The 72,089-nt window shown below is 44.2% G+C and overlaps 2 protein-coding genes and 1 pseudogene across 2 annotated transcripts; 1 reads left to right on the top strand and 2 right to left on the bottom strand.

The window, feature by feature from the left end:
• The first annotated feature begins 22,239 nt into the window (after positions 1 to 22,239).
• On the top strand, positions 22,240 to 22,378 carry LOC123038454 (uncharacterized; annotated as a pseudogene).
• Positions 22,379 to 31,400: 9,022 nt separating this feature from the next.
• On the bottom strand, positions 31,401 to 34,108 carry LOC123189880 (phenylalanine ammonia-lyase-like). Its single transcript, XM_044602397.1, has 2 exons — positions 33,522 to 34,108; positions 31,401 to 33,402 (listed from the first exon to the last, which is right to left on the bottom strand). The coding sequence occupies exons 1-2, from the start codon at positions 33,914 to 33,916 to the stop codon at positions 31,656 to 31,658; spliced, it is 2,142 nt and encodes a 713-aa protein (XP_044458332.1). The 5' UTR covers positions 33,917 to 34,108; the 3' UTR covers positions 31,401 to 31,655.
• An 8,421-nt stretch (positions 34,109 to 42,529) lies between these two features.
• Positions 42,530 to 45,258, bottom strand: LOC123189879 (phenylalanine ammonia-lyase-like). Its single transcript, XM_044602396.1, has 2 exons — positions 44,653 to 45,258; positions 42,530 to 44,530 (listed from the first exon to the last, which is right to left on the bottom strand). Exons 1-2 carry the CDS (start codon positions 45,045 to 45,047, stop codon positions 42,784 to 42,786), a joined length of 2,142 nt encoding a protein of 713 aa, XP_044458331.1. The 5' UTR covers positions 45,048 to 45,258; the 3' UTR covers positions 42,530 to 42,783.
• Positions 45,259 to 72,089: the final 26,831 nt, after the last annotated feature.

Below are 72,089 nucleotides of genomic sequence, written 5' to 3'. Positions count from 1 at the left end.
GTGCTGAAATGCAACACATACTACAACAAATCGATGAAACCACATCTAATTCAAGAACCTGAAAAATTGCCACAGTGTGATCAGATATCACAAAGTCGTCGTGGCAAAACAAAAAAAATTGCGCCTACAGTACAATGAATTTGCCATATTGTACTGACTGCGGCATGGCAACAGACATGATGTGGTCAGCCAAAAACTTGCCACATGCAAAGCATATGTATGGCATCTGACACAATTGATATGCAAATTTGGTTGCCACATTATGCAGCCAATTTGCCACACTGTCTTATTTGCAGAATGGCAACAGACAGTGTGTTCACATTCTATTCGCCACATGAATATACTATCCAAGTGGCAACAGGCACACTCGATGTGCACATTAGTTGCCGTCCAGTGCAGTTGACTCCTGAAACTGCATAGACTACCGATTTTGGCAACTATCACAGTGTGGTAACTATCACAAATCATTCAGAAAAATTAGATGCCACAATGAAAAAGCATGTTTGTGGCTACTATCACAGTAATTCAGCAAATTTAGTTGCCACATGGAAGAGCGTGTGTGTGGCAACTATCACGGTCATTCAATAAAAATAGTTGCCCCATGCGAAAGCTTATATGTGGCAACTAACACAGTCATTTCAGTAATTTGTTGCCGCAAGGGGAAACACGTTTGTGGCACCTATCACATTTGTTCAGGGAGTTAGTTGCCACACAATCATGATAGTTAATGAAACTATCAAGTTCACCTCATACTACAGTTTCAAAACCCAACTAACTAGATCTAGGGTTCAATGGCAACTACCGCGACTTCCAATTCACCCTCAAAATTCTCCCATGAACTGACTGCAAACACAAATTCGAACCAATGCGCATCAAACAAACCGGGAGACACCTGCCCAATCCATAGGCAAGACTAGTGCATGCCTCCGAGCAGGCATAACCACACCGACGATGCCGCCACCGCGGCCGCGATGAAACTGCCCAGTGCCACCAAAAACGGCTAGCAGACGACTTCAGCGCCGGCGGGAACGCCGACGCATCACCGAATCACATGAATCTCTACGAATCTTGATCGAGGAATCGAACAGGGAGGGAAGGGGGAAAATGCAGGAAGGGATTGCGAGAGTTGTAGCGAGCATTACCTTCAACCCGCAGGCGTTCCGGCGAGCCCCACCGACGGCCGCGAACACTGTCGATTCTTCCGCCTCCGCCGTTGCCTTCTCCCCTCGCCTTCTCCTCCAATGGTTTGAAATGCGAGTGGGTTGTGCCAGTAACTGCGGTGCGGGTGAGTAAATGGAACCGTGAGGGAGAGGGGGCAGAGGTGTGTGACGTGTTTGACGTCAACCGCGATCGGAGCGTGGTGTGCGGGCGCATAGCAGTTCCACCGCACACCTCCGAGTGGCAACCGCTGACCGCGGGATGGAAACCAACATGCGGGCGAACGGACTCGCACACCGCACATGCTCCTCGTCCTACGTGGTGCAGAAAACCGGCCGGTTTGTTCCAAGATTCGTGCACACAGTTGCCAACGGAGAAGCTTGCGTGTGGTCGGGATGGTGAACGCCCACACGTGTGGGCGTTAACATTTCCGTTAAACTATTGCGAACCTTCCTAGGCATCGTATGCGTCAAAAATGCTCGAAAACATGAAAATACGATAGAAAGTGCGTAAACTTCTCTAACTGGGCCAGTCTGGGCATTTTTCTGCAGTTTGGGCCTTACTCATATGGGCCACAACAGCCAGTAGTCCTTGTTTGCCCAATCGATCCATGGATGGACTGAAGCAGAATCGATTGATGCCCGTTCATTTTCGTGCGCACGAACGCGAGATCGGAGTCGTGACCTTACCATCTACTGCGCGGCTGCACCTTCGAGGCGGCGAGGGTGACTGTAGACTGACGGAACCCGGCAGCCAGACTAACATCAGCCAGCAAGATTGCAAAAGAGATCAGAGATGACACGTGGCCAAGCCTCGGCTATGACTCTGGTGGGGGACGGTCAAGATCGGAAGCGCAAGCACGGGCGCCACGGCGGTGAATCCTCCGGTGCCATCAGTGAGAATTCAAATCCGGCTCGATCGGACGTTGGGTCATCACCGTCGACACTAGCAACACGAGCAGCGGTAGCGAGCGCTCAACCCATTGAAGGCCATGACCAAGAGAAATCCAGTAGCAGAGCGCCAACAATTAGGGCTAAAGGCAAGAGGCAACTAGGTGAGTTATTTGATTTGGTATTGTATTCAAGTTTTTATTTACTTCTTTGATCTATAAAACATCAGTGCATATATTGCACATCATATTTATCCAAATATATGATACTTATCCTGGTTGATAGACCAAAGTAAATTTTAGCTTACGAGGTGCCCGGGCTTTGGCAATTCGCTGGCTCCGCCACTGTTTGGCCTAGAGCCGAGCATCGTCTTTGATGGCCTTGGTCAGGTCTCTTATGGAGGGGCGGTGGCCGTCGAAGATAGCCGCGTTGTGATGCTTCCAAATGGCCCATGCAGACAGCGCGATGATGGAGTTGAGTCCCTTTCTCAAGCAGCGAGGGGATGCTGCAGCCGCGTCGGACTACCAGGCGAAGAAGCTCGTGGAGTCGTCCAACCATGGGGCAACAATGCGGCACCAGGAGAGAATTCCGTGCCAAATGATGTGGGAGAACACGCACCCCACGAGCAGGTGGTCGATGGATTCGTCCTCCTGGTCGCAGAGGATGCAGGTTGGATCATTGGCGAGGCCATGGCGCACACGCCATTCCACGGTCCAACATCTGTCGAGGTAGGCTAGCCAGAGAAACACTTTGTTGTTGAGGGAAGCCCAGCTCCTCCATTGTAGTTTCCAGCATGGGGGCGAAGTGGAACCGTGGAACAGGGCGCGGTAACAGGAACTGGTGGAGTAGATTCCATTGGCCATCCACTTCCAGGTGATGCGCTCAGGCTGGTTGGTGAGGGGGAATTGCTATAACTTGCACCACAAGTTAACATACTTGACGACCGCGAGGGGGCTAAGGGTGCCGTGAATGTCTCCAATCCAACCGCTGTTGGTAAGCCCCTCGCAGACCAGAGTGCGGCGGCGCCGGCAGCGTGGAATGAGGGATGTAAGGGTAGGCGCGATTTCAGGGATGGACTGACCATCGAGCCAGTGGTCGCTCTAGAAGCGGCAGGTTCTTCCGTCGCCCACGTGCCATGAGGTTGAGGTGCGGAAGAAGCGGCATGTATCGTCGTCCTTGGGGAGTTGGAGGTGGTGCCATGTGCGCGATGGATCGTTGGCCTTGAGCCAAAGCCAGCGACAGCGCAACGAGATGCCGGTGAGGTGTAGGTCCCGCACGCCGAGTCCGCTAAACTCGACGGGGCGGCAAACACGCTGCCAGCTGACAAGGCAATAGCCGGCGCTAGCGTCCCTACGTCCATGCCAGAAGAAATCGCGGATGATGCGCATGATTTTCTTAAGGATCTTTGGGCAGATAGCAATCGCCATGAGGATGTGGACGGGCATCGCGGAGAGCACGTGGCGCACAAGGGCGAGCCGCTCGCCGCGGGATAGGAGCGCAGCCTTCCAGGTCGCGAGTTTCCTCGCTAGCTTGTCCACCAGCGGGAGCAGCGCCGAGGAGGGGAAAACTGTGGAAGGAGAAGCTTTAGGTTATCATTCTATTGCGGTATTGGAGAAAACTGTGGAAGGAGAAGCTTTAGGTTGAAATGAATGGCACAGCAGTAGCGTCAGGCTACAACAAGTGCTTCAAGAAAATCAACCAATGACACAACTGCTTTTTCTTGTGCTATCTTGTAGGGCAGTTATATGTGAGGATGATATGTTGGGGGGCTCATTTTCATCTTTCTTGCGGGCTTTCCTTCTCTGATTTTGTTTGTTTGTCTTCTAATCCACTTTGTGCTAAAAATGGAGCAACGATGGAAGCAGATTTTGATGGGGGCGTCGTCAAGCTGAAACAACAGTTTGAGGGGAAAAAATGATAACCAGTGACGCTACTACTTTCTATTTTTTTTCCTGTGAGGATGCTATGTTGGGAAGCTAGTCTTTACCATTCCGAAACTTTGTTTTTTCTCCTCTGTTTCTGTACTCCTGTTATGTAAAAAACTAGCAACCCCCCGGTTTTCTCTCTTCTGCCACACTGTACTGAACCATGAGCTTATAATAACGGTTTTGCTAATTGACATGCGGATGAAAACAATTTGCTTTCATCCGTTTTCTGTGCCATGCGATCTGTGCACAGAAATTCGTGTGTTTGACCCGTTATTTGTCTCGTTTCTTCTCACCGGGCCCGTGTGGTTGACCCGTTATTTTTTCCATCACGACCCCGCGCGTCGGTGTCGCTTACCCTCCTCCTCCCAGCCCTCTGTCATTTCAAACACGTAACCCTGAACAGAGTCGAGCGAGAGAGATAGCCATAGCGATTTGAAGCTCCGCCTCGACGCTCGATCCAGTGTTTTGGTGGTGACTCGTCCGTGCTCTACCTCATGCTGCCCCGCTTCCTCTGCCTCCGTTCTGTTCCTGCCGGCGAGATCTGCGGCATCTCTCGGCCTCGCACCGACCTGTCCCTATTTCCGCCGCTGGTGATTTTGTTTGTCGGATTAGGTATCCCCCCCTCCCCCCTTTTGTTTTTCCCATGATCTTTTAGGTAGTGAGTTGGTTTTGTCTGTCATATCGGTTGATTGTATCCAACCCCCGCAGCTATTTTCCGTGTAGATTTGTTTAGGTTGAGCCGTTTCTGGGATGCGTTTGATCGATCTGCTAAGCGCAGTAGCTGCGTAGCTGGGATGCGTGCCAGTTTGATATGCTGATCTGTAATTGGTTGGTTGTTTGAATTCGAGTTGTTCCTGTCAAGCTGGCTTGCTTAGTTGTAGTAGTCTGATGTATTCAGTCAATTTGAACGGATATATTCTGTTCCTTAGCCTTAATCCTGTTCGCACACGAACACGTCACCGTGTACCTCCAATGCCGAGGGTGATGCACCGCAGCTCACGTCGAAGGAGACCCGCCGGAAGCGCGGTACGCAAGACAATCCGGCGGGTGCTTTTGTAGACCCGAAACCCCACACGCCCGGGAGGGACCCCATCAGGGCGCGCGGCGGCTATAGGCTGCCCTAGGTCGACCTGATCGCCCCTAGGGCCTCGAGGTTCGCCGCCCTGCAAACGAAGAACGAGAAGAAGAAGAAGAACAAGGGAGAGAGATAAAGGTAAAGGTAAAGGTAAAAAGTGGTAGATGATTTGATCGATTGTGTGTTGTTTAATCGGCCATCACCCCTTGAGTATATAAGAGGCGGCTGGACTTTCCGTGCAAGGAAAAGGCTTCAGTTCACGTCCAAAACCCTAGTCCAATTCGGATTTGTTTGGTCCGAACTTTCCAAAACTGTTCGGTAAAATCTGGCTGCACGTTGTGGGCCATGTTCGGGGGAGTAAACGATCTCGGATGGAAACAAGCCCAAAAGCAATCTTGACTGTTTCGACGAGACGAACAACTTTCATGTTGAACGTTTTATGATCTGAGGCCATCTTGAGGGGGTTTTCGGCTGCTTTCCGAAGTCTGCAGCAGCCAAATTCAAAACCCGGACTAACATACCCGGAGTGTCCGGTCATCCACAGAGAAAATCAAAACCCGGATGGTTGTCCCCGGAGTGTCCGGCCATCCAGTGCAGCAGCGCCTTGTACTGGCTGTAACTTTTGCATACGACCTCGGATTAAGACGATTTTTATATCAAAATCATCCGTTTCGACGAGACGCACAACTTTCATGTTGAAACTTTTCCATTTGGAGTCATCTTAATTGGGTTTCAAGTCATTCTTTAATCTGGTGTCACCATGAGCATCTCTGAACTTGTCATAACTTTTGCATCCGGACTCCGTTTTAGACCACTTTCATATCCATCTTGATCTTCTCAAAGAAAGCCATATCATGGTGACTTACAATCATAAGTTTGAATTAATCTTGACATAGATTAAAGCAACTTTTATGATTGTGCCACTTTTGAGCGTCAACACATGCCCCCCTGTTTTTCGGCAAAGCTAGCGTGCCGAAAAATAACTTGTACCATGTTTGTTCTAAGGACGATGTCAACACTCCATCGGCCATTTATATGCTTAGGGCGATAATTATATATCGGCCATTATTGTTTTTGAACCCTTGCTGCAAACTTGGGCGAAACCTTCTCAACTTCATTAACAATCCGATGATAAAGTTCCATAGATATGTGTCTCAAGGTCATCCTCCGAACCATATTGTTCACCCTTTTTCTAGGATTTTGTAGATAATCAACAATAAACTCTCTCCAATCCTTACTTTCACCTGCATCAAAATTCATTAGTGGCCGAAGCTGTGGACTTTGGTTCGGCCTTACCTATGTTGACGAGATGAAGCATCGGCTATTAAGAGAAATGCAATACACCATGATGAATGTAGTAGCCGGATGCTTGCTGTGCCAACTCTTTTGAATTGTCATGTCTAAATATAAGAACAATTTTAAAGCAACCCAAGGCAAATTTTGCATCTAGACATACCCCACGATAAACTATAAGTATTTGTTGCACTAGTTATAACGAACCACGAAAGCCTCAATATGTATAGCACCTATAGCAAGTAAAAGAGTCAATCCGGATAACAATGTATATTCGGCCTTGATTAATCATGCATAAAAATATTCTAAGCAGCATGAGGCTTCAAAAATAGTACCATAAAGAGATATATAAACAACACCAACACTTTGGCCATTGCTATGAATTGAACCATCAAAACATAATCTCCATAGTACTAGAGAGACAAGGCTAATATCAACATTATGCATGTCATTAATCCGATGTTCAGTAATAAAATCAGCTATGATTTGGCCTTTCATAGATCTCAAAGATGCATAAGCCGAATCATATCCAAACAAAGTATAAGCCCACCAGTCAATTCTGCAACTATGAATTGGCCTATGCAGCATATATTCAATGACATCGGAGAGATGTCTCAACTCCATTCAATCATAATATAGGCATACATATAAATTTCCATGAGCACATACCTTGTCTCGCTCTCCAATCGAACTAAGGATGATGTTAGAATACTACACCGGTCATGCATTGACATACTCTTAGGATGATAGATAAATATCGGCCATTACCATGTAAACTTCATGCAAAGCACATATAGCCGAAATAAACAAATGAAATGACAAATAAAGTATTTCGGCCCTTTGGATCAGCAACAAACTTGTAGCTAATCAAATGTATAGTGATTTGGCAATACCCTTTCATAATGTAAGAAATTATATTGCATCCATGGATTAAAATAAGCCCATTGAGGGTTACCAATCATACCTGATGACGAATTCCATGGCATAGGCGTTAATGGCATAGTTGAAGAATATGGATAATGTATAGACCGAGGATGTTGAAACCTTCGGCTTGGTCCTTCATAGTTTTCACTCTTTCCCTTCTTCAGCTTTGCCGCACTTCTTGTAATGGAAGCTTGCACATAATAATTATTTTGAGTACTTCCTTTGGGAACCCATGCCATGTTCCTTTCTTCAAGTTCTTGTGCACTAAGCTTTTGTAACTCCTTCTTTTGCCAATACGATAAGCCGAGTGAGCACCTCGACTGTGATTTTGTTTCAACCAATGGCAACTCTTTTTGGGCCTTGTGCACCCTTAACTTCTTTTCTTCAGATTTGGCACTCTGATTTTGATCAATTGATTGCTTCACTTCTTTGCCTTTTGTAGCCAATGTCAACACTTTAATTGGCTCTTTGTCATTTGAAATCAAATCTGAAGTAGCACACTTACGACCATCTCTTTTCACGCGGTAAACTCGCTCTACCACCTCTTTCTTCTTCCTTGAGCTTTGGACCGATTCCTTATGATTAAAACGGTCTTTGACGCGTGATTGTTCAAATGTTGATCTTCTTGGAGCTGCATAGTATTGGTGAGATGGTCTAAAATAAGACGGAGAATGTGCCCTTGTATCATACCTGTCCCATGATGAATATGGATTTAAATGAGCATAGGGAGGCATCCACGGCATTGGTATTGGCGGCCCAAAATAAGGAATGAATATGTTGCATTGAAATTCTCACTTTGCCAATACCGGTCCTCATATTTGCGCCTTGGGGGTGATCTGGTTTCTTTGCATGGTTTGGCCGATAAGCATTCTGCTCTTCACTCTTCTTTTCATATTTATCCAATAGTTCAGCGAAGGTGACTTTTGATCTCTTACACTTGCGCTTATTTCGGCCTTTGTTTTCTTTTGGTTTGCTTTCATTGATCATTGGATTTCCTTGCTGCCCCCCAGTCCTTGGCGTCTTCATTGTAGCTTCGATGGAATTCTCACCCTCAAGTTTATGTTCATTGTGCTCTTCAACAACTTCTTTACTTGAAAGCATGATCCCGTCACCTGCAGTTTTTACCTTCTCTTTAGATGGATCGGCTTGAAGTAGCCGATGCAAAAACTTTTTGCCATCAAGACCAATCGGAATAGACTGGTCATCCTTTGGTGTTTCAACAATTCTCAATCGTCCTTTATCAATGGCCGATTTAACTATTTGACGAAACATATTGCAATCCTCAAAATTATGTTTGAACGAATGATGCAACCTACAATACATTCGTCCTTGAATTGATGGCTTGACATGGTGATCAAGAATTCTTATGTAATTATTTTTCAGCAACAAATCAAATATTTGATCACACATGCTTGAACTGAAGGTAAACTTTTTATTTTCTAGCCGATCTTGCTGTGAGAACAGCTTTGGAGTTAAGCAAACGAATGGTTCAGATTTTGTATCACCCCATTCGGCTATGAATTTTATTTTGGATTCTCTTACCGATGTCATTGGATAAGATATTATACTAACATCGGTTTTCTGAAAAGAATCTAACCTTGGCTTTAAGTTTCTGAAACAAAAATAGTTAGAACATGCATGCCTCAATTGAGACCAAGAGTAAGCCAAGTATGAAACAAGCAAAGCTACCCATGTAGATACGAACTTTAAATAAAGCAACAGGGAAAGCTTTGGCTGCAACAATAAGTCATTATCGGTCTTTATAAATGGCGCAATGGGTTGACCGATTTATTCTATAATGATTTTATTACTAACAAGTAAATTACCCTTCTTCATTGGTCTTTCAACATTACTTAAGAGGATTTTTCTAATAGATGCATCAACAATAAAGTTTTGACCAAATCTGAAAATAGGTAAATTACTTGCTAAACATACCTCTTCAAATATGTTGGGATAGCATGATGGTGGTGTGACTTGAACAATATCTTGATCCGCCTTTGGATGGCTCCCCAATGCCTCTTCATCATCTTTTTCTTGATTCCGTGCATCATTAGTTTGAAGATCTTTTTCAACCGAACTTTGTTCGGCTACTTGTTCTTGTCCATGAAGCTCATCAATTTCTATGGCACGAAACTCATAGGGAAGGAAGTAGGTTCCATTAATTTCAGAAAAATCAAGCATGGTTGTTTTGCTAGGCTTTCCATGCCCTTTCTCAATAATGCTTGCCTCTTTATATTTGATGGACTCAGAATATATACTACTTGATTCGGCTTTTCCAATAACCGAATTTTCTCTGTTACCTGAATCAATAACTTTATCTTTTTTAATTTGCAAGGCTTCTCGCTCTTGTCTAATTTTAGCCCACATCTTAGCTTGGCGAGCTTTAAACTTTTTCATCTCAATTTCCATCCACTCCTCATGAGATTGCCCCCAATACTTTCAGACTTTTCCGGTAATGAGGTGCCGAAACTTTGCAATTGTTTAGGGGGTGCACTGGATGGTATAACACTGGGCGACTGCATCATTTGCACAACTCTAGCTTTTACTGCAGCAAAATCATGAGGCTTCCCGCCTTCTATTAGTTCCTTTCGAATGGAGTTGCACAAATCCCAAGAGAATGTAAGCTTGTTCTCAACTACCCAGTCTAGATATGGTTTCCCCCTGATGCTCTTAGACTCTTTCGACAATGAGATGTTGCCGAAATTCTATAATTGTGTAGGGGGAACATGATATGTTACAGTAGTAGGTGAACACACATGTGATCCTATAGAATTTTCACTTATTCGGTCATTACCAAGAAGGTGCGAAGCCAAATTACCTTCAGTTGTATATGGTGCCCAAAAATTAGAAGCATGAGGTGTAGCATATGATTGTTGATGGCAATTGGCTGAATAACTAGTAGTACCATGGCCAATTTCCCTATCCACCGACATGTTCAGATTAACATGTTGCAAATTAGTTGCCGATGAATAAAAAGGTGAAACACTTTGTTGCATGCTATTGAAAGTTCCTACATGAGGTGTTTCAACTTGATTAACCGAACTCATCATGTTGTTCATCGGCATATAAATTTGTGGGGTTGCCGATGCATGAGAGTTGGGATACATATGATGCATGTTACTAGTATCATAAAAAGTTGAAGCATGTAAATTACTTTGAATCGGCCTATGCACGTAATTAGATGCATGATTGAACAAACTAGGGCTGGCCGATAAAGTATACTCATTGAACGATCTAGTAACACCATATGAATTATTTGCATCTACAGTAGGGAATTGGGTATTCATATTACCTTTGTAGATTGCAAACCCTAGATGACGATCTCTTCGTAGCAAGAACGGGCTGGAGACCGTTCAAAGCTTCGATCCCCAGCGGAGTCGCCAAAAAGTGTGTTCGCACACGAACACGTCACCGTGTACCTCCAACGCCGAGGGTGATGCACCGCAGCTCACGTCAAAGGAGACCCGCCGGAAGCGCGGTACGCAAGACAATCCGGCGGGTGCTTTTGTAGACCCGAAACCCCACACGCCCGGAAGGGACCCCGTCAGGGCGCGCGGCGGCTATGCGCTGCCCTAGGTCGACCTGATCGCCCTAGGGCCTCGAGGTTCGCCGCCCTGCAAACGAAGAACGAGCGAAGAACGAGAAGAAGAAAAACAAGGGAGAGAGATAAAGGTAAAGGTAAAAAGTGATAGATGATTTGATCGATTGTGTGTTGTTTAATCGGCCATCACCCCTTGAGTATATAAGAGGCGGCTGGACTTTCCGTGCAAGCAAAAGGCTTCAATCACGTCCAAAACCCTAGTCCAATTCGGATTTGTTTGGTCCGAACTTTCCAAAACTGTTCGCTAAAATCTGGCTGCACGTTGTGGGCCATGTTCGGGGGAGTAAACGATCTCGGGTGGAAACGAGCCCAAAAGCAATCTTGACCATTTCGACGAGACGAACAACTTTCATGTTGAACGTTTTTTGATCTGAGGCCATCTTGAGGGGGTTTTCGGCTGTTTTCCGAAGTCTGCAGCAGCCAAATTCAAAACCCGGACTAACATACCCGGAGTGTCCGGTCATCCAGAGAGAAAATCAAAACCCGGATGGTTGTCCCCGGAGTGTCCGGCCATTCAGTGCAGCAACGCCTTGTACTGGCTGTAACTTTTGCATACGACCTCGGATTAAGATGATTTTTATATCTAAATCATCCGTTTCGACGAGACGCACAACTTTCATGTTGAAACTTTTTACATTTGGAGTCATCTTAATTGAGTTTCAAGTCATTTTTTAATCTGGTGTCACCATGAGCATCTCTGAACTTGTCATAACTTTTGCATCCGGACTCCATTTTAGACCACTTTCATATCCATCTTGATCTTCTCAAAGAAAGACATATCATGGTGACTTCCAATCATATGTTTGTATTAATCTTGACATAGATTAAAGCAACTTTTACGATTGTGCCACTTTTGAGCGTCAACAAATCCCTAGACCGTTTTTCTTCACTGGTATCCTTAGTGGGTATGTAGTTTACTCTGCAATTCCTATTTGGATTTACAGTGATTTGCAGTGCAATACCATAGTTTTTAGAGTGATTTACAGTGTAACTCATACTGAATTTTTATTGATTTTTCACTATAATTCATAGTGGATTTCCAGTGTAATTTTCTACTGGATAGGTAGTAGATTGTAGGTAAATCCAAAGCAATTTGTAGTGTAATCCCTGGTTATTTTACAGTGTAATTATAGTGTATTTTGTCAGTGGATTTGCACTGTATTTGCTAGTGGAATAACAGTGTATGTGTCATGTATAATTACAGTGTATTTTTGTCAGTGGAGTTGCACTGTATTTATTAGTGGAATTACAGTGTATTTGTCGGTGGATTTACAGTGTAATTTGATAGCTAATTTACAGTGTAATTGCCATGGATTTGCACTGTATTTGATAGTGGAATTACAGTGTAATTTACTTGGATTTTTATGGTGGAATTGCATTTGGATTTATAGTGTATTTGTCAATGGATTTACAGTGTAATTGATAGCTGATTTACAGTGTAAATTCAGTGTAATTACACTATAATTATGAGTGTATTACTGTATTTATAGTGAAATTACAATGTGTAGCTTGATATTGTATGTTTTATAGCAGAGAAATCGTGACTGTTTTGTGATGCATCGCTAGTTTGCAATTGATATTCGGAATTGCTAATTCTTAGCCAGATGAAAATAATTGTGCTTCATTCATTTTTTCAGCCATGGCGATTTGGACCTCCCCTCGCCCCTCCCTCAGGTTCTTGGTTGTAATTATCCCCTATCCCCAATATCATCCCCTGCATTTTTTTCTTCTGATTTCTAGACCCGACGGATTAGTATTCTTGTCTATTGGTCATTTCTGGGCTTTTTTGTTGCGGATGTAGCGTTTGATGTAGACGTAGCGGTGGATCTCTCTATATTTTTAATATATGCTTATCCTGTCATTTGATTTTCATGCCCCCTGTGTTAAAGGATATCTCTCAGGATGTTTAACTGTTGGGGAACGTAGCAGAAATTCAAAAAATTTCCTACGTGTCACCAAGATCTATCTATGGAGAAACCAGCAACGAGAGGAAGGAGAGTGCATCTACATACCCTTGTAGATCGCTATGCGGAAGCGTTCAAGAGAACGGGGTTGAAGGAGTCGTACTCGTCGTGATCCAAATCACCGGAGATCCTAGTGCCGAACGGACGGCACCTCCGCGTTCAACACACGTACAGCCCGGTGGCGTCTCCCATGCCTTGATCCAGCAAGGAGAGAGGGAGAGGTTGAGGAAGACTCCATCTAGCAGCAGCACAACGGTGTGGTGGTGGTGGAGGAGTGTGGTACTCCAGCAGGGCTTCGCCAAGCACCGCAAGAGACGAGGAGGAGAGAGGTAGGGTTGCGCCAGGGAGAGATCAAATCGTGTGTCTTGCAGCCCCCAATACCTCAAGTATATATAGGGGGAGGGGAGGGATTGTGCCCCCATCTAGGGTTGCCTCCCTAGGGGTGGCGGCTGCCCCCAAACCCATCTAGGGTTGCGGCCAAGGGGGAGAGAGGGGGGTGCACCTAGGGTGGGCCTTAAGGCCCATCTGCCCTAGGGTTTGCCCCCCTCCCCTCTAGGAGGCACCTTGGGCCTTGGTGGGAGGCGCCCCAGCCCACCTAGGGGCTGGTCCCTTCCCACTATTGGCCCATGTATGCCTCCGGGGCCCGTGGCCCCTCCCGGTGGACCCCCGGACCCCTCCGGTGGTCCCGGTACACTATCGGTGATGCCCGGAACACTTTCGGTGGCCAAAACCATACTTCCTATATATCAATCTTTACCTCCGGACCATTCCGGAACTCCTCGTGATGTCAGGGATCTCATCCGGGACTCCGAACAACATACAGTAACCACATACAAACTTCCTTTATAACCCTAGCGTCATCGAACCTTAAGTGTGTAGACCCTACGGGTTCGGGAACCATGCAGACATGACCGAGACGTTCTCCGGTCAATAACCAACAGCGGGATCTGGATACCCATGTTGGTTCCCACATGTTCCACGATGATCTCATCGGATGAACCACGATGTCGAGGATTCGATCAATCCCGTATACAATTCCCTTTGTCTAGCGGTATTGTACTTGCCCGAGATTCGATCGTCGGTATCCCGATACCTTGTTCAATCTCGTTACCGGCAAGTCCCTTTACTCGTTCCGTAACACATCATCCCGTGATCAACTCCTTGATCACATTGTGCACATTATGATGATGTCCTACCGAGTGGGCCCAGAGATACCTCTCCGTTTACATGGAGTGACAAATCCCAGTCTCGATTCGTGCCAACCCAACAGACACTTTCGGAGATACCTGTAGTGTACCTTTATAGCCACCCAGTTATGTTGTGACGTTTGGCACACCCAAAGTATTCCTACGGTATCCGGGAGTTGCACAATCTCATGGTCTAAGGAAATGATACTTGACATTAGAAAAAGCTTTAGCATACGAACTACACGATCTTTGTGCTAGGCTTAGGATTGGGTCTTGTCCATCACATCATTCTCCCAATGATGTGATCCCGTTATCAACGACATCCAATGTCCATGGTCAAGAAACCGTAACCATCTATTGATCAATGAGCTAGTCAACTAGAGGCTTACTAGGGACATGGTGTTGTCTATGTATCCACACATTTATCTGAGTTTCCTATCAATACAATTCTAGCATGGATAATAAACGGTTATCATGAACAAGGAAATATAATAATAACTAATTTATTATTGCCTCTAGGGCATATTTCCAACAGTCTTCCACTTGCACTAGAGTCAATAATCTAGTTCACATCGTCATGTGATTAACACTCACAGGTCACATCGCCATGTGACCAACATCCAAAGAGTTTACTAGTGTCACTAAATTAGTTCACATCATCATGTGATTAAGACTCAATGAGTTCTGGGTTTGATCATGTTTTGCTTGTGAGAGAGGTTTTAGTCAACGGGTCTGCAACATTCAGATCCGTATGTACTTCGCAAATCTCTAGGTCATATTATAAATGTTGCTTCCACGCTCCACTTGGAGCTATTCCAAATGGTTTCTCCACTATACGTATCCGGTTTGCTACTCAGAGTCATTAGGATAGGTGTTAAAGCTTGCATCGATGTAACCCTTTATGCCGAACTCTTTATCACCTCCATAATCGAGAAACATGTCCTTATTACTCCTAGGACAATTTTTGACCGCTATCTAGTGATACACTCCTGGATCACCTTTGTACCCTCTTGCCAGACATTTGGCAAGGCACACATCAGGTGCAGTACTCAGCATGGCATACCGTATAGAGCCTATGACAAAAGCATAGGGGACGACATTCTTCCTTTCTCTTTCTTCTGCCGTGGTCGAGCTTTAAGTCTTAACTTCATACCTTACAACTCAGGCAAGAACTCCTTCTTTGACTGATCCATCTTGAACACCTTCAAGATCATGTCAAGGTATGTGCTCATTTGAAAGTACCATTAAGTGTTTTGATCTATCCTTATAGATCTTGATGCTCAATGTTCAAGTAGCTTAATCCAGGCTTTCCATTGAAAAACGCTTTCCAAATAACCCTATATGCTTTCCAGAAATTCTACGTCATTTCTGATCCACAATGTGTCAACAACAAATACTCATCAGAAATTCTATAGTGCTCCCACTCACTTCTTTGGAAATACAAGTTTCTCATAAACTTTGTATACACCCAAAATCTTTGATCATCTCATCAAAGCATACATTCCAACTCCGAGATGCTTACTCCAGTCCTTAGAAGGATTGCTGGAGCTTTGCATACTTATTAGCATCTTTCAGGATTGACAAAACCTTCCGGTTGTATCACATACAACCTTTCCTCAAGAAAATCGTCGAGGAAACAATGTTTTGACATCCTATCTGCAAGATTTCATAAATAATGCAGTAATCGCTAATATAATTCCAACAGACTCTTAGCATCGCTACGAGTGAGAAAGTCTCATCGTAGTCAACTCCTTGAACTTGTCGGAAAACATCTTAACGACAAGTCGAGCTTTCTTAATGGTGATACTTACCATCATTGTCGTCTTCCTTTTAAAATCCATATGTACCTAACAGCCTTACGACCATCAAGTAGTTCTTCCAAAGTCTACACTTTGTTTTCATACATGGATCCTATCTCGGATTTTATGGCCTCGAGCCATTTATCGGAATCCGGGCCCACCATCGCTTCTCCATAGCTCGTAGGTTCATTGTTGTCTAGAAACATGACTTCCAAGACAGGATTACGTACCACTCTGAAGTAGTACGCATCCTTGTCATCCCACGAGGTTTGGTAGTGACTTGATCTGAAGTTTCATGATCACTATCATAAGCTTCCACTTCAATTGGTGTAGGTGCCACAGGAACAACTTCCTGTGCCCTGCCACACACTAGTTGAAGAGACGGTTCAATAACCTCATCAAGTCTCCACCATCCTCCCACTCAATTCTTTTGAGAGAAACTTTTCCTCGAGAAAGGACCCGATTCTAGAAACAATCCCTTATTGCTTTCGGATCTGAGACAGGAGGTATACCCAACTGTTTTGGGTGTCCTATGAAGATGCATTTATCCGCTTTGGGTTCGAGCTTATCAGCCTGAAACTTTTTCACATAAGCGTCGCAGCCCCAAACTTTTAAGAAATGACAGCTTAGGTTTCTCTAAACCATAGTTCATACGGTGTCATCTCATCGGAATTACGTGGTGCCCTATTTAAAGTGAATGTGGTTGTCTCTAATGCCTAACCCATAAACTATCGTGGTAATTCGATAAGAGACATCATGGTATGCATCATATCCAATAGGGTGCAGTTATGATGTTCGGACACACCATCACACTATGGTGTTCCAGGCTGTATTAGTTGTGAAACAATTTCCACAATGTCTTAATTCTGTGCCAAACTCGTAATTCAGATATTCATCTCTATGATCATATCATAGATCTTTTATCCTCTTGTCACGACGATCTTTCAACTTCACCCTGAAATTACTTGAACCTTTCAATAATTCAGACTCGTGATTCATCAAGTAAATATACTCAACATCTACTCAAATCATCTGTGAAGTAAGAACATAACGATATCCACTACATGCCTCAGCACTCATTGGACTGCACACATCAAAATGTATTACTTCCAACAAGTTGCTTTCTAGTTCCATTTTACTGAAAACAAGGCTTTCAGTCATCTTGCCCATGTGGTATGATTTGCATGTCTCAAGTGATTCAAAATCAAGTGAGTCCAAACGGTCCATTTGCATGGAGTTTCTTCATGCATATACACCAATAGACATGGTTCGCATGTCTCAAACTTTTCAAAACGAGTGAGCCCAAAGATCCATCAACATGGAGCTTCTTCATGCGTTTTATACCGATATGACTTACGTGGCAGTGCCACAAGTAGGTGGTACTATCATTACTATCTTATATCTTTTGGCATGAACATGTGTATCACTACGATCGAGATTCAATAAACCATTCATTTTAGGTGCAAGACCATTGAAGGTATTATTCAAATAAACAGAGTAACCATTATTCTCCTTAAATGAATAACCGTATTGCGATAGACATAATCCAATCATGTCTATGCTCAACGCAAACACCAATCTTGATGGTAGAGGGAGCGTACGATATTTGATCAACCTTGGAAATACTTCCAACACATATTGTCATCTCACCTTTAGCTAGTCTCCGTTTATTCCGTAGCTTTTATTTCGAGTTACTAACACTTAGCAACCGAACCGGTATCTAATACCCTGGTGCTACTAGGAGTACTAGTAAAGTACACATTAACATAATGTATATCCAATATACTTCTATCGACAGCCTTCTCATCTACCAAGTATCTAGGGTAATTCTGCTCCAGTGGCTGTTCCCCTTATTACAGAAGCACTTAGTCTCGGGTTTGGGTTCAACCTTGGGTTTCTTCACTAGAGCAGCAGCTGATTTGCCGTTTCATGAAGTATCCCTTCTTGCCCTTGCCCTTCTTGAAACTAGTGGTTTCACCAACCATCAACAATTGATGCTCCTTCTTGATTTCTACTTTTGTGGTGTCAAACATCGCGAATATCTCAAGGATCATCATATATGTCCCTGATATATTATAGTTCATCACGAAGCTCTAGCAGCTTGGTGGTAATGACTTTCGGAGAAACATCACTATCTCATCTGGAAGATCAACTCCCACTCGATTCAAATGATTGTTGTACTCAGACAATCTGAGCACAAGCTCAACAATTGAGCTTTTCTCCTTAGTTTGCAGGCTAAGAAAATCGTCGGAGGTCTTATACCTCTTGACGTGGGAACGAGCCTGAAATCCCAATTTCAGCCCTCGAAACATCTCATATGTTTCGCGACGTTTCAAAACGTCTTCGGTGCCTCAACTCTAAACCGTTTAACTGAACTATCACGTAGTTATCAAAATGTGTATGTCAGATGTTCGCAACATCCACAGACGACATTCGAGGTTTAGCACACTGAGCGGTGCATTAAGGACATAAGCCTTCTATGAAGCAATGAGGACAATCCTCAGTTTACGGACCTAGTCCGCATAATTTCTACTATCAACTTTCAACTAAATTTTCTCTAGGAACATATCTAAATAGTAGAACTAAAGCGCGAGCTACGACATAATTTGCGAAGACCTTTTGACTATGTTCAGGATAATTAAGTTAATCTTATGAACTCCCACTCAGATAGACATCCCTCTAGTCATCTAAGTGATTACATCATCCGAGTCAACTAGGCCGTGTCCGATCATCACGTGAGACGAACTAGTCATCATCGGTGAACATCTTCATGTTGATTGTATCTACCATACGACTCATGCTCGACCTTTCCGTCTCTTGTGTTCCGAGGCCATGTCTGTACATGCTAGGCTCGTCAAGTCAACCTAAGTGTTTCGCGTGTGTAAATCTGTCTTACACCCGTTGTATGTGAACGTAAGAATCTATCACACCCGATCATCACGTGGTGCTTCGAAACGAAGAACTTTCGCAACGGTGCACAGTTAGGGGGAACACTTTCTTGAAATTTTAATGAGGGATCATCTTATTTACTACCGTTGTTCTAAGCAAATAAGATGTATAAACATGATAAACATCACATGCAATCAAATAGTGACATGATATGGCCAATATCATATTGCTCCTTTTGATCTCCATCTTCGGGGCTCCTTGATCATCATCGTCACCGGCATGACACCATGATCTCCATCATCATGATCTACATCATCGTGTCTTCATGAAGCTGTCTCGCCAACTATTACTTCTACTACTATAGCTAACGGTTAGCAATAAAGTAAAGTAATTACATGACGTTTATGTTGACACGCAGGTCATAAATAAATTAAGACAACTCCTATGGCTCCTGCCGGTTGTCATACTCATCGACATGCAAGTCGTGATTCCTATTACAAGAACATGATCAATCTCATACATCACATATCATTCATCACATTATTTGGCCATATCACATCACATAGCATACTCTGCAAAAACAAGTTAGACATCCTCTAATTGTTGTTTGCAAGTTTTACGTGGCTGCTATGGGTTTCTAGCAAGAACGTTTCTTACCTACGCAAAAACCACAACATGATATGCTAATTGCTATTTACCCTTCATAAGGACCCTTTTCATCGAATCCGTTCCGACTAAAGTGGGAGAGACAGACACCCGCCAGCCACCTTATGCAACTAGTGCATGTCAGTCGGTGGAACCAGTCTCACGTAAGAGTACGTGTAAGGTCGGTCCGGGCCGCTTCATCCCACGATGCCGTCGAAACAAGATTGGACTAGTAACGGTAAGCATATTGAACAAAATCAATGCCCACAACTACTTTGTGTTCTACTCGTGCATAGAATCTACGCAATAGACCTAGCTCTGATACCACTATTGGGGAACGTAGCAGAAATTCAAAAAATTTCCTATGTGTCACCAAGATCAGTCTATGGAGAAACCAGCAACGAGGGGAAGGAGAGTGCATCTACATACCCTTGTAGATCGCTATGCGGAAGTGTTCAAGAGAACGGGGTTGAAGGAGTCGTACTCGTCGTGATCCAAATCACCGGAGATCCTAGTGCCGAACGGACGGCACCTCCGCATTCAACACACGTACAGCCCGGTGACGTCTCCCATGCCTTGATCCAGCAAGGAGAGAGGGAGAGGTTGAGGAAGACTCCATCCAGCAGCAGCACAACGGTGTGGTGGTGGTGGAGGAGTGTGGTACTCCAGCAGGGCTTCGCCAAGCACCGTAAGAGACGAGGAGGAGAGAGGTAGGGCTGCGCCAGGGAGAGATCAAATCGTGTGTCTTGCAGCGCCCAATACCTCAAGTATATATAGGGGAAGGGGAGGGGCTGTGCCCCCATCTAGGGTTTCCTCCCTAGGGGTGGCGGCTGCCCCCAAACCCATCTAGGGTTGCGGCCAAGGGGGAGAGAGGGGGGCGCACCTACGGTGGGCCTTAAGGCCCATCTGCCCTAGGGTTTGCCCCCCTCCCCTCTAGGAGGCGCCTTGGGCCTTGGTGGGAGGCACCCCAGCCCACCTAGGGGCTGGTCCCTTCCTACTATTGGCCCATGTATGCCTCCGGGGCCCGTGGCCCCTCCCGATGGACCGCCGGACCCCTCCGGTGGTCCCGGTACACTACCGGTGATGCCCGGAACACTTCCGGTGGCCAAAACCATACTTCCTATATATCAATCTTTACCTCCGGACCATTCCGGAACTCCTCGTGACGTCCGGGATCTCATCCGGGACTCCGAACAACATTCGGTAACCACATACAAACTTCCTTTATAACCCTAGCGTCATCGAACCTTAAGTGTGTAGACCCTACGGGTTCGGGAACCATGCAGACATGACCGAGATGTTCTTCGGTCAATAACCAACAGCGGGATCTGGATACCCATGTTGGTTCCCACATGTTCCACGATGATCTCATCGGATGAACCACGATGTCGAGGATTCGATCAATCCCGTATACAATTCCCTTTGTCTAGCGGTATTGTACTTGCCCGAGATTCGATCGTCGGTATCCCGATACCTTGTTCAATCTCATTACCGGCAAGTCTCTTTACTCGTTCCGTAACACATCATCCTGTGATCAACTCCTTGATCACATTGTGCGTATTATGATGATGTCCTACCGAGTGGGCCCAGAGATACCTCTCCGTTTACACGGAGTGACAAATCCCAGTCTCGATTCGTGCCAACCCAACAGACACTTTCGGAGATACCTGTAGTGTACCTTTATAGCCACCCAGTTATGTTGTGACGTTTGTCACACCCAAAGTATTCCTACGGTATCCGGGAGTTGCACAATCTCATGGTCTAAGGAAATGATACTTGACATTAGAAAAAGCTTTAGCATACGAACTACACGATCTGTGTGCTAGGCTTAGGATTGGGTCTTGTCCATCACATCATTCTCCCAATGATGTGATCCCGTTATCAACGACATCCAATGTCCATGGTCAGGAAACCGTAACCATCTATTGATCAACGAGCTAGTCAACTAGAGGCTTACTAGGGACATGGTGTTGTCTATGTATCCACACATGTATCTGAGTTTCCTATCAATACAATTCTAGCATGGATAATAAACGGTTATCATGAACAAGGAAATATAATAATAACTAATTTATTATTGCCTCTAGGGCATATTTCCAACATTAACGTGTACAATAGGTTGTTATCTCCTAGTCTTATATCTCCTGTACCCGTATCTCTCCTGTACTCTTTCTTTCCTTCTTGGCTTCCAAGTTGTATCAGACTTTGTATACAATATGTGGGGTTTAGTCCCAATATATATAACATGGAACCGTCGACCCAAACAGGTCAAGACGTTACAGCAATCTTTACATTGTAATCAGAGCGGGTCTCTTCCGACACATCTAGCTATCGATCGAAATAACCTTCCGCCAAGCACACCCGATCGAAACAACCTTCCGCCAAGCCCACCCGAGCAACCCTGCATCCATGGCGTCGTCTTCTTCATCCACACCATCGCTGTTCACCCAGGTTACAGAGAAACTCACCCGCCAAAACTTCATCTTGTGGCGTGCGTAGATTCTTCCGCAGGTGCGTAGTGCGGGCCTCTATGGCCTCCTTGATGGATCGGATGCGGAGCCGGCCAAGACCGTCATCGTCAAGGACAAGGACGGCAAGGACAGCAGCATCACCAACCCTGAGCACGCGATCTGGGTCAGGCAAGACCAGCTCGTGCTTGGCTACCTTCTGAACAACCTGACGAAGGAGGTACTCGTCCAGGTGGTGTCAATCCCCACGGTGCATGCCCTCTGGACCTACCTCGCCAATATGTTCTCCTCCACGTCGCGCTCTCGCATCAACAATCTCCGTGTCGCCCTCACCAATGCACAGAAGGGTACACAGAACGTGGCCACCTATTTTGCCCACATGAGATCGCTGGCTGATGAGCTAGCGGCCGCCGGCAGTCCCCTCGATGATGAAGATCTGATCTCACATATCCTCTCCGGGCTATATATGGACTACCAGCCACTGATTTCTGCCCTTGACATCCGCACCGAGCCGCTGTCACTAGATCACCTCTTTGCCCTCATGTCTAACTTCGATCAGCGAGTCGAATTGTTCCAGGGTGCTGCTGGCAACTTCAAATCCTCAGCTAACGCTGCCCAGCGTGGCCATGGCTCATCCAAAGGCTACCGTAGTTCACAGCGGGGCAACTCTGGTGGCCCACGTGGTGGTGGTGGCGGTGGCAATTACCAGCAAGGCGGAGGTGGCCATTACCAGCAAGGTGGTGGTGGTTATAACCAGCAAGGTGGCGGCGGCGGCGGCCATTATCAGCAAGGTGGCGGCGGTGGATATTCTGGTGGTGGCAACAACCGCTCCGGCAATGGCCGTCCCTTCTACTCCAACAACAGGGGCCGCCAAGGAGGAGGACAACAAAACAACACTCGTGGGTATGATTTTGATGAGTTCGGTCCATGCCAAATATGCAAGAAAACAAATCATATCACCAAAGATTGCAATTGGTGCTATGCTGAGGACAACAACTACCAAAAGAAAAGAGTTGCTGCTGCTGTGGAGCACTCATATGGAGTTGACACCAATTGGTATGTCGACAGTGGTGCTACAGATCACATTACCAGTGAGCTAGAAAAAGTAACTATGCATGAGAAATACCATGGCCATGATCAAGTTCACACCGCCAATGGAGCAGGTATGCAGATTAGTCATATTGGTCATTCTGTTATTAAAACCCCACACAAAGACTTACACCTCAAAAAATTCTGCATATCCCTAGTGCTTCACAAAATTTGCTCTCCGTTCATCGCATTGCCATTGACAATAAAGTTTTTCTAGAGTTTCATCCCCTTTTCTTTTTGATCAAGGACCAGGTCATGAGGAGAATTCTCTATCGAGGTAGATGCGTGGGAGGGCTTTATCCATTGATTCCTCACTTTAGAAGCTCCAATAAACAAGCATATGGTGTCTTTAAAGTTTCATCGGAGAGATGGCATGCACGCTTAGGACATCCTTCTTTTGTTATAGTTCAACAAGTGCTTAGAAATAATCAGCTCCCGTTTGTTGGCGAGCGTAGTAGTGAAACAATTTGTGATTCTTGTCAGAGAGCTAAATCTCATCAGTTGCCATACTCTATTCCGACTAGTATTTCTATTCAACCATTGCAACTTATCTTTTCTGATGTGTGGGGTCCGGCTCCTACTTCTGTTGGTCGTCATACTTATTATGTTAGTTTTATTGATGACTATAGCAAATACACATGGATCTATCTTCTTAAGAAACGAGCTGATGTGTTCCAAGTTTTTCAAAATTTTCAAGCACTTGTTGAACGTAAGTTTGATCGCAAAATCATTGCCTTCCAATCTGATTGGGGAGGTGAATATGAAAAACTCAACAATTCTTGCTTTCAGCAATTAGGCATATCCCATCATGTCTCTTGTCCTCATGCTCATCAACAGAATGGTTCTGCTGAACGTAAACATCGACACATTGTTGAAGTAGGATTAGCTCTTCTAGCTAGCGCCTCTATGCCTCTTAAGTTTTGGGACGAAGCTTTTCTCGCCGCAGTCTATCTCATTAACATGCTTCCTAGTCGTGTTATCAACAATGAAACTCCAGTTGAACGCTTACTTCACATCAAACCAGATTATAAATCTCTTCGAGTTTTTGGCTGTGCATGTTGGCCCAATCTTCGTCCCTACAACAATCGTAAGCTTATGTTTCGCTCCAAACAGTGTGTTTTTCTTGGGTATAGTCCACAACATAAAGGAGTCAAATGTCTTGATGTTCCTACTGGTCGTGTCTATATTTCTCGTGATGTTGTTTTCGTTGAAACCATATTTCCTTTTGAACAACTTCATCCTAATGCTGGAGGTCTCCTTCGCAAAGAAATTTTACTTCTTCCTTCACATTTGACCGGTCTTGATCATGGGGGTGATAATAATAGCAATGATCAATTGACTAACTCTACTAATAATCCTGGTCCTAAGTTGCATGATGTTACAGATGGTACAGAAGGACTCAGAGAGGAAAATGGTGAAAATTCAGTAGACAAATCTTTAGCAGAATCCTCCTTGGGATTGTTGCAGCAGCAGTCAGGTGGATTTTCTTCAGGATCTGCCCCGCCAAGTCAGGAGACGTCCGTCCCAGCCGGCACACGCGCGGAGTCGCGCCAACACTCACCCGCCACGCCGCGTAGCCCGGCTCCACCAACAGCCTCGCGGTTCGTGGGCGAACCGCGCGTTTACACACGTCGTGGCGCGCGTCCCTTAGCTGGTGTAAGGCCCAGCAATAATGCTACTGGGTCCACTGCGCTGCGCCCCTCGGTTGCTCCGCAAGCATCTTGCGGGCCGGGATCCTCTGCGCCGGTTCGTATGCTGTCAAGCCACGAGCTAGCCACAGAAAATCCTCCCCAGTTAGTTCGTCCTGAAGCGCCAGCCTTGGGATCAAATCTGGCAGGCGGCATTGACTCTTCTGCGCAGATTCCAGGATCTCCTGTGCCAGTATCCGGATCTTCTATTCCGACTAACTCTACAGCAGCACCTCTACCAGCGCGTACACATCTACAAAGGGGAGTGATCCAACCCGTTAATTATAAGCATTTTACCAAATATGGCTTAGCATGTTCCACAGGAGAACCTAGTAATCTTGAAGAAGCACTTGGTGATGCACGATGGAAAAAGGCTATGGAAGAAGAGTATTCTGCACTGCAGAAAAATAAAACTTGGCACTTGGTGCCTCCCCAGAGAGGTAAAAACTTGATTGATTGCAAGTGGGTCTATAGAATTAAGAGGAAGTCTGATGGGACTATAGACCGTTACAAGGCGAGACTTGTTGCAAAAGGTTTTAAACAATGGTATGGCGTCGATTACAAGGACACTTTTAGTCTAGTTGTAAAGGCTGCCACTATTCGTCTTGTCTTGTCAATTGCTGTGTCTAGAGGATGGAGTCTCATACAGCTAGATGTGTAGAATGCGTTTCTTCATGGTGTTCTAGAAGAGGAAGTATACATGAAACAACCACCTGGTTTCCAAGACAAGAATGCTCATTTTCATGTGTGCAAACTTGACAAAGCCATATATGGTCTTAAGCAAGCTCCAAGGGCATGGTATTCACGTTTGAGTCTGAAATTGCAGAAACTTGGTTTTGCTCCCTCCAAGTCTGACACGTCACTGTTTATCTATAATAAGTCAAATACTTCTATCTTTGTCCTTATATATGTTGATGACATTATTGTCACAAGTTCATCAGATAAGGCAGTGACGGGACTTCTAAAGGACTTGAACTCTGAGTTTGCTCTTGAGGATCTAGGAGATTTGAATTTCTTTCTTGGCATTGAAGTGAAGAAAATTGGGGAGGGTCTTCATCTCTCTCAAGAGAAGTATGCAACTGATCTTCTGACTAGAGCTGGCATGCAGAATTGTAAACCTTCACCAACACCTTTATCTAGTACAGAAAGATTATCCTTGGCAGATGGAGAACTCTTGAATCAAGAGGATGGCACCAGATACAGAAGCATAGTAGGTGCACTTTAGTACTTGACTCTTACTAGGCCTGATATTTCATTTGCTGTTAACAAAGTATGCTAGTTTCTTCATGCACCCACCACGGCACACTGGACAGCTGCAAAGCGAATACTGAGATATATCAAAAGTGCTCCCAGTATTGGTCTAACATTCAACAAGTCATCATCCACTCTTGTTAGTGCCTTCTCTGATTCCGACTGGGCAGGCTGTCTGGATGATAGACGATCAACAGGTGGTTTTGCAGTGTTCTATGGACCAAATTTGATCTCATGGTGTGCAAAGAAACAGGCTACAGTCTCAAGGTCAAGTACAGAAGCTGAATACAAAGCTCTAGCAAATGCTACAGCTGAAATCATTTGGGTCCAGTCTATGCTAAAGGAACTTGGAATCAGTCGTGGACAGACTCCCTGCTTATGGTGTGACAACCTTGGTGCTACATATCTTTCTGCTAATCCTGTCTTTCATGCCAGGAGTAAACACATTGAGATAGATTTCCACTTTGTTAGAGAAAGAGTTGCTAATAAACAATTGGAAATCAGATTTGTTCATTCCAGAGATCAGATTGCAGATGGCTTTACCAAAGCATTGCCAACAAGGAGTTTTGATGCATTCAAGCGTAATCTCAACTTGGAACCGTTGTGATTAAGGAAGGGTGTTAAAGGATATCTCTCAGGAGGTTTAACGTGTACAATAGGTTGTTATCTCCTAGTCCTATATCTCCTGTACCCGTATCTCTCCTGTACTCTTTCTTTCCTTCTTGGCTTCCAAGTTGTATCAGACTTTGTATACAATATGTGGGGTTTAGTCCCAATATATAACATGGAACCGTCGACCCAAACAGGTCAAGACGTTACAGCAATCTTTACACCCTGTACTGGGTGTTGTTTCATCCCTATGGGCGTCTGATAGGTGTATGATTCCACTGGTTGTTTCAATTTAGCTAGCCTATTTGATGTGGATGTAGGATGCAGATGCTTAATCCCCTAGTTGTTTGAGTCTCATGGTCTGTAGTTGGGGTTTCTCGATTATGTGTCCATTTTTCTGTGTGATTTAACCAATCTCCTCCCTCTAATCACAATTACTTAGCCTAGTTAGTTTACCAAATCTCCTTCTCCATCTATCTGTTCATGATTTTGTCTACACCCGCAGTTGCTGCATTGAGTTGTTCATTGTTAGTTGGTCGCAGTGTAACTTGCAGTCATATTTTTCAGTGTAACTTTCAGTGATTAGCACTAAAATTTCCAGTATTTTCGGTGCAACTTACAATGATTTGCACTGAAATTTCCAGTGTAAGTTTCAGTGGAATTTTCAATTTAATTACATTGTAGTCCAGTGTAATTGTGTAGTGGTGTACAACCCTGTAACTTACAGTGTACATTACACTAGTTTCAATGTATTTTCATTGTAATTTTAAAGTAATGTGTAACTTACAGTGATTTACTCTGAATTTTCCAGTATTTTAGTGCAACTTATAGTGATATTTTCATTGTAACATGGAATTTCCAGTATTTCTTAGTGTTACTTACAGTGATTTGTACTGAAATTTCCAGTATAATTTTCTGTGCAATTTCAGTTCAATTATGTTATAGTCCAGTTAATTGCATAGTGCTTTACAACCATGTAGCTTAGCATACTTTTGTACTGAAATTTCCAGTGTAAATTTCAGTGTTTTCACAATGTAATTGTCTAATTTACTAGCAATGTCCTGTGACTTACATTACTATGCACTGAAAATTCCAGTGTAAATTTGATTGTATTTACTGTGTAATTACACTGGATTATCAGTTGCACTTATACTGTTAATCACAGTGTAATTTCAGTAAATTACAATGTTATTCTAGTGATTACATTTACACGTGGTGCTTCCTGGTGTAGCCGTGGCAAATTTTAGGTGGTCTTTTTGTGTGTCTTAGTTGCAGTCCTGATTGATTTCTATGATTTTTAGTTAGTTATTATGTAAGTGATTCTCTCTGTAATATATTCTTTTTGTGAATGATAGAAATGATTTAGTTTACTGTGTCTGTTAGTCTCCAGAGGGTGTTCATTCAGCTGTTGTTATTAGTTTACTATCATAATCATTTGACCATCATTAGTGAAGCAAATGGGCAGATTGATGAAGGGTTGTGAGCAGGGAACCCATGACCTTTCTGCTGATGACAGTGTAGATTCTTCAGAGAAACCTTTTATCCCCGACGACTATGCTGATGATGATTGTTTCAAGGTGTCACAGGTTTAAATTTTCCTTTTCAATAGACTATCCTGCTTGTTTTGATTTTCCTGCACCCTAGTTTTAACTAAGTTTCATTTTGCTTTTTCCAAGTTTTGTCTACGGATGATGGCATTTTAGACTAGGCATTGTTTGATTTCTATGTGAATCATGTAAGTAATTAGTTATTGTTCTCTTCAATTCTCACTCATGTTTTGTTTCATTTCGTGTTGGTAGCTCCTAGTATTTTTTTACAGTGCCTCTGATCTGAACTTACATTCCCCTGTAAGTTTTGATTTTACATTGTTTCATTTTTTACAGTGTGCTTCAGTAAGATTTACTATTTTCTATGATCAAAGTAAATGTGTTTTCATTTACTGTAAGTTTTGGTAGCTCATAGCATTCTTTTTTACAGTGCCTCTGATCTGATTTTACAATGTGCTTCAGTAAGATTTACAGTTTTATGATCAAAGTAAACAATGGTGTCATTTATTGTAAGTTCTGGTAGCTCCTAGTATTTTGTTTACAGCGCCTATGATCTGATTTTATAGTGTGTTCTGGCTGTGGTCAGAGTATTATTTAGTTTGATTTTTTACAGTGCTATTGATGAATTTCTTACAGTGTGCCTTTTCTAACTTTTACTATTATTTCATCACATCAATTGGTTTTTTCATTTTCTATGAAGTCTGAGATTTTGATAGTGTGCTTTTCACCATCTTGCAATGCAATATTCTCGTCTAGTTCCTTGTTTCTTCTTTTTGTTGTCTTGAGACCATGAAACTCGTCGGAGTTGTTCAGTCTCGCAAACAATGCTGACAAGCCCAAGATTTTTCAAGGATGCTGAGAAACCTTGTTATCAAAGTGTTGGATTGCTTACTTGGGTCCTCTTCAAAGTTAGTGACGGTTTTTCCCCAATATTGAATGCTGAAGTTAATTTCCAAAATATATCATTTACTCCAACTTTGAAATTTTCCAACAGTGAGCAGTACAATTCAAGGAGATATACATCAGGGGTCAGCTTTGAGCCCTTATCCTTTTGCATTGGTGATGGATGAGGTCACAAGGGATATACAAGGAGATATCCCATGGTGTATGCTCTTTGCGGATGATGTGGTGCTAGTTGACGATAGTCGGACGGGGGTAAATAGGAAGTTAGAGTTATGGAGACAAACCTTGGAATCGAAAGGATTTAGGCTTAGTAGAACTAAAACCGAGTACATGATGTGCGGTTTCAGTACTACTAGGTGTGAGGAGGAGGAGGTTAGCCTTGATGGCCAGGTGGTACCTCGGAAGGACACCTTTCGGTATTTGGGGTCAATGTTGCAGGAGGATGGGGGTATTGATGAAGATGTGAACCATCGAATCAAAGCCGGATGGATGAAGTGGCGCCAAGCTTCTGGCATTCTCTGTGACAAGAGAGTGCCACAAAAGCTAAAAGGCAAGTTCTACAGGACGGCGGTTCGACCCGCAATGTTGTATGGCGCGGAGTGTTGGCCGACTAAAAGGCGACATGTTCAACAGTTAGGTGTGGCGGAGATGCATATGTTGAGATGGATGTGTGGCCACACGAGGAAGGATCGAGTCCGGAATGATGATATACGAGATAGAGTTGGGGTAGCACCAATTGAGGAGAAGCTTGTCCAACATCGTCTGAGATGGTTTGGGCATATTCAGCGCAGGCCTCCAGAAGCTCCAGTGCATAGCGGACGGCTAAAGCGTGTGGAGAATGTCAAGAGAGGGCGGGGTAGACCGAATTTGACATGGGAGGAGTCCGTTAAGAGAGACCTGAAGGATTGGAGTATCACCAAAGAGCTAGCTATGGACAGGGGTGCGTGGAAGCTTGCTATCCATGTGCCAGAGCCATGAGTTGGTTGCGAGATCTTATGGGTTTCACCTCTAGCCTACCCCAACTTGTTTGGGACTAAAGGCTTTGTTGTTGTTGTTGTTGTTGTTGTTTGTTGAGCAGTACAATTCAAGGAAGAAAAATGCAGATTAGCAGAGAGTATTATGTTATCAATTTTTTTTATGTATCTTTATTTGTTCAAGCTTTAAGTAATGTTTTTGTTTTTGTAAAATTTAACCTTCTGTAAATGATCAAAATAAAGTCCAGAATGTTTGAAAGGCCGACACCAATTTATGCATTATTTGGTTCGGTCTCTCCCTCTTGTTTGTTATCTGTTCTTCTGTCTATCGGGTTTCAAACAGGGATGGACCCGTTTAGTATTTGTGTTGTTCCCTCTCTATGATCCCCCGTTTGTGATTCTTGCAGACCCATTAAGGGCTTGTTCGGTCAATCCCTCCCACAAGGGAATTGGAGAGGATTGAAGGGGATTGAGGTGGATTTTGACTTGTGGGGATTTAATCCCTCTCAATCCCCTCCAAACCCCTTCAAATCTGAAGGAACCGAACAAGGCCTAAAGGGTAGAGCGCATCTGGGATAGATACAGCGACAAACTGGGACAGGAACATACATAAGGACAGTGGACACTTGTCAAGTTGTGGTTGGTCAAAAAAATATGACTAAAGACAAATTGGTTTTCATCCGACTGTCAAACAGACAGTCCCTATAATAAAGCTTGGCTGAAGCCTGTTCCCTAACAAAACACAAGCATCAAATAACAACAACGCAATCGTCAGGCCTCGTTGTATCAGCAATCTGCAGGAGAACATCAGCGATCTGTCGACGACCCACTCTGAACTCGGACACGCTATCGCGTTTGAAGACGACTACTTGACTGCTTTCTGTTTCTCCTATCGAGTACGAGATCAGGACACAGCTAGTTGACACCTTCATTTCATCCAACACGAACGCGTTAGTTGGCAGGATACGGTGGCCGGCCGGTGCAGCCGGCCATACATTATACATATGTCGGCAGGATACGGTGGACAGTCAATATACGCGCACATACAGCTGTTGATACGTGTAGATTAAAGAATGCCAAAAGGAGTAGAATACAAATACGCGCCACATACCTTACAATCTTCATATATATTCCTGCCTACGTATGACTAGAACTGAAAAATAGTTCAATCTTCAGAAGCGCAGAGAAACTTCATGTGCACGTATGTGCCTTGGTTATGGACATCTTCAGATGAGCAGCAAATTAAGGATGGTTTTGGTGTTAGGATCTTCATTCATGTGACATTTCCTCTTGTATCTTACTTTAATAATCGGAACATTGTATGAAGAGGTATGCGGTAGTACGATAGGTGAATAATACAATGTTGGTCATTATACTAAAGTCCAAACTGAACTTAGTAAGCAGAGTACTGAAACTGCAAAAACTAGATGCAAGATTGAGAATTCAGAGAAGGCCTCGTACAGTGTTGATGGAACTAGCAAGGACGGAGTTACCACTGGCAGCTCTGGAAGGCATGAGTTTTACTTTCTTGAACCGGTATATTTATCATGGAAACTTATCACACACTGTACCCTTTTATAACTTACATCAAAGAAGTTTTACTGTCTACCCAACACTGCCATGTCATGCAATTGCAATCTTTGGCAATGCATTGGAAGCTCTGGAAGAACGTTGCAAACATCAACTTTTAGAAATTACAATGAAAAAACAGTATCAGCACTGCAGGCTTCTGAAATCTGAAGCACGCTACTCTTCCATTTCTTGATGCTCTGTTCAGCAGAGAGGCAGGGGCTCGCCGTTCCACTCCTTGAGGCACTCCAGCAGCGCGTCGATGTGCTTGCCTTGGTTCATGGCAACGAACACCTTGTCCACCTCTTCGCCAGGAGACCGCGTCTTCTCCCCGGTCAAGTACTCCGTTCCAAGCTCCTTGCGCACGAACCGGTAGAGCGGGTACGACCGACATTCGGCGATACGGTTTTGCTGTGCTGCGGTGCCATTCTCCACGGCGCTTCGGGCGGCCTCGACCTCCTTTGGCAACACTGCACGGAGCTCCTGCTCGAACATGGCAAGCTTGGCAAACACCGACGTCTCGACGTCGCGCTCGGCCTCACCATTGGCCAAGGCGTGCTCCACGAGAACTGCACGCATCTTCTGCATGAGGGGGTAGTTGGCGCTGCAGGGGTCATCTGCGTACGCGAACACGGCCTCACGGTCGATTGTGAGCAGAAGGTCCTTCTCGCAGAAGCGTGCGTTGTGGAGATGGCCATTGTTATCAGTGCTCAGTGTCTTCCTAGCCACTGTCTTCACGCAGCTCTTGACAGCATTCTTGACATTCTCCTCAAGGTGGCGGAGGTCGATAGCCTGGCACAACGCGACCAAGAATGTTGAGGACATGAGCTTCAATATGTCAATGGCCTCTGCAGTCTTCCTTGAGGAGATGAGACCAAGAGAGTTGACATCTTGGTTGTGTTGCTCCGCGCTCTGAACATGGTTGGTCACAGGGTTGCCTAAGAATTGGAGCTCGGAGCAGTACGAGGCCATGGCAATCTCGGCACCCTTGAAGCCATAGTCCAAGCTTGGGTTGCGCCCGCCGGAGAGGTTGGAAGGCAGACCGTTGTTGTAGAAGTCGTTCACCAGCTCCGAGAACTGGGCAAACATGAGCTTGCCGATCGCTGCAATGGCAAGCCTGGTGTTGTCCATGGACACACCGATGGGCGTGCCCTGGAAGTTGCCACCATGGATAGCTTTGCCGCGGGAGACATCGATGAGTGGGTTGTCGTTGACGGAATTGATCTCACGCTCGATTGACTTGGTGGCAGCACGGATGACCTCAATCTGAGGGCCAAGCCACTGCGGCGATGTGCGGAGTGCATACCTATCTTGCTTTGGCTTCATCAGTGGGTCAAGCTCACCGAGCTTCTTTGCGAGCATCATGTAGGAGCTGCCTTCAAGGATGTGCTCCATGATGGCGGCGGCCTCAATTTGCCCGGGGTGGTGCTTCAACTTATGGGTCAAGTGGTCGGTGAACTCCGGCTTGCCGTTCATGACCTCACAGAAGACGCCCGACAAGACCTCAGCAAGGAGGCTAAGGACGTTTGCCTCGAAAAGCACCATGGAGGCAAGGCCTGAGCCCACTGCCGTGCCATTCACCATGGCAAGGCCTTCCTTGGGCTGTAGCTCGAAGAAGCCGTGCTGGATGCCGGCGATCTTAAATGCCTCCGCAGCATTAACCTTCGAACCATCCGGAGCCGTCGCCATGGAGTTTGGGCGGCCGGTGACCAGGCCGGCGATGTAGGAAAGCGGGACGAGGTCACCCGACGCGGTGATCGTGCCCCGGAGCGGCAGGCAAGGTGTCACGTTGGCGTTGAGAAGCGTGGCGATCGTCTCGAGGATCTCGAAGCGGATCCCTGAGTATCCCTGGAGCAAGGTATTGACTCGGACGAGCATCGCCGCCCTTGTCGCTGCGGCAGGCAGAACGTGGCCGTCGGTGCCGGTGCCGAAGGCTCCCGCGTTAAGGAATCTGACGAGGCAAAGAACACACGAAAAAAAAATAAGGCTTCCATAAACTCAACTCATACACATGACAGAAGTGCTTAACAGGAAGTAGAAGTAGAACTTCTTTGGCGGTTTAATTCGTACCGGATGAGCTCTCTCTGGAGAGCGCCGCCCTCCTTGGTCCTCCGGTGAGAGGTGGCGCCGAAGCCGGTGGTGACACCGTAACTGTCGGTGCCGTTCATCATGCTGTTCATGACCCAGTCGCTGCTCTCCTTGACGCGGCCGCGGGCGGACTCGTCCAGCTCCACTCTGGTGTCGCTGCCGGCAGCCACCGCGGCGACCATCGCGATGGTCAGGCTGGCGCCCTCCATCGTCACGACCGGCTTGCGGTACTCCTCCACCATCCGCTTCACCGCCTCCAAATGGCTACCCGAGAGCTCCTCCGCCGCCTTCCCCCAGTTGAGTGGGTCGGCCCGCGCCGGCTGCGCCACGCACAAGCCATCGCCGTTGGCGGCAACGTGTGCGTTCTCGCACTCCATCGAAATATGCAGCAACGGACGCCGGCAGGTGTGTGTGTATCTGGATTCTGAAAGTAAGCTAGCAGCTAGACGTCGGCACTCGGCAGGTGGTGTATGTGTATCTGGATTGATCTGTGTCCTGAAGAAAGGGTTGTGCTGAAGAGGAGCTGTAGCTGCAGATGAAGCTGTGGCTCTTCTTGGAGGGGAATGGAGGGAGGGGAGGGATTAAATAGACAGCGCAGGCGCAGCCGTGTACTAGTAGGTAGGTGTGAGAGAGTGGGTTGGTGTAGACCTGGACGGCGAGGTTGACCACTGAAATGGTTGGTGCGGACGGAGCTCCTGTCGCCACGGGAGCGCACGGAGCGGGGGTGGTGGCTACGCGCGGTGGTGGCTTTGCCGAAGCTGGACTCAGTCGACGTGGGCAAAGCAGGAACTGGTTGGTGCGCGTCGCGCGAGGGGGACGGCGGTTGGTGGCACGGAGGGCTATCTGCCCTGCTGACTTCGTTGTCCGAGTTCATCTTCATTCCAAGTTATCTAAGATGCAATGCTGTTTGTTTCTTCGATCTTGCTTCCGAGGAATCTAACTTTGCCATGGGCAACGTTGGTATGGACTGATGACAATACCATTTTTTTCGGGAGGTTCACCTTTTTGCATGCATCATGCTCCTCTGTTCCTAAATATAAATCCTTTTAGAGATTCCACTATAAAGACTGCATTCGGATATATATAGACGTCTTTTAGAATATAGATTCATTTATTTTGCCCCGTGTGTAGCCTATAGTAAAATTTCTTAAAGGACTTATATTTAGAAACAGAGGGAGTAGTATATGTTTTCAGTTGTCTGAAATGTGCGTTTGGAGGTTGATCAAAGCTTGGTTGGGTCTCGGGTCTCGATAACCTCGACCCCTCCGGATGTTCTTATCACTCCGTGGCTGATTCGTGCACTCAACTGCCACCGTAGCAAGGCATTGGCGTCCCTTGTGATGCTCATCACTTTCAATCTGGAATGAGAGAAACTTGAGGGTCTTTCGAAAAATCTACGCCACCACAAATCACCTTTTACATTTTAAAGAATGAAGCGAAGCTTTGGGTTCTGGCGGGGTGAAGCCTTTGAGTAACTTGATGCCGGGAGAGTAACGACCGTTTTATTTTTGAGTTCTTGGTTATCCTTTGTATTATTTCTCACTTAATTAATAAAGGAGTCAAGTTTTTTGCCTCTTCTTTCCAAAAAAAGATATTGGTAAATCACGGTTACTACAAATTCATATCATCCCGCAAAAAATTAATTGTACAGCAGATCCTAACCCCCTCATCGTCTAAAGTTTTATCTATATATATAGAAGATGGAGTCATTCTAGCAAAAAATGCTCTTTTGATCCCGAGCTGACATGCTCCCTGGTGGCCAGTAAAATCCAAAATAACAGTAAACAAATTAAAATAATTATGAGTTTTTTGTTTTTTGAGACAATTATAAGTTTTTTTGTGATAAAACATTGATGAATGTTTTAACTGGATACAATATTTTATTATGAAATGACAATTGTGGAGGGCTGAAAAAACAAGATGCTCCAAAATGCTTTCAACAATCGTCTTTTTAAAGCATTGATTTTGTCTTTTTGCCCAGACCTACACAGCTGTGATTTCATCACAAACTTTTGCACGCAGTTGAAGCATTCATGAATGTTTACCACAAAAAGTCATATAATTTTGTATCTTTTTACTGTTCATTATAGAGCATGTGAGGTCGGGTTCAAATACTACATGTTCTCACTCTAATAGATCCCCACTATGGCTCTCTATTCTAAAAAAAATCGAAGAGACATTGAAACATGTCTTTCATTTCGGGTAGATATCAGGTTATTATACCACCCTTCACATGCTCCCATGATCCAATTTTTTTTAAATCACATTCCAAAAAATTCTAAAAAAATCATGGATGTTCACAAAACATATGTCTATAACCCGTAAAAAACTCAGATCAAAATTCGGATATACATTGAGAAAAAAGACAAATCCATATGTGAATAGTGTTATTTCTCACACTACTCATTTTTTGTCTTTTTGAAACAATTTATTCTAGATTTGTCTTTTTTGTTTCTCAATGTGTCTTGTTCACATCCACACAAAAAATCAGAAATTTATGAAACATTTAAATATGACCGTTCAAAAGATGGGGCATGATGGTAGCATGTGAAGGGAGGTATCACCTGATATCTCCCCATTCATCCTCTGCATTCCTGAATGGATAGAGATCCTCTACATATTTTAGCTATAATCCTCCACCTACAAATTTTCTTGGAAGATTTAGGTGATAATTAGGAAAAGCTGACTTGTCCTAATTTTATTGGCCTAAATAACTTTTTTAGGTAATTGGCCTAAATAATTAACTTATCCTAATTAAACACTAAATTTAAGAGTTGCCCCAGCTGACCATCACGTATATCCCCCCTGACCCATCCGTGGACGTAGCATTACTCATATTTTAGCTACTGGCGCCAAAAACAATCCCCCATCCCTCTCTTCTTGATCCTTGGTCGCGATCGCGACTGCCCGAGCTTGTCCGGTAGCTCCATCGTGCTGCCCAAGCTCAATCTATAACATTCTTGTGCATCTGCTAGAGTATGACCCAAATTTAAGGAATGTTTTGCAACTCAAAACAAGACATCCATGTGTGTTAACTATAATCTATATATCCTACTCCCTCCATACCAGTGCATAAGTCATCTTACGTTGTGCATGCAACCAAGACGGAGGAAAAAATGAGAGAACTTAATGTTTATTTGCTAATTAATACCATTGCGTGTAATAAACTGACCACCGCATGCCTTGCTAGGTAGACTCAAGTTATTAAAAACATACACATCCCACGTCTTTTATTGGTTGATTCCTTTATTCATGTTAGAAAACAAGAAACAAGGTGGAAGTTAATGCACCGTGCCTAAGTGTTTTGAGATTTTTTTTATAAGATGACTTATGCACCGGTATGAAGGGAGTACATAGATAAACCTCGATACAAGTCATTAAATAGCTATTTTGTTGCATGTGCATGCATCCATGTTATCAAAATTATTGTAATTAATAAATTTAGTAGCTTGATCCATAACGTTCTTATGATATGGACATAAGAGCATATCTACAATGCAACCATAGTTTAAAAAACAGGACGACAACTGAATCGATGAGGTTGCCAGTTCAGATTTTCACCGGCCGGACCATCGGTTTAGTTGGTTCATTGGAGATGAAAAACCTAAATACTTGAGCCATTTTTTAATAATATTGCTCTCTGGTCAAATAAATACATATAAGATGTATTACCTCAATAAATCACCATATATAGCCAGCCTAATGTGTATTGCTTGAGCTCAAAGGTTTATTTTTGTCTTAAACACCATTTTCTGAATACTTTTTACTTTTTTGCTAAAAGACCAAAGCATCTTTAAAAAATAGAGAAGAGGTCGGCTGCATGTTTTTCGGTTGGATCACGGTCAAGTTTTAAAATTGGGCACACATCATCCATTAGAGCATTCTAAGTTGGTTGCAAATCTCATGTTCAAATTTTCATGTTAAGTTGTTTCTTTACCTTTTGCTTTTTTGCAGATATTTTTCATAGTTTAAATTCTAAGGAATGTTTTCTTTAACAAAAAAGGGTTTCAAAGGACCCAAATGCTATATTGATCAAAGCGAAGGTACATAGCATCTTATGGCATGACCCAAACTAGAATGAAATGACAACCAAGTCCCTGTGCTTTATGAGAAGGACCTTGAAACACGGATACATAATGCAATCAGGTCCAAAATACCCTCCTCCCAGAACTTAGTCAGCGCCTGATACGCAACCACTTGGTTCGATGAAGTCTTCACAACAGCACACCATGAACTCTACTTGAAGGATGCACTACTTCCCTTGTGTCATCGTGGTCGAGAGGAAGAAAACTGGCCGCCCTTGGCCAAGCAAATCGGCCACGTGTATGAACTGGTCAAACATCGACTGACGCAGTTGATGCATAGGATAATCCAAAGCAGACGCCGAAGATCCACTCTGTCCCCAACAACATCTTCACCACCTTGCATCTGGTTCTTCCTGCAAAAACAAGGTGAGTTGGGAAACATCTTCCTGTAGCATAGGGACCAACCAAGCCGGTGCCAGTCGCATAGATCCAGCGCAACAGAACAACAACAAGGCAAAGAGCGCTTGGATCCGACACATCTCTTCTTGCCGCCACCTGGACGGGTAGAGAAAAGTAGCGACCTCACCACCTCCACCACTTACCATAGCATCGGAGCGACCTTATTGAGGGGGACACTGTCAGATCCATCGCCGTCCTCTTCCTCCACCATGAGGGCAAGGAAGAAGACAACAACGACCACCACGCGACGCCGCTCTCAAGCTATAGGCTGGCATATCGTGCCAAACCAATACATAAAGCCTAATATGCACATGGAGGACCCCGAGCACCTCTATTTAACCATCGCCAGCCGGCAGTGCCGTCGGACGAGGCGTTGGATCGGGCCGGGCAGCCCTGGTCGACTCTCCAGAGAGGAGTAGAGGAAGATAGATGAAGGGGAGGAGAAATGATATTTACCAAGGAATGAATTTAAACTAAAAGAAATCAAAGCCCTAGTTAGTCTGAGCTTGGGCAGCACGATGGAGCTACCGGACAAGCTCAGTCTATAACATGTTTGTTAATTAGTTACTCATCATACGAACCGCATGAAATACACATGCTGCATGCTCTTACCTCCTAATTGATAGTGTGATTCGAGTAACCGTGCACTACGAGTTCTTTTTTTGCTTTTTGTTTGAGGTAACGCTGCACTGAAGTTACGAATGTGCAGACTGTACTCATGTAAATCATGTTCTTTGTCGTCGATATTGAAACATTTAAAAGAAGCAAGGCGGCTGCATGCACCATGTACAAACTACCAGAAAGGAGATCTTATATAAACCGAAAATGAGATAGATTTGTTTAGCTAAAGAAAGTGGAGTTCTGCTATGGACAACGGAGTCGTTATCTGATCACTAGGCCACTAATGACCTTTTTTGGGGTGTGAAGAACCCCACGTACTATAGTATTTTAAAGTAACCAAGCACACATGGTTAAATGGGGCTTAAACTCGATCATGGTCTCGAGTATTTTCCTATCCTTTTCCTGCTGCTTTCCTATGAATTAATTAGTCCACTTATTAGTCCTCCCACGGTCAGTCAGTCACCGAATCCCGCGACGGAAACACGCCGGTGATCGGAATCACGTGGATTTTTTGCTTCCTTTATTTATGAACTCCACTTGATCTATTGAAGCTTCGTCTCAAGATCTTGAAACCCGCTTTTGTTCCTGTCTTGGTCGTCCGTGCAATTCCATCTCCAAATGAGTAAATGACGAAGGATATTCCGGTCTGAATGTAAAGCCATTCTGATGCATACTTCCGGCCCTCCAGTGTGAAGTTTCAATCCTCAGTGCACACTTGACTTGCAGACTTGACTTGTGTTGACCAGATATTCTGGAAACTTATACGTATACTGCAAAGAGTTCAACTGTGGAGAGGCTCCGACTGCAGCATGTGCCGTCCTAATCAGTGATTTGTACTCACGGATTCGCGCGTTCCACGGCAAGCGGCATTTGGTTTTTCTCCTGAGCCTCGATTCCGGCTGTTCCACCGAGGGGAACCCGGCCGGTGTACACTGGTACTGCGTCCGGCCTGGTCATGGTCGGTCACCGCGTGCACACCGTGACCACGCATGCGACAGAAATTGCTTCCTTGACATTGCTGATGATGGTGAAGTTTACATCTCGCTGTAAGTATCCACCAGATTCGTCTGAGTGGTCAAGTGGTTGGTCGTGCGAAGTCAGGGAACGTATTTTCCATAGCCAATCGGTCAGCTCTTACAAACACGGGGCGGTCGGATGCGTGCATACATGTGGACAATCTTGTTTGAGCTTCAGTCTGCAGAAAGAGATCGTTGAGGACCTGATCCGACGACTCGCAAGGACAAGAACCCCGGCTTGTATCAGTACGATCACACTGCATGTGAATCTTGTTTGAGCTTCAGTCTATAGTAAGCTCATTATGATCACACTGCACGTGAATCTCTCCAGGTGAAAATGCATGTGGACACTCGAGTTGTGCAAGCAGTTTCTCCCGAACGAGTGAAGAAGTTTAGATTAATTCAGATGTAATCTACATCCGTGCAAGTCCAGGCTGAATAAAGTTCACTCTGTAATATCGCGGTTTTAGTGAAGTTAGTTAAACTGGCTGTTTGCCTGAAGCGAAAAACATGCAAATTCCTCAAAATTATTGTAGCTAGATGTTTTCAGTGATCTTCAGTTATAAACTACTACTCCCTCTGTTCACTTTTATGAGACCTTGAAGACATTTCAGGCAGTGTACAAAACAGTCTATTTTGGTTGTCTGAAATGACTTACAAAACTGAACGGAGGTAGTATATTTTTTGAAACCATTTGGTTGTTGTCTTAAATTAAGTTGAACATCAACGCCCATGCTAATCACTAATCAGGGAATATCCACAATTTTCTTCCTGAAACATTCTCGCACCATGGGTGCTAGACCGGCAATTGCCTAATTTTGACCTCATCTTTGTTGATGCTAGACTTGTTCTGCGAGGATGTTAATATTCGACTTGACCTATAGTTGCCAACAACTCCGCCACCAAATCTTCAGCGTTCAAGTTGTTGACCATTGACTTTCTAACATTGGTCAAAATTCAGATTTCCAGAACAAGTGCATTTTTTCCCTTGAACGAACAACTGCATGTGTTGAGTGTGCTTAAGAATCCTACCAACTACAATGGCACCCCTAACATAACCCAAAAATATTACTCCCTCAGTTTCTCCTCAAATCTTAATCATACTATATGAGAGGGCTCTTTGCCACATGAGGGCGGGGTTTCAGCAAGGCATGTATGGCACTTCATCTTGTCAGCTTCTTTTGAGTGCCCTTTAAATTACATGGGAACCTGATATTTGGTTTAGTGAACATTTTCATTGACGAAAGAAACTATCTGTGTTTGGCCGCCAACAAAGAAATGACAATCTTCTATCTAAAATATGTTCATAGCACCAAGTTAGGAGAACATCATATTATGTGCTTTTGTTACATTTCAGACTGAAGTTGGTAAATAGAACACCTAATAGGAACAAGTGGGTACAAGACTGAGAATTCAGAGAAGCCATCACATTTTGCCGACGAAAGCGGAACTAGCCACTACGGAGATGACGAGTGACTATGTTACTACATAGGAACTATTTTAACTTCTTTTTTTACAACCAATGAGTAGTTTACCAAGAGGTTGGGTTACAATCGAGCAAACAAACTTGCTGAAGAGTATTCGGAACCCTGCCTATCAGCGTCAGATTGCCATTTCTCCTTGCTTCAGCTGACAGTTCGTGAGCCAAATTATTACAATTCCTCCCCACGATGTTGATCTCACATGAGAAGTGCAGAAGCTTCGTTTTTATGTCAACCAGCAAGGAGAAACAATTGGATCGGTTCGTGGAGCCTGCCTGGAGCTCATTCCCCATTGACATGCTGTCAGTGTCCACCACCACTGGGTCCTTATACAATTTTCCTGCTCCAGAACTCCAACCATTCTAACTTTCTGATCGTGGTCTATGTTGGTTTATCATGTCCACACACTATATGACATGACAACAATAGATTCTTTACGGTCATGAAAACACAATAGATTCTTTGCACTATTTGAAGTTGCCTCAAGAGCCACCAGACCATTGATTTAGAAAAAGGGACACGTATATTTATCATGAATATTTACCAGGCATTGTACCATTTTAACTTAAAATGTTAGAAGTTCTACTGGCTACCTACCACCACCAAAGCATGCAATTGCATTTTTTGCAACAAACTAGCAGCTTTGTAGGAAGATTGCAAAACACCGACTTATAAGGAAATACAATTTTTTTTAGATTGAAGAAGGAAAAACAATGAAAAAAAATACGGTTTGAAGATGACTACTTGACTGATTTCTGCTTCTCCTACTGAATTCGAGATTAGGACACAGCTGGTTGACATCTTCATTTGATCCAACAATGACGCGTTAGTTGGCAGGGTACGGTGGCCGGTGCAAAGGGACATACATTCACGTCTCCTATATGGTCAATGTACGCATAGAGCTGTTGATGCGTGTAGATTAAAGAACACCAAAGGGAGTAGAATATAAATACGTGTCACATGCCTGAGCAACCTTATAATCTTCATATATATTTCCTGCCTACGTATGGCTAGAACTAAAAAATAGTGCAATGTGCAGAAGCACAGAGAAACTTCATGTGTATGTACCTTGTGTTATGGGCTGAGATCATTAGTGAATTAATAATAATGGATTCACAGGTATGCGGAGGTACGGTAGTTGAATAACACCAAGTTAAACATGTGCCTCCATAGAAATCCAAACTGAAACTAGTAAGCAGAATACAGAAACTGCAAAAACTAAATGGGAGATTGTGAATTCAGAGAAGCCCTCACCCCCGTTCATAGAATTCAGAGAACTTAATACTGATCGGTGACCACCTAAGCACGAGTTTTACTTTCCGAATCGCCGTACACACACCATAAGAAATTCCAATAGTTGGTTCTCGGACTATTGCCACGAGGGCTGGTTGATCTCAAAAAATGGAGCCAGTAGATTTATCATGTAAATTTAACACACACTAACTTTTTAACTTACGTACACCATAAAAGTTCTACTGGCTACCCAACACTACCAAGTCATGCAATTGCATGGCAACACATTGGCAGCTCTAGAAGAACATTGTAAACATCAACTTTTCGAATATACAATGAAAAAACAGTATTATCATAAGAGCCTTCAGAAATCTGAAGCACACTACTCTTCACTTTCTCGATCCTCTATTTAGCAGAGAGGCAGGGGCTCGCCGTTCCACTCCTTGAGGCACTCAAGCAGCGCATCGATGTGCTTGCCCTGGTTCATGGCAACGAACACCTTGTCCACCTCTTCGCCAGGAGACCGCGTCTTCTCTCCGGTCAAGTACTCCGTTCCAAGCTCCTTGCGCACGAATCGGTAGAGTGGGTACGACCGACATTCGTCAATACGGTTTTGTTGTGCGGCAGTGCCATTCTCCACGGCGCTCCTGGCAGCCTCGACCTCCTTCGGCAGCACTGCCCGAAGCTCCTGCTCGAATGTGGCAAGCTTCGCGAACACTGACGTCTCCACGTCACGCTCGGCCTCACCATTTGCCAAGGCATGCTCCACAAGAACTGCACGCATCTTCTGCATGAGTGGGTAGTTGGCGCTACAAGGATCGTCTGCGTACGCAAACACCGCCTCACGGTCGATTGTGAGCAGAAGGTCCTTCTCGCAGAAGCGCGCATTGTGGAGATGGCCATTGGTATCGGTGCTCAGTGTCTTCCTAGCCACAGTCTTCACACAACTCTTGACAGCATTCTTGACATTCTCCTCAAGGTGGCGGAGGTCGATAGCCTGGCACAACGCGACCAAGAACGTTGAGGACATGAGCTTGAGTATGTCAATGGCTTCGGCGGTCTTCCTTGAGGAGATGAGACCAAGAGAGTTGACATCTTGGTTGTGCTGCTCCGCACTCTGGACATGGTTGGTCACAGGGTTGCCCAAGAACTGAAGCTCGGAGCAGTAGGAGGCCATGGCAATCTCGGCACCCTTGAAGCCATAGTCCAAGCTTGGGTTGCGCCCACCGGAGAGGTTTGAAGGAAGGCCGTTGTTGTAGAAGTCATTCACCAACTCTGAGAACTGGGCAAACATGAGCTTGCCAATCGCAGCAATGGCAAGCCTGGTGTTGTCCATGGACACACCGATGGGCGTGCCTTGGAAGTTTCCACCATGGATAGCTTTGCCACGGGAGACATCGATGAGTGGGTTGTCGTTGACGGAGTTGATCTCCCGCTCTATCGACTTGGTGGCAGCACGGATGACCTCAATTTGAGGGCCAAGCCACTGTGGCGATGTGCGGAGTGCATACCTATCTTGCTTTGGCTTCATCAATGGGTCAAGCTCACCGAGCTTCTTCGCGAGCATCATGTAGGAGCTCCCTTCAAGGATATGCTCCATGATGGCAGCAGCCTCGATCTGCCCGGGGTGGTGCTTCAATTTGTGGGTCAAGTGGTCGGTGTACTCTGGTTTGCCGTTCATCACCTCGCAGAAGACGGCTGACAGGACCTCGGCAAGGAGGCTAAGGATGTTAGCCTCGAAAAGCACCATGGATGCAAGCCCTGAGCCCACTGCCGTGCCATTCACCATGGCTAGGCCTTCCTTTGGCTGCAGCTCAAAGAAGCCATGCTGGATGCCGGCGATCTTAAATGCCTCAGCGGCATTAACCTTCGTGCCATCTGGAGCGGTCGCCATGGAGTTTGGGCGGCCGGTGACGAGGCCCGCTATGTATGAAAGCGGGACGAGGTCACCGGATGCGGTGATCGTGCCCCGAAGCGGGAGGCATGGTGTCACGTTGGCGTTGAGAAGCGTGGCGACCGTCTCCAGGATCTCGAAGCGGATGCCAGAATATCCCTGGAGTAAGGTATTGACTCGGACGAGCATCGCCGCCCTCGTCGCCGCGGCAGGCAGGACGTGGCCGTCGGTGCCGGTGCCGAAGGCTCCCGCGTTAAGGAATCTGAACACACAAGCAATCACGAAAAAATAAGGCTTCCATAACTCAATTCATAGTCTGGTACTCACATAACTAACAGAAATGCTTAACAAGAGGAAGAACTGGTTTTGCGGTTTAATTCGTACCGGATGAGCTCTCTCTGGAGAGCGCCGCCCTCCTTGGTCCTCCGATGAGAGGTGGCGCCGAAGCCGGTGGTGACACCGTAGCTGTCGGTGCCGTTCATCATGCTGTTCATGACCCAGTCGCTGCTCTCCTTGACGCGGCCCCGGGCGGACTCGTCGAGCTCCACCCTGGTGTCGCTGCCGGCAGCCACCGCGGCGACCATGGCGATGGTCAGGCTGGCGCCCTCCATGGTCACCGCAGGCCGTCGGTACTCCTCTACCATCCGCTTCACGGCATCCAAATGGCTACCCGAGAGCTCCTCCGCCGCCTTCCCCCAGTTCAGTGGGTCGGCCCGCGCCGGCTGTGCCACGCACAAGCCATCGCCGTTGGCGGCAACGTGTGCATTCTCGCACTCCATCGAAAGATGCAGAGAAGTACTGAAGCAAGCGAGCTAGCTGGACGCCGGCAGGTGTATGTGTATCTTGATTCTGAAAGTAAGCTAGCTAGACGCCGGCAGGTGTATGTGTATCTTGGTTCTGAAAGTAAGCTAGCTAGACGCCGGCAGATGTATGTGCTGAAGAGGAGCTGTAGCTGCAGATGAAGCTGAGGCTCTTCTTGGAGGGGAATGGAGGGAGAAGACGGGTTAAATAGGCAGCTGAGGAGGTAGGTATGACTTATGAGAGTGGGTTGGTGAAGAATTTAATGCTGCCACCTCCATCTGTAAGCTACCGTCCGTGAAAAATTTCCAGTAAGTGTAGCATTATCGAACTGGACGGCGGGGTTGACCACTGGATTGGTAGGTGAGGGGAACGCACGGAGCGGGTGGTGGCTTTGTGGCAGCCGAACTGGGTCGAGTCGACGTGGGCAAAGCAGGAACTGGGTCGAGTCGTGCGAGGGGGACGGCGGTTGGTGGCGCAGGGAGGCTTATCCGGCATGGTGGCACGAGGGGGAAGAAAGCACGCCGGGCCTTTTCGTTTCGTGTGGGGCGCTGCTGACTTCCTCATCCTCCATTTCCAGGTCGAGCGCCAGGTGCTCGGCGGCTTGCGCAGGCAGATGCGCTGCTGCTGTGTTTCTTCAGTTGATCTTCATTCCGAGTTATCTAAGATGCACTGCTGTGTGTTCCTTCAATCTTTGGCTGGGGTGAAGTGTTTGAGTAATTTGATGTCGGGAGAGTAAGGACATTTTTCTGAGTGAGGCGTTTTGGCTTCAAGGAGTATCTGCACCAGCGCTAAATAAAAAAATTAAAACAAATATTAATTTTAAAAAAAATCTAATTTTTTTGGCATGGTAGATAATTTGGTACGTGATGTTCGGTCCAAATTTCAAATCATTTGGACATCTGAGTAGCTCTTAGCAAAAAAGACAAATTTGGGGTATGTTAAACAGTGTATTGTTCATATACTATTCTGACCCAATTGGTTTTTTGCTGAGAGCTACTCAAATGTCCAAATGCTCAGAAATTTGGAGCGCATCTCACACACCAAATTATCTACCATGCACAAACAATTTGGATTTTTTTGATTTTTTTTTAATTTTTCGTGAATTATTTCTTGCCCAGGTGCAGATGAGCCCGGGCTCAAGATTGAATATTCGCATTTTTATCTCTCTATATAGAATGTATGTAGAAGATGGAGTCATTCTAGCAAAAAGTGCACTTTTGATTCCGAGCTCACGTGCTCCCTAGTTAACATTAAATAAATTAAAATAATTTTGAGTTTTTTTATAAACATTGATGAATGTTTTAACTGGGTTAATTTTTTGTTGCGATGAAATGACAATCGTGAAGGGCTGAAAAAATATCGATCCTTCAAAATGCTCCCAATAATATTCTTTTTAAAGCATTGATTTTGCCTTTTTTGCTCAGACCTGCACGGTTACGATTTCCTCACAAAATTTGGCACGCAGTTGAAGTGTTCATCAATGTTTGCCACAAAAAAGTCAGACCTTTTTATTTTATTTTTACTTATTTTTTATTGCTCTATTGATATAGAGCATCTGAGCTCGGGTTCAAATACTACATGTTCTCATTCTAGTAGATCCTCACTATGGCTCTCTATTATAAAAAGTTCAAAGAGACACCGAAACATGTCTTTCATTTCGGGTAGATATCAGGTGATACCGCCCTTCACATGCTCCCATGATCCAATTTTTAAAAATCACATTAAAATGTTTCGGAAAATTCTAAATTTGTTTGTGGATGTTCAGATCAAAATTCGAAATATACATTGAGAAATAAAAAAGACAAATCCATATGTGAATAGTGTTATTTCTGACACTAATCATGTTTTGTCTTCTTTTGAATCAATTTATTCTAGATTTATCTTTTTTATTTCTCAATGTGTGTTTCGAATTTTGATCTGGATTTGTAGCGTCAGTAGTCACATGTCTTGTTCACATCCACACACAAAATTTGGATTTTTTTTGAAACAATTAAATATGACTTTTCGAAAGTTGGAGCATGGTAACATGTGAAGGGTGGTATCACCTGATATTCTCTCCTTTCATTCTCTGCATTTCTGAATGGATAGAGATCCTCTATATATTTTAGCTGTAATGCTCCACCTACAATGTTTATCAGAAGATTTAAGTGATAATTAGGAGAAAAAACTGACCTGTCCTGGTTTTATTTGCCTAAATAACCTTTTTGGGAAGTTGACCTAAATAAATAACTAGCTTCTCCTAAGAAAACGCTAAATTTAAGTGCTCGCCCAGCCAACCATTCATGGACATAGCATTACTCATATTTTAGCTGCTGGCGCCAAAAACAGTCCCCCATATCTTTCTACTTGCACATTGGTCACAATCGCGGACGCCCGTGCTTGTCCGGTAGCTCCATCATGATGCCCAAGCATAGTCCATAACATTCTTGTGCATCTACTATAGTATGACCCAAACTTGAGGAATGTTTTGCAACTGATAACTAGACATCTATGTGTGTTAACTATAATCCATATATCCTACATAGATAAACCTTGATACAAGTCATTAAACAGCTATTTGGGTGCATGTGCATGCTTCCATGTTATCAAAATTATTGTAACTAATAAACATACAAGCTTGGTCCATAACGTTCTTATGATGTGAACATGAGAGCATGTCTACCATGCAACCATAGTTTCAGAAACGGGACCGACAACTGAATCGATGAGGTTGTCAGTTCAGATTTTCACCCGTTGGACCATCAATTTAGCTGGTTCATCGAAGATGAAAAACCTAAATATTTAAGCCATTTTTTAATAATATTGCTCTCTGATTGTTGACATCAGATTTTGGCACGGCCAAGAACTTAATTAAGATGGTCTCAATTGGAGAAGTGCTCAAAGTGAGAAAGTTCCGTATCGTCAAAAAGTAGAAATTTTGATATTTGGGCCATAGCCATCCGGTCTCATCTCTAAGGCCGAAGTTGTGTTTGAAGTACTCAGATTTTGTATTCAGAACACTATTCGGCTGATTACACCCCCAAGATGGCCTCATATGAGAAAAGTGTCTACACAGATTGTCTTCGTCTCGTCGAAACGATCGATTTTGATATACAAAACATCTAAATCAGAGTTCGTATGTAAAAGTTAGAGCCTAAATGGTGTGCTGCATAAGTTTGCCCCGGAAGTTCCGGGCAAAACTTCCGAGGAGGTTCCGGGCTAAACAGAAACTTTGCACACGGTGCGCCCCGAAAACTGGAATTTCAATATTATTTACAGATTTGCGGGCCCGAATCCAACCTCAAGATTACCTCGGATGAAAAGGTGATTAACTGAAGAGTTTTTCTCCATTGCAAAATCTACAACTTTGCTTTTGGGACCATCAAAACGATCCGAAGCCATATGCAACCTGCAGGAGCTGTGCAAGAGGGCTACTTGATGTAATTTTAGCCCGGAAGTTCCGGCCCTCGTAGTCCGAGTTAGGTTATCTTTTGATGATTTGGACGTGATTTGAGTCATTTTCTTGTACGGGAAGTCCAGCCGCCTCATATATATGTAAGGGGTGATGGCCGATTAAACAACACACAATCGACAAATCAATCTATCATCTTTTACCTTTACTTTTATCTTCTCTCTTATTCTTCTTCTTCCTCGTTCTTCGTTCGTTCTTCTTCATTGCAAGGCGGCGAACCTCGAGGCCCTAGGGGCGATCAGGTCGACCTAGGGCAGCCCATGGCTGTTGCGCACCCTGACGGGGTCTTTCCCGGGTGTGTGGGGTTTCGTGTCCTCAAAAGCACCCGCCGGATTGCTTGCGTACCGCGCTTCCGGGCGGATCTCCTTCGACGTGACCTGCGGTGCACCACCCTCGGTGTTGGAGGTACACGGTGACGTGTTCATGTGCGAACACACTTTTTGGCGACTCCGCTGTGGACGAAGCTTTGAACGGTCTCCAGCCCGTTTTTGCTACGAAGAGATCGTCATCTAGGGTTTGCAATCTACAAAGATAATATGAATACCCAATTCACATATGTAGATGCAAATATTGCATATGTTGTTGCTAGATCATCTAATGAGCATAATGTATCGGCTAGCCCTAGCTTTGTCAATCATGCATCTAATTATGTTCATGAGCCGATACAACAAAATCTTCTTGCTTCTACCTCATATAATTTTAGCAAGATGCAACATATGCATTCCAACTCCCATGCATCGACAACCCCACAAATTCATATGCTGATGAACAACATGATGAGTTTGGTTAATCAAGTTGAAACACTCCATGTAGGAACTTTCAATGGCATGCAACATAGTGTTTCATCTTTTTATTCATCGGCAACTAATTTGCAACATGTTAATCCAAACATGCCGGTGGATATGGGAATTGGCCATGCTACCACTAGTTATTCGGCCAATTACCCTCAAACATCATATGCTACACCCAATGCTACTAATTTTTCGGCACCATATGCAACTATAGGTATTCATAATTCGGCTTCGCACCTTCACGCTAATAGCCGAATAAGTGAAAGTTCTATACGATCACATGTGTCTTCACCTAGCATCGTAGCATACAATGTTTTCCCTGCACAATTACAGAATTTCGGTGACATCTCATTACCGAAAGAGTCTCTAAGTATTGGGGGTAATCCGATGAAGATTGGGCTGAAATTGGAATAAAAAGCTTAAAGATAGCCTAGCTGCAATGTTTGCTGAATTTAGACAAGAACAAGCAACCTTGCGAATCAAAGAAAGAAAGAGTGGTGATTCGGATAACAAAGTTAATTCGGTTATTGAAAAGACCGAATCAAATATTGCGTATGCCGAATCTGTTCTAGAAAAAGAGGATGACAAGGTGTTGAAGAGCTATTCGAAAGAGGAATAAGATATCGTTCAAGTAACACAACCATCATGCTCCCCCAACGTATTTGAAAAGGTATGTCAAGCAAGTGATTTACCTATCTTACGACTTGGTCGCAAATTTATTGTTGCTGCTTCTATAATAAAAATGCTCATAAGTAATTTTGAAAGACCAATGGTGAGGGGTAATTTACTTGATAGCAATAAAAGTGTTACAAAGCATATCGGTCAATACATTGTACCATTCAAAGTGACCGATAGTGTCTTATTATTGAAGCCAAAACTTTTCTCATTGCTTTATTTAAAGTTCATATATAATTGGGTAGATTTGTTTGCTTCATACTTGGCTTACGCATGGTCTCGATTGAGACATGTATGTTCTAACTGCTTTGATTTTAGAAGTTTAAAGCCAATGTTAAATTCTTTTGAGAAGTCCGATGCTAATATTATATCTTATCCAAAGACATCGGAGATAGAGTGCAAAACACAATGCATAGCCGAATGGGGAGATTCTAAATCTGAACCATTCATTTGCTTACCTCCAAAGCCGTTCGCACATCAAGATCGGCTAGAAAACAAAAGGTATACCTTCTATTCAAACATGTGTGATCAAATCTTTAATTTGTTGTTAAAAAATAATTACATTACAATTCTTGTTCACCGTGCCAAGCCATCTATCCAAGGACGAATGTATTGTAAGTTGCATGATTCTTTCAAGCATAGTATTAAGGATTGCAACATGCTTCGTCAAATAGTTAAATCGGCCATTGATAAAGGACGATTGAAATTTGTTGAGACGCCAAGAGATGACGAGTCTATTCCAATTGGTCCCGGTGGCAAAAGGTTTTTGCATCGGCTGCTTCAAGCCGATCCATTTAAAGAGAAGGTAAAAACTATAGGTGATGGGATCAAGCTTTCAAGTAATCAAGTTGTTGAAGATCACAATGAACATAATCTTGAGGGTGAGAAAATTCAATCGAAGCTACAATGAAGACGCCAAGGACTGGGGGTCAACAAGAAAATCCAAAGATCGATGCAAGTCAAGACAAAGGAGATAAAGGCCGCAATAAGCACAAGTGCAAGAAGTCCAAAGTCACTTTTGCACAATTATTAGATAAATACCAAAAGAAGAGTGAAGAGAAAAGTGATTGTCGGTTAACTAATGGAAAAGCATCAAGATCACCCCCTAGGCGCAAACCCGAGGATCGGTATTGGCAAAATGAGAATCTAATGCGGTATATTCATATCCATATTTTGTGCCGCCAATGCCAATGCCATGGATACCTTGCTATGATCATGTAAATCCATATCCATCATGGGACAGGTATGATACAAGGGCGCATTCTTCATCTTATTTTAGACCATCTTACAAACATTATGCAGCTCCAAAAAGATCAACATTTGAACAATCACATGTCAAAGACCGTTTCAATCATAAGGAATTGGTCCGGAGCACAAGGAAGAATAAGGAGGTGGTTGAGCAAGTCTACCGCGTCAAAAGAGATGGTCGTAAGAGTGTGATACGTCTCCAACGTATCTATAATTTTTATTGTTCCATGCTATATTATATTCTGTTTTGGACATTATTGGGCTTTATTATACACTTTTATATTATTTTTGGGACTAACCTATTAACCGGAGGCCCAACCTAGAATTGCTATTTTTTGCCTATTTTAGGGTTTCGCAGAAAAAGAATATCAAACGGAGTCCAAACGGAATGAAACATTCGGGAACGTGATTTTCGGTACGAACATGATCCAGAGGACTTGGACCCTACGTCAAGCAATCAACGAGGAAGGCACAAGGTAGGGGGCGCGCCTACCCCCCCAGGCGCGCCCTCCACCCTCATGGGCCCCCTGTTGCTCCACCGACATACTCCTTCCTCCTATATATACCTACGTACCCCCAGACTACCAGATACGGAGCCAAAACCCTAATTACACCACCGTAACTTCTGTATCCACGAGATCCCATCTTGGGGCCTTTTCCGGAGCTCCGTCGGATGGGGCATCGATCACGGAGGGCTTCTACATCAACACCATATCCCCTCCGATGAAGTGCGAGTAGTTTACTTCAGACCTACGGGTCCATAGTTATTAGCTAGATGGCTTCTTCTCTCCTTTTGGATCTCAATACAAAGTTCTCCCCCTCTCTTGTGGAGATCTATTTGATGTAATCTTCTTTTGCGATGTGTTTGTTGAGACCGATGAATTGTGGGTTTATGATCAAGTTTATCTATGAACAATATTTGAATCTTCTCTGAATTCTTTTATGTATGATTGGTTATCTTTGCAAGTCTCTTCGAATTATCAATTTGGTTTGGCCTACTAGATTGATCTTTCTTGCAATGGGAGAAGTGCTTACCTTTGGGTTCAATCTTGCGGTTTCCTTTCCCAATGACAGTAGGGGAAGCAAGGCATGTATTGTATTGTTGCCATCGAGGATAAGAAGATGGGGTTTATATCATATTGCATGAGTTTATCCCTCTACATCATGTCATCTTGCTTAAAGTGTTACTCTGTTCTCTTGAACTTAATACTCTAGATGCATGCTGGATAGCGGTCGATGTGTGGAGTAATAGTAGTAGATGCAGGAAGGAGTCGGTCTACTTGTCTTGGACGTGATGCCTATATACATGATCATACCTAGATATTCTCATAACTATGCTCAATTCTGTCAATTGCTCAACAGTAATTTGTTCACCCACCGTAAATACTTATGATCTTGAGAGAAGCCACTAGTGAAACCTATGGCCCCCGGGTCTATCTTCCATCATATTAATCTTCCAATACTTAGTTATTTCCTTTGCCATTTATTTTACTTTGCATCTTTTATTTCTCTTTATCATAAAAATACCAAAATATTTTCCTATCATATCTATCAGATCTCACTCTCGTAAGTGATCGTGTAGGGATTGACAACCCCTTATCGCGTTGGTTGCGAGGATTTATTTGTTTGTGTAGGTGCGAGGGACTCGTGCGCGGCCTCCTACTGGATTGATACCTTGGTTCTCAAAAACTGAGGGAAATACTTACGCTACTTTGATGCATCACCCTTTCCTCTTCAAGGGAAAACCAACGCAGTGCTCAAGAGGTAGCAAGAAGGATTTGTGGCACCACTGCCGGGGAGGTTCGCGCAAGACAAGTCAAGATTTGGCTCCCGACAATGAGTCACTTGTGGCGCCGTTGCAAGTCAAGACATACCAAGTACCCATCGCAAACCCTTATCTCCCGCATTACATTATTTGCCATTTGCCTCTCGTTTTCCTCTCCCCCACTTCACCCTTGCTGTTTTATTCGCCCTCTCTCTCTCCGTCCTCCCTCTCTTTCTCTATTTGCCTCTTTTTTGCCCCTTGCACTTTCTGCCGTTATGTCTGAAATTGGGGAAATTATTGTTGATATGGACAATAATAATATCATGAAAAATTCTGATGCTCCTGCTGAAGAACCCCCTATCTTACATACAAAAAATTCCGTATTGGTAGTGGTAATATTATTGGAAAAGGAGTTATCTAAGATTTCTTTACTTATGTCGGTGCTTTGCCTTCTATGGGTAGTTCTATCCTTCATAGAACTAGTACTCTTGCGGACACTATCGCCTTGCTTGTAGTTGAACTTGAGAGACAATTTATGCACATGCATCCTTGCATACAAAGGATTTTCTTAGAATTTTCTAATATTGAGCATTCTTCTGTTAAGTGTGCCGCTACTATCTTTTTGGCTTATGAGTTTAGATTCATAATAAAAGAGGCCAGATAAATCTTTGCGCATTATAGGGTGGACGCTTGCCGTCCTCCCATAGAGGCTATCCTTTTTGATCAAGAAGAAATAATGCGTTTTCAATCTCTAGACTATGTTGCTTTCAATGAAAATCTTAGAAAAAGGTTCCTACCAATGTTCTAGTTGATAGAATTTCTGAACTTAATGATGATTTTGCTATTATAAATAATGAACTAGGATATTCTCTTGAGTATAGGCTCACAAAGTTCTGTCAAAAGAATGCTTACAATGATGAATTGGTTGTGCAACACGAAGGGCCAAAAGAGGAACCTATACCTCCCAAAGTTGATCTTGGGGACTTTTGTCCCATTAAATTTAGCCATTTTGATTACTTTTGCTTGCCTCAAAAAAAACTTGTTGCCGAATGTAGAGAATATGAAATAAGTTTTAATGATCTATCTTATTATTATGGCAATACCTAGATCTATCCTTGCTTTTATGCCTAGCTAGGGGCGTTAAACGATAGCGCTTGTTGGGAGGCAACCCAATTTTATTTTTATTCCTTGCTTTTTTCTCCTGTTTAGTAATAAATAATTTATCTAAACTCTGTTTTGGTTGTGTTTTTTGTGTTTAATTAGTGTTTGTGCCAAGTAGAACCATTGGGAAGACTTGGGGAAAGTCTTTTTAATCTTGCTGTAAAAAACAGAAATTTTAGCGCTCACGAGAATTCCTGCCATTTTTTTGGAAAGTGCTATTTAGTTAATTCTTTTTGAAGATGATTAATAGATAAATTCCTCACGTCCAGAAATTTATTTTAGAATTTTTGGGGTTCCAAATCTTGCGTTAGCTACAGATTACTACAGACTGTTCTGTTTTTGACAGATTCTATTTTTTGTGTGTTGTTTGCTTATTTTGATGAATCTATGGCTAGTAAAATAGTTTATAAACCATAGATAAGTTTGAATACAGTAGGTTTAACACCAATATAACTAAAGAATGAGTTCATTACAGTACCTTGAATTGGTGTTTTGTTTTCTTTCGCTAACGGAGCTCACGAGATTTTCTACTTTAAGTTTTGTGTTGTGAAGTTTTCAAGTTTTGGGTCAAAGATTTGATAGATTATGGAACAAGGAGTGGAAAGAGACTAATCTTGGGGATGCCCATGGCACCCCAAGATAATCTAAGGACACCTAAAAGCCAAAGCTTGGGGATGCCCCAGAAGGCATCCCCTCTTTCGTCTACTTCCATCGGTAACTTTACTTGGAGCTATATTTTTATTTACCACATGATATGTGTTTTGCTTGGAGCGTCTTGTATTATTTGAGTCTTTATTTGTTAGTTTTACAAAATCATCCTTGTTGTACACACCTTTTGAGAGAGACACACATGATTCGGAAATTGTTAGAATACTCTATGTGCTTCACTTATACCTTTTCAGTTATATAGTTTTTACTCTAGTGCTTCACTTATATCTTTTAGAGCACGTCGGTGGATTTGTTTTATAGAAAATATTGTTCTCTCATGCTTCACTTAGATTATTTTGAGAGTCCTACAAAACAGCATGGTAATTTGCTTTAATTATGTTAGGAATTCAAGATTAATAAAAAAATTCTTATGAGTGTGTTGAATACTATGAGAAGTTTGATACTTGATAATTGTTTTGAGATATGGAGATGGTGATATTAGAGTCATGCTAGTCGAGTAGTTGTGAATTTAAGAAATACTTGTGTTAAAGTTTGTGATTCCCGTAGCATGCACGTATGGTGAACCGTTATGTGATGAAGTCGGAGCATGATTTATTTATTGATTGTCTTCCTTATGAGTGGCGGTCGGGGACGAGCGATGGTCTTTTCCTACCAATCTATCCCCCTAGGAGCATGCGCGTAATACTTTGCTTTGATAACTTGTAGAATTTTGCAATAAGTATATGAGTTCTTTATGACTAAGGTTGAGTCCATGGATCATACGCACTTTTCTTCCTTCCACCATTGCTAGCCTCTCTAATACCGCACACCTTTCGCCGGTATCATACACCCACCATATACCTTCCTCAAAACAGCCACCATACCTACCTATCATGGCATTTCCATAGCCATTCCGAGATATATTGACATGCAACTTTCCACCGTTCCATTTACTATGACACGCTCCATCATTGTCATATTGCTTTGCATGATCATGTAGTTGACATTGTATTTGTGGAAAAGTCACCGTTCATAATTCTTTCATACATGTCACTCTTGATTCATTGCATATCCCGGTACACCGCCGGAGGCATTCACATAGAGTCATATTTTGTTCTAAGTATCGAGTTGTAATTGTTGAGTTGTAAGTAAATAAAAGTGTGATGATTATCATTTTTAGAGCATTGTCCCAAGTGTGGAAAGGATGATGGAGACTATGATTCCCCCACAAGTCGGGATGAGACCCTGGATGAAAAAAAGAGGCCATAAAAAACCCAAATAAAAAAATATGAGAGAAAAAGAGAGAAGGGACAATGCTACTATCCTTTTACCACACTTGTGCTTCAAAGTAGCACCATGATCTTCATAATAGAGAGTCTCCTATGATTACCACTTTCACATACTAGTGGGAATTTTTCATTATAGAACTTGGCTTGTATATTCCAATGATGGGCTTCCTAAAAATGCCCTAGGTCTTCGTGAGCAAGCGAGTTGGATGCACACCCACTTAGTTCCTTTTGTTGAGCTTTCATATACTTATAGCTCTAGTGCATCCGTTGCATGGCAATCCCTACTCACTCACATTGATATCTATTGATGGGCATCTCCATAGCCCGTTGATACGCCTAGTTGATGTGAGACTATCTTCCCTTTTTTTGTCTCCTCCACAACCATCATTCTATTCCACCTAAAGTGCTATGTCCATGGCTCACGCTCATCTATTGCGTGAAGATTGAAAAAGTTTGAGAACACCAAAAGTATGAAACAATTGCTTGGCTTGTCATCGGGGTTGTGCATGATTTAAATACTTTGTGTGGTGAAGATAGAGCATAGCCAGACTATATGATTTTGTAGGGATAACTTTCTTTGGCCATGTTATTTTGAAGAGACATAATTGCTTAGTTAGTATGCTTGACGTATTATTATTTCTATGTCAATATTGAACTTTTGTCTTGAATCTTTCGGATCTGAATATCCATACCACAATTAAGAAGAATTACATTGAAATTATGCCAAGAAGCATTCCACATCAAAAAATCTGTTTTTATCATTTACCTACTCGAGGGCGAGCAGGAATTAAGCTTGGGGATGCTTGATATGTCTCCAATGTATCTATAATTTTTTATTGTTCCATGCTATATTATATTCTATTTTGGACATTATTGGGTTTTATTATACACTTTTATATTATTTTTGGGACTAACCTATTAATCAGAGGCCCAGCCCAGAATTGTTGTTTTTGCCTATTTAGGGTTTCGCAGAAAAAGAATATCAAACGGAGTCCAAACGGAATGAAACCTTCGGGAACGTGATTTTTGGAATGAACATGATCCAGAGGACTTAGACCCTACGTCAAGCAATCAACGAGGAAGGCACGAGGTAGGGGGCGCGCCCTCCACCCTCGTGGGCTCCATGCTGCTCCACCGACGTACTCCTTCCTCCTATATATACCTACGTACCCCCAAACTACCAGATACGGAGCCAAAACCCTAATTCCACCGCCGTAACTTTCTGTATCGACGAGATCCCATCTTGGGGCCTTTTCCGGAGCTCCGCCTGAGGGGGCATCGATCACGGAGGGCTTCTACATCAACACCACAGCCTCTCCGATGAAGTGTGAGTAGTTTACTTCAGACCTACGGATGGCTTCTTCTCTCTTTTTGGATCTCAATACAAAGTTCTCCCCCTCTCTTGTGGAGATCTATTTGATGTAATCTTCTTTTGCGGTGTGTTTGTTGAGACCGATGAATTGTGGGTTTATGATCAAGTTTATCTATGAACAATTTTTGAAGCTTCTCTGAATTCTTTTATGTATGATTGGTTATCTTTGCAAGTCTCTTCGAATTATCGGTTTGGTTTGGCCTACTAGATTGATCTTTCTTGCAATGGGAGAAGTGCTTAGCTTTGGGTTCAATCTTGCGGTGTCCTTTCCCAGTGACAGTAGGGGCAGCAAGGCACGTATTGTATTGTTGCCATCGAGGATAACAAGATGGGGTTTATATCATATTGCATGAGCTTATCCCTCTACATCATGTCATCTTGCTTAAAGCGTTACTCTGTTCTCTTGAACTTAATACTCTAGATACATGCTGGATAGCGGTCGATGTGTGGAGTAATAGTAGTAGATGCAGGCAGGAGTCGGTCTACTTTCTCGGACGTGATGCCTATATACATGATCATACCTAGATATTCTCATAACTATGCTCAATTCTGTCAATTGCTCAACAGTAATTTGTTCACCCACCGTAAATACTTATGCTCTTGAGAGAAGCCACTAGTGAAACCTATGGCCCCCGGGTCTATCTTCCATCATATTAATCTTCCAATACTTAGTTATTTCCTTTGCCATTTATTTTACTTTGCATCTTTTATTTATCTTTATCATAAAAATACCAAAAATATTTTCCTATCATATCTATCAGATCTCACTCTCGTAAGTGACCGTGTAGGGATTGACAACCCCTTATCGCGTTGGTTGCGAGGATTTATTTGTTTGTGTAGGTGCGACGGACTCGTGCGCGGCCTCCTACTGGATTGATACCTTGGTTCTCAAAAACCGAGGGAAATACTTACGCTACTTTGCTGCATCACCATTCCTCTTCAAGGGAAAACCAACGCAGTGCTCAAGAGGTAGCAGAGTGCCACTTCAGATATTATCTCAAATGAAACCAACCAATTAAAGTGTAGACCTTGGCTACAAAAGGCAATCTGGCAAGTCAATCAAGTGCCAAATCTGAAGGGAAGAAGTTGAGAGTGCATAAGGTAAAACAAGAATTGCCATTACTTCAAACAAAATCGCAGCCGGGGTGCCCACTCGGCTTATCGTATTGGCAAAAGAAGAAGTTGCAAAATCTTAGCGCACAAGAAGTTGAAAAGAGAAACATGGCATGGGTTCCCAAAGGAGGTACTCAAAATAAGAATTATGTGCAAACTTCCATTACAAGAAGTGCGGCAAAGGTGAAGAAGGAAAAGACTGAAAACTATGAAGGACCAAGCCGAAGGTTTCAAAATCTTCAGTCCACACATTATCCATTTTCTTCAACTATGTCATTGATGCCTATGCCATGTAATTCGTCATTAGGTATGATTAGTTACCTCAATGAGCTTATTTTAATCCATGGATGCAATATAATTTCTTACATCATGAAAGGGTATTATCAATGTTGGGGATCATAGCAGAAATTTAAAATTTTCTACGCATCACCAAGATCAATCTATGGAGTAATCTAGCAACGAGGGGAAGGGGAGTGCATCTACATACCCTTGTAGATCGCTAAGCGGAAGCGTTGCAAGAACGCGGATGAAGGAGTCGTACTCGCAGCGATTCAGATCGCGGTTGATTCCGATCTAAGCGCCGAACAACGGCGCCTCCGCATTCAACACACGTGCAGCCCGGTGACGTCTCCTATGCCTTGATCCAGCAAGGGGAGAAGGAGAGGTTGGGGAAGACTTCGTCCAGCAGCAGCACGATGGCGTGGTGGTGGTGGAGGAGCGCGGGACTCCAGCAGGGCTTCGCCAAGCACTACGAGAGACGAGGAGGGAGAGGGGTAGGGTTGTGCCAACAGGGAGATCGAATCGTGTGTTGGGTTGCCCCTTTGCCTCCACTATATATAGGGGGAGAGGGAGGGCTGCGCCCCCACCTAGGGTTCCCACCCCAAGGGGTGTGGCAGCCCTAGATCCCATCTAGGGTGGCGGCCACAAGGGGGAGAGGGGGAGGCGCACCTGGGGTGGGCCTTAGGGCCCATCTGCCCTAGGGTTTGCCCCCCTCCACTCTTGGAGGCGCCTTGGGCCTTGGTGGGAGGCGCCCCAGCCCACCTAGGGGCTGGTCCCTTCCCACTATTGGTCCATGTATGCCTCCGGGGCCCGTGGCCCCTCCTGGTGGACCCCCGGACCCCTCCGGTGGTCCCGGTACACTATCGGTGATGCCCGGAACACTTCCGGTGGCCAAAACCATACTTCTTATATATCAATATTTACCTCCGGACCATTCTAGAACTCCTCGTGACGTCCGGGATCTCATCCAAGACTCCGAACAACATTCGGTAACCGCGTACATACTTTCCCTATAACCCTAGCGTCATCGAACCTTAAGTGTGTAGATCCTACGGGTTCGGGAGTCATGCAGACATGACCGAGATAACTCTCCGGTCAATAACCAACAGAGGGATCTGGTAACCATGTTGGCTCCCACATGCTCCACGATGATCTCATCGGATGAACCACGATGTCAAGGATTCAATCAATCCCATATACAATTCCCTTTGTCTAGCGGTATAGTACTTGCCTGAGATTCGGTCGTCGGTATCCCGATACCTTGTTCAATCTCGTTATCGGCAAGTCTCTTTACTCGTTCTGTAACACATCATACCGTGATCAACTCCTTGGTCACATTGTGCACATTATGATGATGTCCTACCGAGTGGGCCCAGAGATACCTCTCCGTTACACGGAGTGACAAATCCCAGTCTCGATTCGTGCCAACCCAACAGACACTTTCGGAGATACCCGTAGTGTACATTTATAGCCACCCAGTTATGTTGTGACGTTTGGCACACCCAAAGCACTCCTACGGTATCCGGGAGTTGCACAATCTCATGGTCTAAGGAAATGATACTTGACATTAGAAAAGCTTTAGCATACGAACTACATGATCTTTGTGCTAGGCTTAGGATTGGGTCTTGTCCATCAAATCATTCTCCTAATGATGTGATCCCGTTATCAACGACATCCAATGCCCATGGTCAGGAAACTGTAACCATCTATTGATCAACGAGCTAGTCAACTAGAGGCTTACTAGGGACATGGTGTTGTCTATGTATCCACACATGTATCTGAGTTTCCTATCAATACAATTCTAGCATGGATAATAAACGATTATCATGAACAATGAAATATAATAATAACTAATTTATTATTGCCTCTAGGGCATATTTCCAACAGTCTCCCACTTGCACTAGAGTCAATAATCTAGTTCACATCGCCATGTGATTAACACTCACAGGTCACATCGCCATGTGACCAACATCCAAGAGTCTACTAGACTCAATGATCTAGTTCACATCACTATGTGATTAACACTCAAAGAGTTCTGGGTTTGATCATGTTATGCTTGTGACAGAGGTTGTAGTCAACGGGTCTTGCCATATTCAGATCCCTATGTATTTCGCAAAACTTCATGTCATATCGTAGATGCTGCTACCACGTTCCACTTGGAGCTATTCCAAATTGTTGCTCCATTATACGTATCCGGTATCTCTACTCGGAGCTATCCGGATAGGTGTTAAGCTTGCATCGACGTAACTCTTTACATCGAACTCTTTATCATCTCCATAACCGAGAAACATTTCATTATTCCTCTAAGGATAATTTCGACCGCTATCTGGTGATCCACTCCTAGATCACCTTTGTACCCTCTTGCCAGACATGTGGCAAGGCACACATCAGGTGCGGTACTTCAGCATGGCATGCCGTATAGAGCCTATGACAAAAGCATAGGAGACGACCTTCATCCTTCCTCTTTCTTCTGTCGTGGTCAAGCTTTGAGTCTTACTCAACTTCACACCTTACAACTCAGGTAAGAACCCCTTCTTTGACTGATCTATTTTGAACTCCTTCAAAAACATGTCAAGGTGTGCGTTCTTTGAAAGTATCATCAGGCGTTTTGATTTATCTCTATAGATCTTGATGCCCAATATGTAAGCAGCTTTATCCAGGTCTTCCTTTGAAAAACACTCTTCAAACAACCGTTTATGCTTTCCAGAAATTCTACATTATTTCGGATCAACAATATGTCATCCACATATACTTATCAGAAATGTTGTAGTGCTCCCACTCACTTTCTTGTAAATACAAGTTTCTAGCAAACATTGTATAAACCTAAAAGCTTTGATCACTCCATCAAAGCATATATTCTGACTCCGAGATGCTTGCTCTAGTCCATAGAAGGATCGCTGGAGCCAGCATACCTTTTAGCATCCTTAGGATCGACAAAACTTTGATTGTATCACATACAACTCTTTCTTACGAAAACTGGTAAGAAAACTTGTTTTTTGACATCCATCTGTCAGATTTCATAATCGAAAAATACAGCTAATGCTAACATGATTCCGACGGACTTAAGCATCGCTACGGGTGAGAAATTCTCATCGTAGTCAACTCCTTGAACTTGTGAAAAGACTCTTTCCCACAAGTCGAGCTTCATAGATGGTAACATTACCGCCCACGTCCGTCTTCTTCTTAAAGATCCATTTATTCTCAATAGCTTGCCGATCATCGGGCAAGTCCACCAAAGTCCATACTTTGTTCTGATACATGGATCCTATCTCGAATTTCAAGGCTTCTAACCATTTGTCGGAATACGGGCCCACCATCGCTTCTCCATAGCTCGTAGGTTCATTGTTGTCTAACAACATGATATCTAAGACAGGATTACCGTACCACTCAGGAGCAGTACATATCCTCACTTGTGCAGAACTGGGCAATAGCACCGGTTCATAAGGCCCTTTAGTGCCGGTTTGGTAACCGGTGCTAAAGTGTAGGCACTAAAGCCCCCCCCCCCTTTAGTACCGGTTCAGCACGAATCGGTGCTAAAGGGCAACCACGTGGCACGAGCCAGCTTCGGGGGCAGGGAGCCCTTTACTACCGGTTGGTGTCACCAACCGGTATTAAAAGGTTGGGGGGGTTGGGTTTATGATTTCTTTTTCATTTAATTTTGTGTTTTCCATTTAATTATTTTTCGTTTGCTGGTATTTTACGATACTACATATTGTACACGTTATGCATGTATATAAATAGAATTTCTAGTAGAACCGATCATAATATATATATATCATCGAATGTCTCACAACCACCATTAATTAATTCACACATACATACACACATGTATATATATATATACAATTTCTCCTAATTGGTGCCTTCGGAGCCAATGGCATTAGCCTAGCTAATTGGTGCCTTCGGAGCATGATAACAATTGGAAGTGGTTCATGGGGGCGGTAGCGGGTAATTGTATTCTCCTTTGGGATCTATGACCTGGTCGAGCAAAAATCCCGCTATTTCCTCTTGAATTGCTTCTATGCGGCCCTGTGCTAGGAGCTTGTCCCGCGCCTCTTTGAACTGTTAAGAAGGAGATCAATATGCATGTGTATTAGTTGTGTGACTAGATATCGATAATGGTGTAAAAATTGTGAATAGTGTTCTGACAATCGATATCGTACTCACTCCTGTCTTTGAGATTTGCTTCTTTCGGACGCCATCATGCGAATGTTCTCGCAAACGTAGTATGCACATAGATCATTCCCCGGTGCCTGCTTCAGGGCCTTTACGAGAATGGAATTTGATCAGATAATAATTAATCAAGCATGATAATTAAAGAGATGGCAGCTAGCTAGTACTACTTAATTACTTACCTTGGGTCGATACCATTTCAGATTTCGTTTCCATGGGCCTGGAGTGGCCCTGATGAACTTTGCCCAAGCCCTACCCACCGACAAAGAAAATGAATAAATGGGTTATTAAATAGTTGTTATCAGGAAATGACGAACTAAATAAATAGGCCGAGATGTAGTTAATGATGATTGAAATTACCTGTTGACTATCCCCTTCACGATGGTGTAGTCACTTGCTTTCTTAAGTAGTGAGTATAGTACTTCAATTGTTCCTTCATCAACTTTAATAATTAACAAGATCCAGTGAAATCTACATGCACAGACGTTTGCATTTCTTAGTTAAGCGGGCATATGTAAGCAAAAACATGTAGCTAGCTAGCTAGTAGGGAAAAACAGAATTTGTAGTACAAGACAGTGTGACTCACTGGAAGTTGTAAGGAAGTAGTATATCTTCATTGTATTTGAGTTCCTTGAAGAACTGTAGCATGCTGTCCTCTACACTTTTTTCGTGATATGGATCTATTTTCCATGTGTATTCATTAATGGTATTTGGGTCAACGAACCCAATGCCATAGCGTCCACCTTTTTCATTTCATAAATCTTCATCCCGCATAATACCACAGAAAAGAATATAGTGAGGATAATTACAGGTAATGATTGATCAAAATGATCACTACAGCTAGCTTGAGACTTAAATTACAGAAAGAAATCACTTACAGACAATAGCAACTGACGATAGATTTGTCGAGTGCGTCTTTATTGTATAGCTGAAATAGTTCTGAATACTCAACGGTCACAGCTTTCTCATGGTAGTAATGATCCTTGTTGACATTCACCATGAGGGACTCTCGATTGGAAATCTTGGTAATGTCCATGTACCATTGATGCAATTCATACATTCTCGTTGGGAGCTTATTGACCTCCTCTGGCTCGACCAAAGGTTGGCCCCGGGCATATTTCCGTTTTATTTCCTCCTCTCTAGTCGGAGACATGGGCTCGATATTGAGGAGTTGTCCAACAGTGATCCCGATCGATTCAGCCTGCGCAATATGCTCCTCGGTTATTACCACATCGCCCACCCCGGGAACGTTAACGGTTTGCCCACAATAATATTGGGCGTGCCTACTCTCATGTGTTGTTGGCACAACAAGCGGGGGGGGGGGGGGTTGATTGCGCCGCCTGTTCTCCCAGATGGGGATCGGTTTTACCGCTCCTTTTTCCAGCTGATTTGCTCGAGCTCGAGCTCGCCTCTTTCTGTAGACGTGCTCGATTTAACTTCTTGATGTGGCGCTCATAGTCTGTGTCAACAGGCTTGGGAGTTGGTGCTCTAGCCATACGAATGAAGTGGTCAATCTTTTCCACAGGCACTTTCTCCCTTGGCGATGGTGGCGGTTTTGATGCAAAATGGGCTTCCACCTCGGCCTTCAATATGGCTATGTTTTCCTCCTCGGACTTGTCGTAAGGCTTCTGCGGAAGAGGCGCGAGGCTTGGACCATATTGAAATCGCTTGCTTCCGCCTATACCTCCAGTACTACCTCGACTTGTACCGCTACGCACCATAGCTGAGGCGGCTCTCTTCCGTGATTGCTGAGGCGGCGAAGACGGCTGACGTGGCTGAGTTGGAGGAGGAGGAGTGGCCTGAAACTGTGTCGGACTTGGAGGAGGAGTGGCCTGAAGCTATGCCGGACTTGCAGGAGGAGTGGCCTGATGCTTTTCCGGACTTGGAGAAGGAGGAGTGGACTGAAGCTGTGCCGGACTTGGAGGAGAAGTGGCCTGACGCATTGGTGGACTTGGAGGAGCGAGAGTCTGCTGACTCGGTGGTGGACTGCGACGAGGAGTCGGATGACGCAGTGTCGGTGGCCTTCGAAAGATGATGCAATCCTTTCTCCATAGGATGATACGATGGTTGGCCTCTCCTAGTGTGTGCTCACGTCACCTCCAGGAATGTCAAGCTCTAGCCCCGAATATTGGTCCACCACCTCATCAACCAAGACACGAGCATAGCCCGCTGGAATCGGGTTGCAATGGAAGGTTGCCTCAGGGGGATTTGTAAAAGCAAGGGCGTCCGCCACCTTCATGGATATGTTCTTCATTTTGAAGTGTAGCTCGCAGTTAGTGTTCTCCAGGATGTCATCCACTGGGTAGCTATCCAGCAATGCGTCGCCCGGGGCGGAACCAACGTTGCTTCTCGGCATGGATGGGACGGTGCTATCCAATGGTGGATCATCCGCTAGCTGCTAAGACCCCCTTTGCTGGCTAAGTGAGTCGATCTGCTCCTGCTACCGCTGGAATTTGACTGCCAAGTCCGCATGCACTGATTCTAGGCCTTGAAGGCGTTCATAGTCTAGCTTCCTCTGCTCCTCCTCCATCTTCCTCTTCTTCTCCTCCGCAATCTTCTTTCTCTCACTGGTTCTGTAGTCGGCATTCCAGTCTGAAAACCCCTCATACCACGGAATAGCGCCCATGCCTCGTGTTCTTCCCGGGTGTTCAGGATTTCCCAGGGCACGCGTAAGCTCGTCGTTCTCTCTGTTGGGCTCGAACAACCCCGATTGAGCCTCTTCTATTGCAACAAGTAGCTTATCTTCGGCTCCGTCCACACATGCCTTCTTCGAAACTTTGCCTGTCTTCGGGTCCAACTCCCCCCCATGCGCATAGAACCAAGTCCTGCACCTGGGGGGCCAGCTCAATGTTTCTGGAGTGACACCTGCATCCAGCATCTCTTTCTCAGACTTATCCCACTTAGGCATTCCCACCGCATAGCCACCTGGCCCCAGCTTATGGAACTTATCCTTTTTTGCGGCATTGGCCTTGTTTATTCTCGACCGTTCCTTAGATAATTTCGAATCCTTGAATTTCACGAAATCGTCCCAATGAGCACTTTGGTTCTCTAGTGTTCCCTCGAATACTGGAGTCTTCCTTCCTCCGTTGACGTACTTGGCCCATTCACGAATCTTGTGGTTCTTGAATGCAACCGCCATCTTCCTAAGAGCAGCGTCCTTGACTTTCTCCACATCTGCATCTGTGAAATGATTTGGTAGGGTGAAATGTTCCATGAGCGTTTCCCAAAGCAAATGTTTTTGTTTGTCGTCGACAAAAGTAACTCCTGGACGTGGCTTTGCTGGCTCTCTCCATTCTTGAAGGGAGATTGGGAGTTGGTCCTTCACAAGAACTCTGCACTGACGAATGAACTTGTCCGCAATCTTCTTAGGCGCTAATGGTTCGCCATTAGGTCTGATTGCCTCGATATTGTACTTTACGCCCTCCTTCAACTTTTTGTTCGGGCCTTGTTTCGTCCTGTTGCCTGAAGATTTGCTCGATACGGATGGCTGAAAGAAGAAAGATCGATTCGTTAATATATCTTCAAGTCATTTAAAACATGTGATGATCACTAGATGCCTGCTTATATAAATATATATACCTCGCCGGTCTTTGTTGTTTCAAGATCAACATTTTCTTCGTCATGTTCATAGTTCATGACTTCATCAATTCAGTCGTCGCAATCGAATATCATGTCACCCTCCCCGGTGTTGTTTAGATATTCGGAGCCGTCATAATCTTCTTCATTCTGATCATCATCTGGCCCGCGAGGATTGCGTATGATATTGAACAGGGCCTCTTCTCCCTCTTTGCCGGTATTGTCTGCCATAGGTTTTGTTTAACTAATCCAAAAGAAATATATTCAAATTAAAATGCATGGATGCAATCAATTAATAAGGAAAAACTGAATCAATCATAGTACATAATAATCATCATCGAATATAATCTCGAATACGTCATCTCGAATAATAGATATAATCTCGAATACATCGTCTCGAATAGTAGATATAATCTCGAATACATCGTCTTGAATAATAGATATAATCTCGAATACATCGTCTCGAATAATAGATATAATGTCGAATACATCGTCTCGAATAATAGATATAATCTCGAATACATCGTCTCGAATAATATATAATCTTGAATACATCGTCTCGAATTTATATATCGAATACATCACTGGCTAGGTAGCTAATAAAGATCGAATACTACAGAAGAATCTAGGACACTCGCGGTTCATGCGGCGCGGGCGGTGGACACCCAAAGAGAAGGAACCCTCACAGGATCATAGCTGAAGTGAGATCCCTGAAGAAACTGCCAGGTATTGGAGAACATGCCGCCCTCTAACGCAACCATGTAGCGATAGACGTGCTCGTCCTCCTCCCTGACACGGAGACGTACCACCTCAGGCGGGGCCGGCTCCCTCCACACCGAAACTGGCCCACGCGAACGCCACAAAACGAGATCAGGGTCGACGACGGGACCCGGGCCGGGTTCCTCATCAAGCGGCGCGCCCCTCCATGCAGCACCTCCCAGTGCCAGCCCGGCGGAGCCCAGTCCCGGACATGGGTCAGCCGGACGTCGTCGCGGACGGGTCGACGGCGAGGATGCGGGCCGGTCATCGTCGAGAACAAATACTAGCTATATGCCCGCAAAAAGTAACATTTTTTTAATGATTGGATTTTGATAACTAAAATTTCTAACATTTCTATATAACTAACATTCCTATAACATTTCTAACAATGCTATATAACTAACATTTCTATAACATTTCTAATATTTCTATAACTAAAAAACTGAAAAAAAAATTATAACATTTCTATATATATAACTAACATTTGTATAACATTTCTAATATTTCTATAACTAAAAAAAGAAAAATTTCTAACTTTTTTATAACTATTTCTATAACTAAAAAACAGAAAAAATTTCTAACAATTCTAACTTTTTTATAACTATTTCTATAACTAAAAAACAGAAAAATTTCTAACAATTCTAACATTTCTATAACATTTCTAACAATGCTATATAACTAACTATTTCTATAACTAAAAAAAGAAAAATTTCTAACATTTTTATAACTATTTCTATAACTAAAAAACTAAAAAAATGTATGTGTGTGTGCTCATCAGCGAGGCAAGAGGCGACGGGGGGCGGCGACGGGGACGACGACGGGCGCGGCGACGACGGGGATGGCAACGACGGGGACAGGGACGGGCCGGCGACGATGGGGACGGGGACGTACGGGCCGGGGCGGCGACGACGGGGACGGGGCGGCGATGACGGGGATGGGGACGACGCAGGGCGGGCCGGGGCGGGGCGGCGGTGACGACGGGGACGGGGACGACGGGGCGGCGACGACGGGGACGGGGCAGCGACGGGGGCGGCGACGAGGGATATGGAGACGGGGGCGGCGGACGACGGGGCAGAGGAGAAGAAGCAGATGAGAAACTAAATTTTTTGAAGTGTTTAGTTATATAGGATGGACCTTTAGTACCGGTTGGAGCCACCAACCGGTACTAAAGGCCTGTTTTGGCCAGGCCAAGCGGCGGAAAGCGCACCCCCTTTAGTACCGGGTGGTGGCTCCAACCGGTACTAAAGGCCTCCCCTTTAGTACCGGTTGGTGCCACCACCCGGCACTAAAGGGGGTGCGCTGGCGCAGGTGCGGTGCAGCAAGTTTAGTCCTACCTCGCTAGCTGAGGGGCGTCCGCACTGGTTTATAACCCCCCGTGCGATAGCTCTCTCGAGCTCCTCTCCAAAGCAGGCCTACTGGGCCTACATGTTCTGTGCTTCCCTATGGGCCTACTGGGCCTTTGCGGGCCCGCATCCTGGCCCAACAACAGGTTGGGTTTCTAGTCGTATGCAGGCCGCTCTCGCCCAGTAGGCGGGCTTTTTCATTTTTTTGCTTTATTTATTTTTGAGTTGTTTTTTTGTGTATTTAGAGTTTCTTTGTGAATATTTTTGCTTTAGGTACAAAAAGTTACAAACTTTCTGTTAGTGCCTGTAGTTTTCAAATTTGAATAGTTTAAATTTTGAATTATTTGAAATTAGTGTGAATCACTAGTTTGTGAATAACTTAACTTTAAAAATCAGTAAAGGCATGAAAGAATTTGTTTGCACATAAAATTTCTTCGCGTTTCAAATGCCAAAACACATAACTACCCTAACTATTATAGAGATTCCCTCCTGGGTGTGAAACACAGAAGAAAGTGATGATAGTGAAGCCGATCACATCCCAGATCTTTGGGTGTGAAACTTTTTCTTCGCGTGTGTCCCTTTGCGCCGTAACCATGGAAAATCTTCATCATTTAACGGGATGCTCGGGTCAATATTCACTGTGAATGGAGCAATTTCATCAAACTTTTCATAATGTTATGACATGTCTGTCTTGTCATCTGTAACGCCCTCGATGCGGCTATATCTCCTACGTGTCGAAGCACGACTTAGAGGCATAACCGCATTGAAAGCAATGTTGCAAGTAAGGTAATCTTCACAACAACCCATGTAAATAGATAATAAGGGGAAAGGTACATAGTTGGCTTACACTTGCCACGTCACACAAAGTACATAAGTAGCATTACATCATCCAATCACTCATGGTCCGACTACGGTACCAAAATAAAAGATCAACCCCAACAAGCGACATGGTCCCGATCGCCCCAACTGGGCACCACTACTGATCATCAGGGAAAGACACATAGTAACGACGTGAGTCTTCGTCGAACTCCCACTTGAGCTCAAGCGCATCATCTGGAACGGAGTCATCGGGCCCTGCATCTGGTTTGGAAGTAATCTGTGAGTCACGGGGACTCAGCAATCTCGCACCCTCGCGATCAAGACTATTTAAGCTTATAGGTATGGCAAGATAATATGTGGAGCTGCAGCAAGCGACTAGCATATATGGTGGCTAACCTGTTCGCAAAAGAGAGCGAGAAGAGAAAGCAAAGCACGAACGAATAACTATAGAACAACCTACGGCAAACATTACTCCAACACCGTGTTCACTTCCCGGACTCCGCCGAGAAGAGACCATCACGGTAACAACACGCAGTTGATTCATTTTAATTAAGTTAAGGTTCAAGTTATCTACAACCGGACATTAACAAATTCCCATCTGCCCATAACCGTGGGCACGGCTTTTGAAAGTTCAAATCCCTGCAGGGGAGTCCCAACTTAGCCCATCACAAGCTCTCACGGTCAACGAAGGATAAACCTTCTCCCGAGACATTCCGATCAGACTCGGCATCCCGGTTCTACAAGACAACTTCGACAATGGTAAAACAAGTCCAGCAACACCGCCCGAATGTGCTGACAAATCCCGATAGGAGCTGCACATATCTCGTTCTCAGGGCACACCGGATAAGCTAAGCATACGGGAGCCAACGTAACCCAAGTTTCCAAGGGACGGCCTCGCACGGTGCTCTGGGTTGGACCAACGCTTAGAGAAGCACTGGCCCGGGGGTTTAAAACAAAGATGACCCTTGAGTCCGTGAGACCCAAGGGAAAAAGGCTAGGTGGCAAATGGTAAAACCAAGGTTGGGCATTGCTGGAGGAGTTTTATTCAAGGCGAACTGTCAAGGGGTTCCCATTATCACCCAACCGCGTAAGGAACGCAAAATCCAGGAACATAACACCGATATGACGGAAACTAGGGCGGCAAGAGTGGAACAAAACACTAGGCAAAGGCCGAGCCTTCCACCCTTTACCAAGTATATAGATGCATTAAGATAACAAGATTATTTAATGGTATCCCAATAATAAACAATGTTCCAACAAGGAACGATCCCCAATCTTCACCTGCAACTAGCAACGCTATAAGAGGGGCTGAGCAAAGCAGTAACATAGCCAATCAACGGTTTGCTAGGACATGGTGGGTTAGAGGTTTGACATGGAAATTTGGGAGGCATGATAAGCAAGTGGTAGGCATCGTAGCATAGGCATAGCAAAAGAGCGAGCATCTAGCAAAGCAAAGATAGAAGTGATTACGAGGGTATGATCATCTTGCCTGCAAAGTGGTCAGAGTTGACTAGATCCTCGGAAGCAAACTCAACGGGCTCCTCGTTAATGAACTCGTCTCCCGGCTCTACCCAAACAAGACAAACAAGCAAAAGGAACACAATCAACCACGTGCAAAGCTCAAACAACATGATGCAACCATGGTATGCTATGCGGGATGCGATATGTGATGCATATGCAAGATTTGACAAGGAATGATTGAACCTGGCCTCAACATGGAAATCCAAAAGTGCTACTGGAAAGGTGAGGTGATTTCGGTTTAAATCGATATAAAGAACACCGGAATCGGATGCACGGTTTGGAAATGGCAAGCAAAACAAATATGGCACCGGTCTGCGATAAACAGCAAATAGCCATCTAAATACATCAAGAAAATTATGCTGCAGCACTCAAACATGACAACAAAATACATGGCAGGGATCCACTCATGATGCTTGACAAAAGATGAACACTGAGCTACGGTCAATTCATCCAATAACAGGTTCAAACAAGCATGGCAAAAGTGCAAATGATAAACAGGTTTCAGACTTAGTGAAATTAACACAAGCCTGGAATTTCAGATCAGGTAGCAGACTTTGAAGCATGAAAACTATATGCTACAGGAACTTAACATGGCAAAGCAAGGCATGGCATGGAGCTACTCAAAGATCTTAACAAAAGTCCCTTAGTGACCTTGAGCCAAAAGGGATCATAAAATACAATTGCAAGCATGTGAACATGGCAAAAACATAATCAGGTTACAGACTTAGTGAAAAACTGGAGCATGCAAATATGTTAACAAGTAGGCATGTTCACGAGCTCGATGCACTCACTACAGAGCATGGAAAACTAAGCATACACCCATCAATAATACATGTTATATAAGCTAGACATGACAAGAAAAACAACATAGCATGCACGGATCAACAACAACATCCTCGACAAAATCTCTAACAAGTAGACAATCTGCCAGGAATTACGAAATAGCAAAAGTAGAGCTCGATTGACTCAAGCTAGGTTGCTCCATAATTGCAAACAAAAACATGGATGGATAGAGCATCACAATAATAATAAATCAT

This window comes from Triticum aestivum, chromosome 2A, assembly GCF_018294505.1.
Source record: "Triticum aestivum cultivar Chinese Spring chromosome 2A, IWGSC CS RefSeq v2.1, whole genome shotgun sequence".
In the NCBI taxonomy this organism is placed as follows: Eukaryota; Viridiplantae; Streptophyta; class Magnoliopsida; order Poales; family Poaceae; genus Triticum; species Triticum aestivum.
This window is presented reverse-complemented; position numbering and strand designations above follow the sequence as displayed.

What these genes read in the sequence shown, in the direction of transcription:
- LOC123189880 (XM_044602397.1), bottom strand. Translation starts at nt 33,916, where the DNA reads ATGGAGTGCGAGAACGCACACGTTGCCGCCAACGGCGATGGCTTGTGC. An exon ending in CTCCAGAGAGAGCTCATCCG is followed by an intron (nt 33,403 to 33,521) that starts GTACGAATTAAA and finishes TTGCCTCGTCAG; the next exon opens with ATTCCTTAACGCGGGAGCCT.
- LOC123189879 (XM_044602396.1), bottom strand. Translation starts at nt 45,047, where the DNA reads ATGGAGTGCGAGAATGCACACGTTGCCGCCAACGGCGATGGCTTGTGC. An exon ending in CTCCAGAGAGAGCTCATCCG is followed by an intron (nt 44,531 to 44,652) that starts GTACGAATTAAA and finishes TTGTGTGTTCAG; the next exon opens with ATTCCTTAACGCGGGAGCCT.